The sequence below is a fragment of the Platalea leucorodia genome (assembly GCF_965183815.1).
Source record: "Platalea leucorodia genome assembly, chromosome: 13".
NCBI lineage: Eukaryota > Metazoa > Chordata > Aves > Pelecaniformes > Threskiornithidae > Platalea > Platalea leucorodia.
This window is the reverse complement of record NC_138835.1, coordinates 1776496-1845712: the sequence shown is the minus strand read 5'-3', so window position 1 is coordinate 1845712 and position 69217 is coordinate 1776496. Positions and strand designations below refer to the sequence as shown.

At 56.6% G+C, this 69217-nt stretch overlaps 2 protein-coding genes across 3 annotated transcripts; one reads left to right on the top strand and one right to left on the bottom strand.

Moving 5' to 3' along the window:
- Positions 1 to 14101: 14101 nt before the first annotated feature.
- On the top strand, positions 14102 to 24625 carry LOC309596915 (thyrotropin-releasing hormone receptor-like; the record flags this gene model as incomplete). Its single annotated transcript, XM_082325679.1, has 2 exons — positions 14102 to 14887; positions 24245 to 24625. The coding sequence occupies 2 exons, from the start codon at positions 14102 to 14104 to the stop codon at positions 24623 to 24625; spliced, it is 1167 nt and encodes a 388-aa protein (XP_082181805.1).
- Positions 24626 to 32096: 7471 nt separating this feature from the next.
- JPH2 (junctophilin 2) lies at positions 32097 to 65981 on the bottom strand. Of its 2 annotated transcripts, XM_082325932.1 has the most exons (6): positions 65155 to 65981; positions 56742 to 57525; positions 41069 to 41187; positions 36846 to 37636; positions 35664 to 35761; positions 32097 to 34616 (listed from the first exon to the last, which is right to left on the bottom strand). In XM_082325932.1, exons 1-5 carry the CDS (start codon positions 65531 to 65533, stop codon positions 35681 to 35683), a joined length of 2154 nt encoding a protein of 717 aa, XP_082182058.1. In that variant the 5' UTR covers positions 65534 to 65981; the 3' UTR covers positions 32097 to 34616; positions 35664 to 35680. The 2 variants fall into 2 exon arrangements, with proteins under 2 accessions (XP_082182058.1, XP_082182057.1); XM_082325931.1 differs by lacking the exons at positions 32097 to 34616; positions 35664 to 35761 and having other exon boundaries at positions 36048 to 37636.
- Between the last annotated feature and the right edge of the window lie 3236 nt (positions 65982 to 69217).

The following is a 69217-nucleotide window of genomic DNA, read 5'->3' as shown; positions in this document are numbered from 1 at the left end:
AGGTGAACACCTTGCGAAGCGCTGGTGAGGAGGTAAGGGTTGGGCGGTAGCCGAAAAACTGGCTTTTACCGTACCGATGCTGAGGTTTGTTACTTAGAAAGGAGGGTAATAAACATTGTGAAGTGTTACACTGTGCTGTGAAGTGTCGTCTCGTTAGTGTTGGAAGGGTTTTTTTTTTAAATACGGGAAGGAAAAAGACACGTTGATACCCATTACGGTTATTTTAGTGGTGAAGTTGTACTGATGCTAAAACGTGTGTATGCTGAAGGCTGATAGACTCGAATGTCGCTGAGAAATCAATGCCGTGAAAAGGTGTTACTACAAGGGGACCGTTGCTTGAGTGGACGTCACCAAATACAGATATGTAGCATGCATGGTTAAGAGATGAATCTGTTTTGAGGAGAAAAGGGATGTTGAAAGCTGGCTCTTTGCCATCGTGCCACTTCACCCAGAGCCCAGGTTTTCATGTGAGAAACTAAACCCAGGAAAATGGGACAAATGACGCTTGAGTGGGAGACTCGGGGAAGGAGAGCTCCGAGTGGTTTCCAGCCTGCGGGACCAGCAAGGGGAGCCATGGGGAAAGCACAGGTACGGAGTTAAACCTAAAGAAGCAAGTGGCAGAGGCGAGACCCGGGGCAGCCTGCGCGGGGCGAGCAGAGGGGACCGGCCAGCATGGCTGGAAGGAGCTTAGTCCCTGCAGTAACTTGGTTTTTCGCCTCCCTGGGGGTGCCAGCAGGACTCCAGGAAGAGAAATGGGAAGGGAGGCCCTGAGGAGCGGAGGATGCTCCGGCAGTCCCTGCTTGGGCAGGAGCAGCTCGTGCAGCACATCGGGGACGTCGTCCCTGGTGCCGAATTGGGCTGCGATGCTTTCCCTGGGCGGGGGGGCTGGTAGAGCTGCTGGAAATTGCTTTGCTCTCCTGCGAGGTGTTGTTCCTCAGCAAGAGAAGGGCCTGACAAAATAGAAAATGTTGTCCATTGTGGATAGTGCCATAATTGTAGATAATGCCATATTATGTGCTTGAGAGGTAAGCTGCCTTGCCAGAATTCGCTTAATGGTGCAAAAGAGAAATACTGAACAGATTTAACCAGCAGGCAAAGTTGATTTAGTCACATATTTTTATTAAGTAGGACTAATTTGCTAAGGGATTGTCACGCCTCAGAGCCCCTCCATACTCCCACCCTCCCTTCTGCTCATCGCGGCTCTCGTTGCCTCCGCTTTCGCTCCGCGCCACCCTCCCGTCTCGCAGGCAGAAGGCAGCGGGGAGCGAGGCTTTGCCCTGCGTCGCTTCCACGCGTGAGCCGCCGGCGCTGCGCCTGGAGCCCACGGGGCAGGTCCTGCGCGTCCACCTCCTCCCCGGGGGAAACCCCTGCCGGGCAGCGCTGCGCCTACGCTAGCCCAGCGGCTTATTTACTGTCTCTAACTGCTTTCTGCAGGGAAGTATTTCATCACATCTAGCTTCTTGTTTTGGAAATTTGTGAAGTTGAAAGTTCAGGGTCAGATGTTTGTGTGCAACGAGGCAGAGGCAGGGCTGGCGGGGGCTGGAGCGTTCGGTGGTGGGTACCAAACTCCCTTGCTGTTGCTCATTAGTGCCAATGCCAGCCCACAGCTTTGCTGATGCCAGCCTTGGCCCTGCTGTCAGTGGCTTGTCGTTGTAACTCAAATCTGCTTCAGCTGCCACCAGTGGAAACGTTGCCGTTGATTTTGGGGGAGCTGGAGCAGCCCACTGGATCCGCAGTTGCCCTTCCCTGCTGCGTGCTGTTCCAGAGCTGGATGCCGCAATAACCCATCGAGGACATGAGAACCAGAGGGGGTTTTGGAGAGCTGGGCAGGAGAGGGGACTTGCAACAGCTCCAGCAGCTCTCCCTGGAGCTCCCGTTGGAGTGGGGCTCGCTGCTGGGGGCAAAGTCCTTTATTTTGGCCTTGGCGGGGGGGTGGCCCTGCCCCGAGTCCTTTCTCCCACCAGCTCAGCCCTGAGGCCGTTTCTCCTGGGAGTCACCACCACGTGCTGCCTGCGGAGCTGTGGTCGGCAGGGCACGCAGGAGTGGGTCAGGCAGGGCTGTTTTCCTCCTTGCACTTGTTGAGGTTTGAGACTTCTTAATTACCTAGAGAAAAGTGTTAATTACAAGAGAGAAAGGCCCATGGATTGCTCTTTCCTCCACCAACGCAATAAGCCTGGGGACAGCAAGACCCTCACACATGGGACAGGGTCAGCCCTGAAGCCCCTGATTCCCTTGGGGTATTGCAGTGCATTTTTGTGGATTTTTCATAGATAAAATATATGCTAAGTTCCTGCTTACGGCTGTCTGGCAGGCAAGAATGAATGGCCTTAATATACTGAGGAGCAAATATAAACTATTCAGCTAAGACAGTGCTCTAGGAAAGATCTCATCTATAACCACAAATCTGCATCCACCAGAGCAACCAAAAACCTCTCTCCAGAAGTATTTCCTGATTTTTAAGCAAATTGCATTTTTATTGCATTTATCCTATCTACAGTATTTGCACTGCAATTACAGTGAAGAAGCAGCAATTACAATGAAGAAGCAACGATTACACGCACCAGACTTTAGAACAGGAAATATTAATGAACGTAAATAAAGGCAAATCAAAGCTATTTCATAGCATCGTGCGTGCTTTGCCCTGGACGCGTGCCCTTGCTCACAGTGCCATGCGCTGGACCCGAGGAGGCATCGGCGAACACACGGAGCACCCCGCTCTGCGGGAAGCCTCCTCCCGGGGTGTGAGGTGCTGGTGATTTGTGCCATGGTCAAAAGTCTCAAATGAAGCACGACTTCAGTGAAGGAAAGCGAAAAAATGCTGATGCGAAGCCTTCTAGAAGGGAAGATCTTCTCTTTCTTTGATTTGACTGCTGCAACCTCTTGCTTTGCAGAGCTGGTGCTGTGGCTGGCCACAGAAAATTGCTCTCCGTGTCACCAGAGCCGCTCGTTGCAGTAAGGCCGGCGGCACAGGGCCGGCTGGCACCGCGCACCCTCAGGGTGCTGCCAGCAGCACTGGTGCCCAGCAGGAGACGGTCCCGAATGCTTCATCCCATCTGCAGCTTCCATAGAAATACGCAAGACCTCCCAGCAGTGATCCGGTAACGATGCTCTCCGTGAGTCTGCATCTCTGATTACCGCTGAGATGGGGAAGCTCAAGACTTCATCGAGCTATGCCCTGCACGGGCAGGGAAGAACTGAGCTAGCATTTATTTAAGAGAGCCCTTTGTGCATGAGAAGCCCCAGCTGAAGGCAGCTCCACCGCGCCGAGCACTGCATGGCTACCCAGCAAGGGCGGCTCTGGCCCAAGGCATTTACCTTTTCAACAAGGGTGGGAGAGGTGAGGAAATTCCTCGAAGCCTTAAAGACAGTTGTTGAGGCAGAAAGCCTCTTTTGGACAGGGGTTTTCCCCGCCTTTCCCACAAGGACAGCCTGCTCCAGGGCCTTGGCTGGGCTGTGAGATGCTGGTGCCAACACAAGAGGTAGGGAAAAGAGACAAGATTATCTTCAAAGGTAAGAGGTGATAAACAAACCGCTATCTAAGCGCAAAGGTTGCCAGAGGCTGATTTGAAGCAGCAAAGAGATGTCACACATTATCCCAAACCAATCCCCGGTACTGGTGAAGAGTGACTGTTTCCTGATTTGGGGCCGAAAGCACAAATTCATAAACCCAGCAGGACCACTGCACGCCTGCGGTGTCTGGCATCTGCACTGGGCTGGCAGATGTGATCCAGGACTATCAGGACCCGTAGCTGATGAGCAGGCATCCCATCACTCCTAACGTGATACCAGGGAATTATCTTGAAGCAACTGCCAGGAGACGTGATGTGAACCGGGAGCTGGCACTGCAGCTGGTTCTTGTTCCTTTGAGCAAATTCTCTTGGAGACCAACATTTTTTCCAAGGAGGAACCAAAATGTGTCAAAATGAGTTGGAGATGTGAGGCAGCTGCAGAGAGAAGGGGAGAGATTTGCAATTCAGAGGGAGACTTTTCCCAGTCCTGGCTCTTTCAAATGCAGATTGCAGCAGGGTTTCACTCTGAACTCAGTGCCTCATATTTTGCAACAGAAAATTTCCAAATTAGTTGTAATGAGCCTTCAGCCTGCCAGAAAAGGAGTGGAAATGAGGAAGAAGCAACGCTGGTCATTGCAAGAGCTGGGATGTCGATACCGAAGCCCATCCTCCAGGCACCTTTCTCAGCCCCCTGATTTCCAGGGCTCTGTGCGCATCACTGATTTCCGAAGGTGACGGGAGATTTGACCGCCAGCTCACCCTTCAGGCACTCAGAGAAGCCCTGAGACGCGTGATTTCAGCCAGCAACTCCAGTGGTTTGCGGGGGATGCGAGATGTCGCGGCACGTTGAGGCGATGCTGAGGCAATCGAGGTAGCCAGAGGTTTGCCTCCATCACTTCGCAGCCCTTCCCCAGGACCGGGGCAAAAGCAATTCTGGGTTTCTTTGCAGATGAGCAACTGAGGAAACGAAATCACCAGAAGAGATGTTTTTAACGTGCAAACGTCAGGTGGAGAAAAAGTACCACGTTTCCACACATTTCTTATTTATATGCTGTTCCAGTCAAACCTTCTGTAATTCCTCATCCTACCTGGAAATAGCTGGGGAGATGCTTTCATAACTGAGAAGGGAGAGAAGCCAATTCTGTGAATTTATTTCACAGGAGATTCAAAAAAAATCACAGCAGTATGACCAGTCGAGGGTGATCCGTGGCTCGGGTGGGAAATTTTCCTTTGAAGTAGGTTGAGAAACTGAAATGGCCAAGTTCAAAGGCTGAAAGCTTCCTCTTGCATTAGTTGGAAATATGCCGTGGCTCTTCAGACAATAAAGCGGGAACCCTGCAGATGACAGGAAGGAGCAGGTCATAGCCGAGGGCTCGGCTGGGCTGGGCTGAGTCACATTTTCCTTTTACCAGGGGAGAGAAAAAATTGCTCCATGGCCCCCATGCTTCATTCTCTTCGCTACCAGGGCATCCGCAACGCCAAGTTTGCAGCCCCAGTTAGGTGGGTGTGCAGGGTGGGGGGAACTTTGGTCCCATCTAGACCTAGCCTAAAAAAAAAAAGGTGCCTAAAACCAGGGAGGGTTTTGCTCTCTCAGGAGCAGCTGATGTTGCACGCGCGGTCCTGGGCTCCGCGGGAGGCGAGCGCGGTGCTCCCGATGGGGCCGACGGGAAGAAGGAGCTTTCTCCGGCATTAAAATAAATTCATCTCAGAGCGGGGAGAGCTTTTTCTTCTGGCTGGACACTGTGATCAGCTGTGCCCGCAGGAAAAATTGAAAAATGATCAAACCCCACAATCAGCTGAAACTCTTTGAAACCACTAATTGAGTGGGGGAGCCTGCCGAGCAGCAAGAGAGGCTGTAATTTCACCCGCTGTGCTTTGGAACTAACCATATTGGCAGAATTAGTGGGTAAGGGATGACCTGTGCAGCACCCAGGCGTGAAGGCAGGCGGATTAGAGACACTTGTTTCAGGGGAGCATCTGCGACAGCAGGACCAGTCAGGTGAGCTTCAGCCAGGCGCTTTTCTGCGCCTTCACGTCCTGGAGAGTTACGCGGGGCGCAGCGATGGAGGTCAGCGACGGAGGTCACTGATGGAGACCTTTATGGACACCAGTTCAGGTGGGTTCCTGGATATACGAGGAGCGGCTGAAGTCGCTTGCTCTGTTCAGCCTGGAGAAGAGGAGACTGAGGGGAGACCTCATCGCGGTCCACAGCTTCCTCACGAGGGAAGGAGGAGAGGCAGGCGCTGATCTCTTCTCCCTGATGACCAACGATGGGACCCGAGGGAACGGCAGGAAGGTATGCTGGGGAGGTTTAGGTTGGACATTAGGAAAAGGTTTTTCACCCAAAGGGTGGTGGGGCACTGGAACAGGCTCCCCCGGGAGGCAGTCACGGTGCTAAGCCCGACAATATTCAAGAAGCATTTGGACAACGCCCTCAGACACATGGTGTGAATTTTGGGGTTGTCCTATACAGGGACAGGAGTTGGACTCAATGATCCTTGTGGGTCCCTTCCAACTCAGGACATTCTATGATTCTATGATATTTGCATCAGTGCTGAGTAAGGACTCGGAGCATTTTGCCACCCCTGTGGTGGACGTGCTGTCATTGTTTGGACATTTCTGCTGGGAAAGGCGACGGCACACTGCTTGGTGTGACCCCCCGGTCATGGCATGACCCCCCAGACCTGGAGGCCAAGCGAGGGCAGCCTCATGTCTCCCGATGCCCGGCGTGGCTCCGGGCGCCGGCCGGCCGGGCCGCGGGAGCAGAGCTAAAGGCCGCTGCGCCTCTGCCGGGGCTGCACGGTGCTGTACCAACTGCTTGTTGTTACAGCGTTATGAGGTTGACATTTAGATGTCGCAGAATATGAAATAACTCATAATTACAGCCTAATTATTCTGCCAGGGTTTTCTTCTTTCATAATCTTGCATGCAGTGCTTTTGTCTCCCCTCAGCATTATCGCTGCTGTTATCCCCCCAGGATGCCCTCCAGCACCCCATCCACCCTGATTACTGGTTTGGGGAACTGCCTGTTTCTGTCCCTGCCCCAGGTGTGTCCCACCCCAGGAGCTGTCCTCGGGATGAGCACTGGGGTGGGTGATTCAGGTTGGATGTGACGCAGCCGGTGCCCAAAAGGCACAGCAGAAGCTGTGTAATTTTTCACACTCAGCACGGCTCCAAGCCTTGCTGGTTTTGGCAAAGGCTCGGTTTTGGTTACCCAAACCACAGTTTCCTCTTACAGCCATCGGTTTCCGTGCCGAGTGCGAGACGCGGGAAAGAGCGGGACTCAGGGCTTCCCCTTCGTTGTGCTGCCCTGAAAGCCAGCGCCTCCACCTGCTCCTCTGGCCTTTTGCTCGCCCAGGCAGAATTCCTGGTGGATTGGGCACACTGGAGCGGGTGGCAGAGCTTATCGGCAGCAGCAAGAGTTGTGAACCCTGACTCGATGCTGCAGGCGATGCCTCAAGGCCCTGAGTGGCCATGGGGTGTGCGGGTGATGCCGTGGGTGCTGGGCTCGGCGGGAGGGGAAGGGGCACTTTGGGCTCCTTCTCCCACGGCTGAATTGCCTCCAGGTGCCCGCAGCCGGCCCGGAGCCCGCGCTGCTGGTGCCGCGGGGCAGGGCAGGGCACCCCTTGGCACGCAGGGCGACAACGCTTGTTTTGGCAAGCTTTGCAAAGCCACGCTGTGCCACGCTCGCTCGGCTTCGCTCAAGCCAAACGCCTGCAGCAATGGGGGTTTAAGCGAGGGGAAGCAGCCCCGAGAGCTGCACAAAGCATCCTTCCCCACGCCGTTATTCTCTGCAGAGCTGCATAAATCCCCGGCAGTTTGGTTCATTGCACTTATCAAATCCAATGCATATTACTCGCGAGTGATTGGTTTTACTATTCAGGCTGCGTATCGAAGAGCTCAGCCCTTCCAGGAGCTACTTGGAACAGAGTCTGAAGGATGTATCTATTAAAATGTTAATAGGGACAGTTCACAAATAAGGTATCCTCAGAAACGATGACTTAGTTTGGGATGCTCCTGGCTGTATGAGGCAGCTGATGAACGTGGGAGACTCAGGGAGACAACATCCATCCCACTTAGAGCGCCAAAGAAGAGCAGCCTAATTCCTCCTTTGCTATTAAAAATTTACCCGTGACCCATAGCTGGCCGCCTCACGCTCTCCTGCATCAGCGAACGACTGCCGCATTGGTCCATCTGTGCAACATTTCAATTAAAAGCCAACTGCGCGACGCTGGCCGAGAGAAGGCGACGCGGTCGCTGCTCCGAGGGGTAACAGGTTACCTCCTTCCTTCGGGCTCCAGGGGATGAATCTAGTTTTGCAACGACTCTGCGGTGATATATTTGGGGAAAGATCAGTAAATATCACCTATTATTGTATTAAAAATTCTTGCCTTTTTATTCTTTAGCAGGCAAAGCCTAGCGCTGTTGGCAGAAGGACGCCTCCTGAAGCCTGCTCCCATCGCCTGTGCCACCAGTGGGACACTCTGACAGCAGCTCCCTGCTTCAGAAATTCAGGTTTTTACACTGGCGCTGGGGGGGCGGGGGAAGCGGAGCCAAAACTTTCCCATCCCCATGCACTCGTGCCCCAGCTGCGGCTCTGCGGGGAGCTTTGCCATGCAGCTGAACCACTGCAAATACCCAGCATGAGCCGTGTTGGGTACGTGCCACCGGCGAGAGGCTCGGAAATGGCTGGCCCTGGCTGAGCTCCTCATTTGCAATATCTGTTTTCGTCTCTTTGCTGTTCTCTGCACAGTGAGCAGCTTTTTCCTTGAGGACTCAGGCTCTGCACACAGCAGGGAAGCAGGGGAGGGGAGAAGGGATTTTTTTTCCCCCTCAGTTTGTGAAAGTGGCTTCACTTTGCTTCCTTTAAAAGCTCAAATTATGCTTATTAGTTGAAGAAAAATCACCAAGTTCCTCTGTGCCCCAAAGGCGTTTCCAAGATGGTTTATCATACATTTCACAAAGTATCTTTAGAAAAGATTATACAAACCAGAGAGAAAGCTACCCAAAAGCCAGGAGGCAATGCTGTGCCGGGCAGGCAGGGAAGGGGGGAGCCTGAGACGACCGGCAGAGCTGCCTGTGCTCCCTGAGCCTGGACGTAACCCATCCTCATCCTCGTTTGGGGCTGGGGAAGCATCATTTCCCCGTGACAGCGGTGCCCCGAGCTTGGTGCTACAATAACTGGTTGGAGCTCCTTAAGCCTGGCAACACCAGGCAGATTTTCCTGTCCGTCCGTCCGTCCATCAGGCGCCCACTGCCCCCGCGGGAGATGCTGCCTGCCCCGTGCCTGATCTAAGAACCTAAAGATAGTTTTAAAACTCAAAGAGGTTTTCATCGACAGAAAACTGTATCACTGCCTTCCTCTTAATCTTTTTCCATTCCCTCAGTTGTCTTTTCAGCCACAAGGTTTTCCAGAGGGACGGTATGCTGGGCCCTTCCACATCATCGGCACAGCTGTGATGCAGCCCAGGCCCGCGAGCTGGTCCCCGTGGGGCTCTCCGGGAGCTGCATCCCTCCAGGGATGCTTCTCTGCTCGCAGGAATCATTAGGAAACCACCAGCTAGTTCCTTTTTCTGTGCGTGTAGCACATACCCAGGTCGATTTTGCATCTTTTTAATTCCTTGACAGCTGCCTCTTTGCTTGGGTTTGATCTCTGAGGGCATTAACCCACAAAGCCCCAAAGCAATTTAGTTCCAGGCTGTGACTCTGGAAGAGGTGAAGGCAATTTTGACAGAACTTCTTCCTCCTTTGCCTTTCTGAGCGAGCAATAACAGCTGCTTTTAACGGCCTGACTCATACCCCGTCGCTAACAGCGCTTGTCAGCCCTCAGGTTGCTCTGCCGAGCCGCTGAGCACCCTCCTGCCCGCTCCGCGCTGAGCTGCAGGGCTGCAGAGGTGGGAATCGCTTCCCCACGATCACTCACGATTCAAAATTTGGCAATTCCCCAGGGCCGAAAATCCTGTAACCCAGTCCCCCAAACCCACTTGTGGCTTCTGTGATTCAGCGTCTCCACGTTCACCGGCACCACGCGGATGCAGCCTCTGTGCCTCCGCCCTAACAGCAGAAGTTTTATGGGTTTAATATTTGTAGGTTATGAAGCACCAGAGAGGGGTTTATCACAGATTTGGGTAAGAGGATCGCTTTCTCCCAGCGTTTTTTTATTAAATATGCTGAGCCTCAGAGGTCTTTTTTGTTCACGGGACTAAATGTGCTGCCCAGCGAGGCCGAGCGAGCGGGACGAGCTGAATACTGAATACTGATGCTGGCGCTGAACTTCCCGAGCCTCCAGCCCCGGCGCAGCGCGTCTGGCCCAGCCTCACAGCCAGCCCTTCCCCGAGCCAGCCCCGCCACAGCCAGCGCCCGGGGACACGGCCATTCCCGTCTGGGAGCTGCCAGGAAAACGAGGACCTCTCCTCCTGCCATGTCGGGCAGCGGGCGATGGCGGGTATTCACCGGGGACGGTGGCTCAAGGCAACGCTAGCGGAGAAGAAAACACAGAAGTCTGTTAAAAGAACCTCACATGAAATGTTAGTTAAAAGACTCAATGTCTTTGGAGACAAAAATATTTGGATTTGAGAAAATATTTTATATAAGTGCCAAAAAAGTTAGCTTGAGAAATCTTTGCCCTCGACTGGTTGGCCTCATCTTAAATACAGGCCTCAGTCACGTCCTGAACGTTACAGCTGCTGAAGGGGTCTCTAACGGGCGGCGTTGATCAGTCCTCACAGCAGACCTGGCCGTTTTGGCGACGTGCAGGGGCTCTCACCCCGGCGCGTGCCTCGCAGTAGCCAGCCCGCTCCGCCCCGGCCTCGCGACGGGCAGGCAGATCAGCTCAGCGACGCGGGCAGGGTGATTTCATGCCGTTGCTATCGCTGTATTTCGCTAATAACTACTGAATTGTCAGCGCCACAAAGCACAGCGTCCAGGGAAATAATTATCTGCAACGATCCTACGCAATGTTCCAGGTTTGAACCAAAACAAAAACTTCCTTCAGTCTCTGTAAGAGTTTGTTTTATTTTTGTTTTCTGATCCCACAAAGCCCGTTCCTGGAATGGGTTTGAGGAAGCAGATGAAGCCCAAGTTCCCCCTCAGGACGTTTACGGGGGGTTCGAGCCTTCTCCCCTCCCTCACGCAGTGCCACCGCGCCGGCAGCTCGCCCGCCCGTGTCTTGGAGTCAGGGATGTGCCAGGAATAAGGTTTTTTTGCCTGTCTGGAACAGCTTCGCCGCCGCTCGGCACAGCTCGCAGCAAAGGGCTTTTAGCAGAATGGTTCCTCGGCGGGCGTCAGATTCGGGGCTATGCGGGGCTGCGCGGCCACGTGATGCCGCTGAAGGCCACCTCTAGGGCCTCGACACATCAAATAACGGTGAGGAAAGGGGAAACATCTTCTCATGGTTTAAGCAGAGGACTAAGTTGCAAGCTGGGTTGCATTTTCATCTCTGCCGCTGCTCAGCTGGGGGACGGAAAGGTCTCAAATCCCGATGAAAAGCAGAGAGCGCCAAGGATGTGGCTGTCCCGCAGTGCCCGTCCCCTCAGAGCTGAATTTATTAGATGCAAGGACTCATCTTTTGGTGCTTGGGAGGCATTTCTCCGTACCGCTTTCGGTGTCTTTCTGAAACCCTGCGGGAGCTTTTACAAAATGGTGCTTGGAAGCGGAGCGCCCTGTTGGCACGAGCCGGAGCAGGAGGGTGACAGCGCTCCCGCGGAGCGGGGTGGCTTCGGCCGAGGGATGGCCGCATCCCGGGGACGGGGGGGTCTTCTCCCTCGGGAGATGCTGCGAACACCTGCAGCTCCCAGCCAGTCCATCCGCTTGTTGGGGGACAGGATTTACAGGACAGAGAATCCCAAATCCTCTGGACAGAGGAAGGAGGAAGGGGAATAGGAGAGGAAGGGCAGATATTTGGGGAAAGATACCCCCTTTCCCCCCATTTGAAATAAATGTTGTTTTCCATAAACTCATGAAAAGCAGGCACTAACGACTGTGTTTCCGAGGCCTCAGCTGTCTCTGCCACAGTCGGCATCCGGAGGCCCCCAGCGTCGCTGCGGTACGGCAGAAGCCCGCCTGTCTTCCAGAGCAGCGGCGTATGCAAACCCTTGGATGATGTGAGCAAACACACGCTCCCCCTCCTTCCCACAAACACGTGCAATAGGATTAAATCTTATCGCCGCTCATTTATCCCGTTATGTGCTGCCTCGCACCTAACTCCAAGTGCCACGCAGCAGCGGAGGCTGGCTTCTCACCACCGCGAGCCTCAGACCCGGGGCTTTCCCGGCAGTATCCATCACGGCCGGCGCAGCACAGGGAGCTGCCGGCGCTGACAGATTCCCATCTGGTGAAATAACTGTGTGCCGGCCACAGTGAGCAATGTGCAGGAATAAGGTATTTATTCAGCTTGGAGAAGGGCCAAGGCAGATGGGAGCGACAGTGGGACCGGGGGGCAACTTCAGAGAGGGATAATGTGTTGCAGCTCTGCTAATGACGCAGGATAAAGCGACCAGGGTGCTGCATCCATAATAACGGGGCTGTGTTCTTACCAGAGGACAGCGATGCTGATTATTACGGATAATTGTAGTAGTGCCTTTTGCCTGCCAGCTCCCCGAGCCTCGCAAAGTGGGGCGTGCTGGGTGCCGTCGGACGGGTCCTCACGCGGAGGTGGGCGGCGGGTGTTTCTGCAAGACGCGCTGGATCGGCCGCGAGCGCAAGGGCTCAGGCGGCAGGGTGCTGGTGGGAGCCTGCGGGATGAGGCAGAGAGAAGCGGGGGAATCTGGGGTGTCGGGATGACTAAAGGGGGCATTGCCTGGCTGCTGAGGAGCTGGCGGCCAGCTCAGTGGGTGAATACAGCCTCAATAGGATCATTAAACAAATGTCATTTCTAGGGGGATTTTAAAGTGCATTTATTTAAAAAAAGGGGGAAAGTTAGAGCAAAGTGCAGCCTGGGGAGGGCTCCAAGGGCAGGGACGGGACCTGCCGTGCCTCCCCAGCCCGGGCCGCGGTGTGAGGCTGGCGGGCACGGGCAGGCGCTGGTGCAGGCTCTCTGTGGAGCCCTAAGGAAAGAAAGCACATGGAAAGAGAATATTTGTCCTTTATAACTGACCCAACGGTGAATGAAATGTCACGGGAAGGAGTGAAAAACTACCGGGATTGTCCTCTGTGGAGCCAAATGGAGGCATAAGGTTTCCCAAAGAAAAGGGGAAAATATTATTTGCCGCAGCAAGCCAGAGACTGGGGACGGACTGCTGCTCCCTGGGCTGAGGCCAAAGGCATTTTATCCACCCAGGTTTGTACAGCCCAGGCTTAGAAATTTGCCTGTGAAACCCTGGACTTGAATCACCTGGCATCAGGATGATCCTTCACATTTTGGATAGGTGCCTCAGTGTCTGGGATTAATGGGATGCCTCTGCCTCTAATTGAAATAAAATCTAATAAAAAAGTGAGCTTTCTCCTTGTCCTTTCCTCCGCTTCACGGATTAGGGGACCCTTTGCACTTTATCTCTACAAACACAATTGCTCTTTCAATTTGAAAATGCATTTTCCGGCAGACTGTGGGTACGTCAGGAGCAAGCACGGAGCTGGTAGCAAATTCTGGCCGCTGCTGACCATCAAGGAGATACTGGATCTCCCAGCCTGACCATCAGGGAGATACCAGCTATCCCAGCCTGACCATCAGGGAGATACCAGCTATCCCAGCCTGACTGTCGGGGCGATATGGGATCTCCCAGGTAAACCTTTCCCCAAGGGAGTGACACCGTGGGCTTGCTCGGGACAGGGCGGCTGTGGGAAAGACGACGTGCGGAGGTCGCTACCTCGTGTTTGATGACCCCCAGAGAAGGGGCTCCTCTGCCCCAGCCCAAGGGAAACAGGAGAGGTCGTGGTTCTCTGTAGCATCACCCTGGTCCCATCCTCCTGAGGATGAGGAAGGAAGGAGCCCTCATCCTCAGCTCTCCTTGCCCGGAGGGCAGCCCGTGGCTCGGCTGGGGACACAAGGTGCCCCCAGTCCCGGGTCCCGGAGCGGAGCCACTCCTTGCTGGGGTGCTCCCAGCCCCTGTGCCTCTCCACCCCCGGGGTCTCCAGCCTGCCACCCCCATCCCCTGCCTGGGCTCCTTCCTCCTCCTCCTCCTCCTCTTCGCCTCAGCGGTGCGCTAGGACCCGGCGGGCGCAGGCGGGGGATGCGGGCGGGGGGCGGAGGGGGGGTCCCGGGGTTGGGGGGCCCGGGGGTCGCGGGCGGCCCTGGGGAGGTCCGGGTGCCTCCCGGGGGTCCCGGCGGTCGGGGGGGCCCTGGAAGGTCCCGGGAGCTGGGGGATCTGGGCTGTCCCGGGTGGCTCCCAGGGCTGGGGGGTCCCGGGGGGGTCCCGGGGACTGGGGTGGTCCTGGCCGCCCCCGCCGCTCCCGACGGAGGGAGTTTGCAGGGGAGGTGGGTGCAAGGAGTCGGGCGGCTGCAAGACTTGGGGTGAATCGTGGGAAAAAAAGGAGAGGGAGGAGCCGGGGCGGGCGGGAGGGCGGGGAGGGGGCGCGGGGGCAGCGGGGGGCTCCCGGCTGCGGCTGCGGCTCCCCCTCTCCCTCCGGAGCTCGGCCGGGGAAGGCTTCGGGGGGCGATGGAGAACGGCTCGGCCAGCCCCGGAGCCGCGCTGGGCGGCAGCGGCAACCAGACGCTGGGCAGGATGCCCCGGCAGCCCCTGGAGCTGCAGGTGGTCACCATCCTGCTGGTGCTGCTCATCTGCGGGGTGGGCATCGCGGGCAACGTGCTGGTGGTGCTGGTGGTGCTGCGCATCAAGCACATGGTGACCCCCACCAACTGCTACCTGGTGAGCCTGGCGGTGGCCGACCTCATCGTGCTGCTGGCGGCCGGGCTGCCCAACATCTCCGAAGTGGTGGCTTCTTGGGTGTACGGCTACGCCGGCTGCCTCTGCATCACCTATTTGCAGTACCTGGGCATCAACATCTCCGCCTGGTCCATCGCCGCCTTCACGGTGGAGCGTTACATCGCGATCTGCCACGCCATCAGAGCGCAGCTCCTGTGCACCGTGTCCCGCGCCAAGCGCATCATCTCCTCGCTGTGGCTCTTCACCTCCCTCTATTGCCTCATGTGGTTCTTCCTGGTGGACACGACCCAGGTCACCTTCTCGGATGGGGCGCAGGTCAGCTGTGGCTACCGGGTCTCCAGAAGCCTTTACATGCCCATTTACTTCTTGGATTTTGCTGTCTTCTACGTCATCCCCTTGGGGCTGGCGACTGTCCTCTACGGCCTGATTGCCCGCATCCTCTTCATGAGCCCCCTGCCCGCCACCCCGCAGCACTCCTGCCTGGGCTCCACGCGTCAAGGCGGCTCCCTCAAGCTCTCCTGCCGGGGCAGCAAGGGGGCCCTGGGCTCCCGCAAGCAGGTAGGGGCTCCCCGCCGGGCCGGGGCACGCTGGGCGGCGGGCAGGGCTCTCAGGGGCTCAGTGCTTTGGGGGGCATGCTGGCAGGGGATGGGGTGCCCCGATATTTTGCTTCCCTTTGTAAGGGGAGCCGGGAGGGTCGGTTTGCTGCACGGAGGGTCTCCCCCAAGCCCAGCTGGGGTCTGGCGGCACAGATGGGCTCCCCCTGCTTTGGCTGAGCTCGATGGAGCAGGACAGGGCTCCAGCAGGAGGGCAGGGGTGTTTGCTGGGTAATTAATTACTGATTGCCTCCCCGAGGAGGGGAGCGCTGGGTCACATTATGCCGGCGGGACTCGCCTCCCAGGCAGGGTCCTGCGTGGGTGACCTTGGATTGAGGGGAGCACAGGGCGGGGAGAGCTGGGACGAGCCCCTGCCCCGTGAGCCCAGCCCTGGCTGCGGCCCCGCCGCCTGCAGCTGGGGAAGGTGCCTGGGTGTGACAGTGTCGCCTCGTCCCTCCCGGTGGCTCCTCTGTCATTCAGCTGCCTGCTCGCCCCCCAGCTCCTTCTCCTCCCACCTCCCGCCCTCGTTCTTCCTCTTTCCACATGGACAATTGCTGTTTCTTGCCCCATCTCCTTGGATGGGACAGCACCTGGACATGGCGGGACTCTGTTGCCTCTTCGCTGGCTGTTTGCAGGAGACCGTCCCATCCCAGTTTCAAACTTCGCACAGGCAGAGACATGGGCTATTTTAAAGGAAAGGGCTGAATCTGGGAGCCTGGCTTAAATCACTGAAATCACCACTTCTGTTGTGATTTCCAGACAGCCTGAAACAGGTTTCAGCCTGTCCTAAAGTCCTCGTGTTTCCAGCTCAGTAGCTCATTGCCTGACTTGCGCAGGAACCTCCATTCCCCAGGAGAGGCGATTCAGAGTCATGGAGGGGAAGCGAACAGCCCAGAGAACGTGTATTTCTTCATGACCTTCTCAGTCTTTCCAGTTCAGCTTTTTCTCCCTCTCTCCAGCACAGAAAGGTTTGAAGCAAGCCCTGACTTCTGCCAAAGTACTTGCCCGCTCTCCCAGGGTCGCTGGCTGCTGCGGGAGCCTCGGGCACAGCGTTCAGCAGCGAGGTCTCTAGATACGACAAGGCAGGACCTAGAGGTGCAGGTCGATGGACCTCTCCTTCCAGAGCAGCCGCCGCAGGGGCTGCGCCGCTCCCCCCGCCGCGCGGTGCCGTGGGGCGGCCGTGCCGCACGCAGCGTGCGCCAGCATCGTTGGGACGAGTGGCTGAGGCCGTTGGTCCGGATGGGGCTGGATGACGGGCGCTCCTCCTCCTGGAAAGCTCTCGTGCTCTCTTTTCTGTTACACCAGGCATTTTCTCAAGATCATCAATACCTCCCAAAACATCTTAGCATGGAAAGACTTCCTCTGCCTCGCCTGACATCGCAGAGCTGGCATCATTAGGAATAAAGGTGGCACTGAGTTTTTAAACTGTAAAGCGGTTTCCCAGGGCTTCCAGCTATGTTTTGTTGAATGATTGCTTCTGGTTTCACACCAGCAGCTCCTCAAAGCAGGCTGTGTTGAGAGCGACGGAGGAAGAAGCGCCGGCTGTGGCCGCGGTGGCGCGTGGGCCGGGTGGCTGACACCCGGTTTGGCGGCTGTCAGATGGATGCAGTGCTGCACCCCAGAGGTGGCTGCAGTCCGGGTTTTTCCATTAACGTCTTTCCCAATTTGGATATGTCACAGGACATGATTCCTTCATTTTATATATAATCAGAGGGAAATTTATAGGACCGTCCATAAAAATCGGAGGGGGAAAAAACAAGATCTGGGAGTTCAACTTTAACCATTTGGTTCATTGCTGAGGGTTGATCTGCTGGATGCTCGGTGTAGAACAAAGTTATCTTATTAACTTGGCATCCACCAACGCCAAGCAAAACCACGTGGCTGTTTTGATGAGAGTTTCGGGCGGTGCGTACAGGAGTGCTTCGAGCATAACAAACCCCGGTCCTGCCCGAGCATCTGCCTTAGCACTGAATCCAGCTGGAGGTTTTTGCTGGTGGTGCAATGGACTAAGGAGCAGAAGCTGCAGTGAGTCATGATTCTGCACCTAGTTATGAGGGAAAAACCAACCACCCAAGCACCCAGGGAGGAAAGAGGCCTCCAGAGACCCCAAGGGGTCATCACTGGATTCCGCCTGGAGTTCCTCTCCCTCTGCAAGGGCAGCCAGGGCCACAGGAATGATATTTTCGGGGAGATGCTTCAGCGTGCAGGACCCCAGAGGGGCGGTGGGGGCAGAGCAGAGGGGAAGCGCGGGCTGAGGGCTGGGGAACGGGCAGATCATTAAGAAAGGGATTTTACTGTGAGAAAGAAGGTAGCTGAATCCCTTCATGCCAGCAGAGCTGGCAGATGGAGATGCTGGATAGAAGAAGGGGCTTAAAACTGAGCGCAGAGGAGAGCCTTCATGTGGCCAGTGGGGCCCCGCAGTGGGACCTGCGGGCAATGGAGACAGAGGTGCGTGTGCCCATGCGAAGGGGCAGGGCAAAGTCCAGGGGTTATGGCCCCCCATAGCACCCCCAGCACCCCGATCCATGGGACGCCCCACACTTGGCTTTAGCAAAGGCGGGAGAGAGGCACAGAAGGGACCTGAGTGGTCTTCTCCAGGCAAGGTTCACCTCCAAGGCAATCCACGGCAAAAAGCCCCTGTGCAATGAGCAGGTACGAGCCCTAAAAGGGAGCAGCCTGGACACCAGTGTCCTGTGTTGTCTTCACAAAGGTTTCCTCTCTGATTTTCTGATAGCCATGGCATCACTGCCCTCAAAACCAGAGGAAAAACACAGGCGGATCTCAACTCAGAGCACCGGACGCTGCTTTGCAATAGCTGATGCTGGCTGAGGAGCTCATAAGCAGGTTTTCTTGCTCATTGAGCACCCGTGGCCAGAGTGGAAAGGAAAGGGCAGCCTGACAGGTAATGCCATCGACCTCTCACGCTCTCCTGAGAAGTGCTTACAGCCCTTGAAAATGTCCCCAGGAATTCCCATGGGGGCCCTTGGTAAAGGGTCTTGTCCTGAGCATCAGGAGGGAGGACACGGCATTGGAAACCGCTCTAATAACAAGTGCTGGTGGTCTCCAACCTGACAGGGTGATCAGGAGGTTGTGAAAGTGATGCATGTGCTACCGGTGGGGAAGGTCGAAGTGAGGGTGCAGCGTCTTTAAAATGCAATTGCCATGAAGACTAAACCACTAAAGACACCATTAGAAACCACAGTTGCAAGTTTGGTCCAAAACAGCAATAGTGTTGCTGTCGGGCAGGCTTCACATGTGCAGCGAGACCTTCGCAGGACCCTGCAGACAGCGGGTTGTGTCCCAGTGACGCGGCGAAGCGGGACTCCAACCCCGCAAACACCTTGTGAGTTTGTTGGGGTGATGGTGCGCAAACACCTGCCGGATTCCCACCGCAGCCCGGTGGTGTGAGAGGGCGGTTTGGCTCCCGGAGGATCTGCCGGCCAGGAGAGCAGAGCGGGGCAGGAGGATGGGCGTCGGGTGGTCCCTCTGACCAGGGTCCAGGCACCCATGTCAGCGCTCCTCCTCTGGCCTCTCTTTATGGGGGAACCGGCTCTTCCAGGCACCGTGCCCAGAGTCCCCCGAGAGAAGCCCAAAAGGGGCTGCCCCAGAGGTGCCCATTTTTCTCCCTTGACTCCAAAGAGCCTGTACGGCCGGGGGTGTTTTGCTGTGGATGTGCTCCTACGCAGCCCCAGCGCTGCGCTGCTTGCTTTTCAGGGTATGCAGATGCTGCTGTTCCCTCTCTGGTGCCTCTAAAACACCTAAGCCTGGAGCAGGACAACGCAAGGCGTGAGTTTTGCTGTATTTATCGCCTATAGAAGGAAGGGCCACAGATACAACCACCGGCCACCTCCTAGCACGTATTCCACCTGCCGGAGAGGGACCACTAGAGGGAGTGGGATTCCTGGAAAAGGATGCTCGGCTCAGGATGGTGGTGCCTGGAGGAGGAGGGGTGACACCGGCTGGGGAGAAGCCCCTGTGGCCTCCAGGCCAGGGGCAGAGGCTGGACAGAGGGGATGGGTTGGAAGGGCTGCGCGGGGATGTAAGATGCCGATCATCTTCATGGAGCGAGGAAGATGCTCACGGTGGGTTTGCTCTAGGAGTTACACCGGGCTTGGCCCACGGCGGTGGAAGATGAGGTAGTGAGGGGTCTGTACAGCAGACAGCCTTGGCCATCCAGCAACAACACTGTCTTATGTGCTCAAAAGTGGCTTCCAGCTAAATATCGACTGTTCTAGTAAAACATCCCCTTCTGTCTGCAAACACTTGCCTTGCTCCTACCCGTAGCTCCTTCACAGCTGCTGTGTGCACACGCTATGTACAACAGAGCTGTGGCAAAACACTTGTCGGAAAAATTGCTGTCCCTGAGCTGGTGCTTCCCTGAGGAATGCTTTGAGCTACAGCAAAGCTCTGGCTTTTTTGGGTGCAGCTGGTTTTTTGGGGCCATAATTCAGGATTACTCCAGTTAGGGATAAATGTCCCAAACTCTCCTCAGTGCTGATGAGGTTTGTTGGTCATACGAGCACCAGAATTAAGTTCAGAGCAGCTCGAGTGTGCTATAGTTACTCGCCTCAGCAAGGTAGAGCGAGGAAAGGCACGGAGACAGGTTTCAGCCATGCATGCAGGCAATGCTGGAGATTTCTTTCCCCACGATGGGGATATGAGAGTGAGTTCGGGATGGACCGTTAGGTTTGATCCAGAGGAGACATCCTATGCGACACAACTTTGCTGAAGTCGCACCCAGGAGAACACAGTCCGGACAGACGGTTGGCTTTAAAAGGCAAATTTCAATCTTGGAGCAAGCTCCGGGCAGGGGTTGCCTGTCCCAGCTTGTGGTCTGGATGCGGCGTCCTCGGGCAGCGCTGAGGACATTTAGTGAGACGGAGGCAATAAATCCTCCTGGTGCTGTTTCCAGCCGGTTTCCCCTCCCGGGACCAAGCCAGCTTTTCCGCAGGGCTGAAGGACGCGTAGCGGGAAGCCAGCTTTGGAGGACAGCACTTTGTGGTCTTCTGCAGTCTGGAGGGAGGTGGTGGGATCTTGCTCGGGTGGGAGCTGGGCGAGCGCTGGCACCGCCGGCATTTCTGTAACAACCAGCCAAAAAGCAGGGGCAGTTATGGGTAAAAAGCAGATGAAGCACTGGTTCTTTTCCAGATTACACTTCTTTTGGTCTCAGAAAGGACCGGAATGAGCTGACTTTTCAGCCTTATTAGGCTACGCTCCCCCAGTGCTGTCACTCGGGTGCAGAGTTCAGATCGCTCTTCACAAGTGTCGTGGATTCCTGAACAGTAAAACAAGGCAGAGAGTTACAACAGTCAAAAAGCCAAAGATGTTTCAGTCTCGGGAGAAAGCACATAAGCAATATTAATCTGTTAGCTTTAAAGGAGACATTTTGGCCATACAGAAACCTCCCGGCCCGGAGGGACCCCTGCCAGAGAGCAGAGCCCGGTGTATAAAAGCTCAGGGATTTATTCTCCCCAGCCCTGCGGGGGTAAATTTTCATCTCGGGAGCTGAGACAACGGCTGAGTGAGGACTGGCTGTGTCGCAGCGAGGACCTGCAGGGGCCTGGTATTTCACTTTTCCAGGGCATATTTTGCAGCAATCCTGCTGCCTAGGACTGCTGAAGTTGATGGAAAGACTCCCCCCACCCTTACCCCCAAGACAGTCCCTTAACAGGGACCCTTCCAGGCAGGACCGGGATGTGTTCAGTCTCTGCATGGGATGGAAAAGCACTGAGCCTGCCCTCATCCCCCAGGAGGAATAAACTGCTTAGTAGGGGGGAATTAAATTCTGACTGCAGTTGTGCTTGAGATCGCTTAAGCTGAGGAGTTGGTTGCATTTTGCCGTAGGGTTCAGCTATTAGCACAGTTTTGTTCAGCTCAACTTCATTCAGGTTCTCGGGAAATAAACCTCAGATGCATCAAAAATATGGCAAAAGCAATTCTCTCTGCACACCTGAGAAGCGGGACTGCGGAAGGCAGCAGCGTGGCTGAATGCTCCATCGCTGCTGCGTCTATTTGCTATAAAGATGTACAGAGAAGTAGAAAATGCAGGTCCCATGCATGGGCACTGCTCACGTGGCGTACGGCGTTGAAGCAAAATCTGTGCCTTTCTGGGCTGAGCTGGTATTGGGAGCTCTCTGTTCCCAGGTCCTGCGGTGCAGACCGCAGCCATACGGTCTCACCAGTGCTGTCAGGATGCTCCTTCCCTTGGCAAGGGGTGGTCGAGCCCAGGTTGCCCTGCCAGCCTCAGCGGGAGGCAACGGCTACAGCCATAGAATCACAGAGTCACAGGATGCTTTGGGCTGGAAGGGACCTTTCAAGCCCACCCAGTCCATCCCCCTGCCGCGGGCAGGGACATCTCCAACCAGATCAGGGTGCTCAGAGCCCCATCCCGCCTGGCCTTGAGTGTTTCCAGGGATGGGGCAGCTCCCACCTCTCTGGGCAACCCCTGCCAGTGGTTCACCACCCCCATTGTAAAAAATTTGTTCCTTATATCCAGTCTGAATCTCCCCTCTTTTAGTTTAAAACCATGACCCCTTGTCCTATCACTATTGGCCCTGCTAAAAAGACTGTCCCCATCTTTCTTGTAGGCCCCCTTTAAGTATTGAACGGCTGCAGTGAGGTCTCCCCGCAGCCTCCTCCTCCCCAGGCTGAACCCCCCAGCTCTCAGCCTGCCCTCACAGCAGAGCTGGGCCACCCTCGGAGCATTTTGGTGGCTTCCTCTGGCCCCGCTCCCACAGCTCCATGTCCTTCCCGTGCTGAGGACCCCCGAGCTGGACGCAGGGCTCCAGGGGGGTCTCCCCAGAGCGGGGCAGAGGGGCAGAATCCCCTCCCTCGCCCCGCTGCCCACGCTGCGGGGGATGCAGCCCAGGGTACGGCTGCTTTTGTACTGAAACAGTTGCGAGAGCACATTGCCGGCTCACATCCAGCTTTTCGTCTATCAGCACCCCCAAGTCCTCGGCAGGGCTGCTCTCCACCCCTCCATCCCCCAGCCTGTGCTGACACCGGGGGTTGCCCCAACCCAGGTGCAGGACCTTGCCCTTGGCCTTGTTGAACTCATGAAGTTCACACAGGCCCATTTCTCCAGCCTGCCCAGGTCCCTCTGGATGCCATCCCGTCCCTCAGGCGGGTCAGCCGCTCCGCTCAGCTCGGTGTCATCTGCAGACTTGCCGAGGGTGCACTCGATCTCGCTGTACCGTGCTGGTACGTAGAGATTTTGACCACGGTCAACTGTGTGCCACTGGGCTGCTGTCCACTCCCAGCCTACCTGTTCAGGAGCATTACTTCTATAAACCGGATTATGGCCCTAGCCGTTGCACGCTAGATAGGGTGGCTTGAAACCAAAAGTTTGTGAGATGGCTCTCGCTCTTCTGCATCCAGCCAGTCCTTGTAAAAGGCACTGAAAAGCTCTGAAGCTACCTTTTACTGACACATCTTGTACAATCTCTCATATCTTTCCCAAAAGGCAACAAACTGCGGCAGCAAACGTGCTGCAGTCTTAGCAACAGCCTCAGCACTCATCGCATCGCTGCAAGATCTTGTTCTGGGAAGTGTCCTCACATTCCCATTAAGCCACACACAGCAAAACACTTCTATTTTGGCCTCAGCTTGACAATAGTCCCTTTCTTGTAGGGAAAGTTTTGTTGCCATTACCAACCACCCCCAATTTCTACTGAGAGCATTGCAGGAAGGCATAGTCGCTTGTGACTAAGTAAAAAAAACACTCCAAGAAAAGCCGAGAGACTGTGAACATGATCTAAGTGCTTATTTCCATATCGAGAACCAGACTCATTGCACAACTCCCTTTCTGACGTTTGAAACGCCGCTGCCTTAATATGTGTGTGGCATCAGTGTTTACTCATACTTTCCTCCTTGGGGACATGTGTATTCTGTAAGTATTTGCTGGAGGAGGATTGTCACCTACCAGAAATAGCTGCCAAAATTATTAGGATCACTGGAGTTTCAGTACAAAAACCCCATTTTCTTAAACAAGCTTGAGCTGAGCTGAGAGCAATTACTGCTCACTTCTGAATTCTCAGTATCTTCTTGTTCCTAATATGTTAACGCAGTGCTTCCCTAGCGTGCTGCAAATTAAAATAACCCCCGCCAATTAGCTGAGTAACTCCCGTATCAGCACAAGGAGGAGTTTGTGTAAGACTGCGGGCGGTCTCTCTGCTCTCAGTGCTGCTCTGTACCAGCAGCCTGTCCCTGGGAAGAGCGTAGCTGGCACAGGGAAGCAGAAGATCCTAGGCAGGGAGTTGAGACACACCCCACGGCACCCCCAAAAGCTAGGACCCCACTTTTACACAAGTTTCCCCATTGATTTATTGTTATGTGCAATTTTCAAATTTGCTTTGTGGTACAGGAATTCCCATGATTATCCTAGCCCATTTCCAGGCTGGTGGGTGCTTGCCCTAAAGAGCTTCAAAGGCTCTTCAACGGTGGGTGAAAACCTGACCTTTAAGGGGTTTATTTATGCAAGGCTGTTTTATGAACAAAATGGATTCAGAGAGGACCAGCCCCATGGCTTGTGTGCCTATTTTAAATGCTTAAAGAGAGATACAAGCAATATGTAGACTGAATTAGCTGTCTGCACTACTTTTTCACACTTGCCAGCAGTGTGCTCAGGTGGCCAAGAGGGCCAATGACATCCTGGCCTGTATCAGGAATAGTGTGGCCAGCAGGAGCAGGGAGGTGATGGTGCCCCTGTACTGGGCACTGGTGAGGCCGCCCCTCGAATGCTGTGCTCAGCGCTGGGCCCCGCACCCCAAGGCGGCCATGGAGGGGCTGGAGCGTGGCCAGAGCAGGGCAGCGAGGCTGGGGCAGGGGCTGGAGCACAAGGCTGGGGAGGGGCGGCTGGGGGAGCTGGGGGGGCTCAGCCTGGAGAAGAGGAGGCTGAGGGGAGCCCTCATCGCTCTCTGCAACGGCCTGAAAGGAGGCTGGAGCCGGGGGGGTCGGTCTCTGCTCCCCAGGAACAAGCGATGGGACGAGAGGGAACGGCCTCAAGCTGCGCCAGGGCAGGGTTGGGTTGGGTATTAGGGAAAACTTCTTCGCCAAAAAGGTAGTCAGGCCCTGGCCCAGGCTGCCCAGGGCAGGGGCTGAGTCCCCATCCCTGGAGGTGTTTAAAGAACAGATAGATGTGGTGCTCGAGGACATGGTATAGTGAAGACTCGGCAGTGATAGGTTAACGGTTGGACTCGATGATCTTAAGGGTCTTTTCCAACCTTAATGATTCTATGATTCTATGATTCTCCAGGTGGGAAAGCTCTGCTGGAGATTTAGCATTGTCTGACTATTTCTCTTTTTGCATATCCCCACTGGCAAGGTGACCAAAATGCTGGCTGTCGTGGTGGTCCTCTTCGCCCTTCTGTGGATGCCCTATCGCACGTTGGTGGTGGTGAACTCCTTCATGGACCCGCCGTACCTGAACATCTGGTTCCTCCTCTTCTGCCGCATGTGCATCTACCTGAACAGTGCCATCAACCCCATCATCTACAGCCTCATGTCACAGAAATTCAGGGCTGCCTTTAGGAAGTTATGCAAGTGCGAAGAGAAGAGTGCGGAGAACCCCGCGCCGTACGCCGCCCCGGTGTACTACAGCGTTACGAAGGACTGTTCTCACGGCAGCTCCGATCACAGTGTCACCAAACAAGAAGATCTGAACAGTCTCCATGCACCTGCAAAGAAGAACAAGCCTGCCAAATAAATCCCGGGACCCCGAAACAACGCAGGCAGTGGGAGCTCTGCGGCTGTATGCACTGTGTCGGGAAAGTGCCAACAGAAATTGCTTTGGCATTGCAGCAAGCTTAATTTAATACCTCTCCAGGGCATTTAACAAAAGAGTTTCTTAGAGGCAAATTAATTTGCTTTTCCTTAAGGCTAATTTATTCTCGTTTGGTGAAGCGTTAGGCACAGGTCAATGTTTAGTGTCTTTAAAGCAGCTGTAGTTAAATGTAGCAGTGCAACGCCGTTCTGTGTTACGTGCAAGTGCAACAGTTTGTTGAGTTGGGCCAGAGCATTGAAAGCAAATCCAGGATGAGAAGGGCATCAAGGGAAAAAAAAAACCTTATTTCTGCTCAACCAGTTTTCACCCACCTGAATTTACCTGCCTATAACACAGACGCCCTATGTGAGCTGCTCCTCCGGAGTCCTTTTGGAGGTGATGGGGACAATTAGGCACTTCTTGGAAGCGGCTCCTCTCATCTCAGCGTAGTCCCCTGAGGAAGGCACACACCTCGGGAGGAGATGAATGCGTCCCAAGATGTGACTGGTTCTGCCCACTGACTGTAGAGGGACTCTCTCAGGTGGAGACTCCTACGGTAGGAATAACCGAAGTTGGGTGTCATGAACCTCACCTCCTGGAAATATTGCCCAAGGTCCAGACCAGTCGGATTTATTACAGAAAAATGAACAAACTAATACTGAGTGTTCCTTAAGGTAATAGTAATGCTTCCATCATTGTGGTCTAAGCTTCTTCTGGATATTTTTACCTTTTCTGTCCTTCAGCTGGAAACCGTAGCCCTGTCCTGTAAGCCCCGGCGTGGCGTAGCTGCGTACTGTCAAGCCGCGTTGCTCTCCGTCCCAGCTACAGTTGCATTTCAATGGCAGGTGAAGCAATTCTCTTATTTCCTGATAATAATTTGTGAAAGCCCATCAAGCGTTTTGTGAGAAGTGACACACCGGCTATAAGACATTAACAGTACTCGTTGCTGCTATCATCTCGTGAGCAAGCTGGATATTCGTAGCCTGAGGCGTCCAAGAAGCCAGCCCAAGGACACTTGCCCCAGACTTGCATGAGACTCTCTGGACCAGGACTAAATTGCAGATGATTACACGAGCCAAACGCTAAAGCTCTTGCCAAATAAACCGAGTGTCAGCCACCAGTAACCCTCAAGCAACCATAAAAAATTCTTTGAACAGCCAATTCAGCCCCGCTCTTCAACACCATTTCCCACCTAACTAATTTTAACTACAGTGTTAAAGGCTCTTCGACGTTTGCCTGCACGTTGGAAAATATCTGTGTGACGTTTTTAAGAGCACAAGATGTTAAGTAACCGTCCTGTGTCTATGGGAAATCACTTCGCTGGGGGAGTCAGACCGGGACCTCCCCTCCCACCAGTATTTCGGGAACTGTCCAGGATCGGTTGCATTTTGGTGCAGGGTGGCTCTGCACGAACGATTATTATGCTGTGAGTTATTAAACTATCTATTTTGCCCCCAAAATAACTGAAGGATGAGGAAAGAGAACATTGGTTTTTGCAATTATTTGAAACAGTGAGTGTTTGGAATTTAAGGATTCGTGCCATTTTTCCGCTCTTTTGTGTATATTGGGAATTTAGGAACAAAGTTCCCCTTTACTGTTGTTAAGGAAGTTCTGCACAGAGATTTGGGATTTGCTTCTTGAAGAAAATGGAAGTGGTTTTGCTACAATGTGAGAAAATGGTTCCACTTAGCAAAAGAAACTATAAAATGAAGCAATTTGCTTGTAACGATCTTTTCTCTAGTACAGATTTCCCCTCCCCAGAACAGATTTTTCCTGAGCAGCTGAGAGCAAGTCGTTGATAAAAGCGTCTGCAGACAAACGCGAGCAGCAAGGACCAGGGTGCCTTGAAGCAACACGCGGGTAAGGAGGGCGGAGGAGGAGGACGGGGAGCCCCGGGGCGGCTGCTGGTCCCCTGGACGCGGCAAAATCCCGGACTGAGGTTTGGATGTGCCAACTCTTACCTTCGGCTGCGTCGGCTCTTATATGGGCTGGGTTGAGGCTGACAGGAACAACTTATTGCATAGCCCAGCCCTTCCTCCAGTGCATCAGTTATCTCCTCCCCCTCTCCTTCAGCCTCTACCCCTGAAGCCACTCCAGGCCCTGTCGAGCCAGCACGGGAATTCATTTTCTTCATCTTTACAGCCAGCTGTGGCTTGCGGCTCCCTGGGGCGCGGGGCCCTGAGCTCACAGGCACCTTTGGGTGCACACACGCCATAGCCAGCCCCGACAGCCAGAGACATACAGCAAGCAGCATCGCATCGCATCGCATCGCATCGCATCGCATCGCATCCCATCGCATCGCATCGCATCCCATCGCATCGCATCGCATCGCATCCCATCGCATCCCATCGCATCGCATCGCATCCCATCGCATCGCATCGCATCCCATCGCATCCCATCGCATCGCATCCCATCGCATCGCATCGCATCCCATCGCATCGCATCGCATCCCATCGCATCCCATCCCATCCCATCCCATCCCATCCCATCCCATCCCATCCCATCCCATCCCATCCCATCCTCTCCTCTTTCCCTCCCTGCTCTCCAGCCAGCTAATCCGTACAGCTATAAGGGGATGGGGGCTGGCAAGGAAGGAAGAGAGGAGCCGGTTAACCTTCCTTAGCAGTGCAGCAGACTGGTAACACCCTGTAAGCGTGGTGGGGCAGGGGAGGAGGAAGAGCCAGGACTGGGACTCTGCACCGCCGCGCTGCGTGCTTGGGTACAGTCAGTAGATCACGGCAGCAAAGCAGAGCCCGGCTGCCCTGGGGGCTGCGGGGCCGGGGGGCTGCGGAGGATGGTGCCTCTCCGGGGCATCAAACACAGGCAGCGCCTCCTCGGGGACGGGCTGTCCCTCATCCCGGCCCTTCAGCCTGCGGCCGCGGGTGCAGAGAGCAGCAGGAAAGCCAGCTTTGCCCCGAAGCCGCGTGGGAAGAGGATTTACTGCCCGAGCTGGGAAACCCACCTGCCTCCTGACCTACGGCGTTTCTCAGGCATGGGACGTGCGGTTTGACAGGCGGCCTCGATCTCTGCGAACCCAAGTAGCAGCTCAGCTCTGCAGCATCTCCAGCAGGATCCTGCCCGCCTCCCCATCACATTTCCAGTCTTCGCTGTTCCCCTTTATGCTTTTTTCCCCCAGACAGAGGCATCCTAAAAGCACTATTCCCTTAATTAAGTTTCAGCCCCAGGCCAACAGCTAATTGATGGTTCTGAAATTTTTTTGTTCAACATGCTTGGGATTCAATTAAAACCCTGTTCTCTTCTCCCCTTTCTGCCCTTACCTGCCAAGTACTGCGTGACCCTTTGTTATTTCTTGAGAAGTAATTGGCAGATAAATCCCCCCAGCACCACGAGATCTCCGGCAAACGCACCAGAGCATTAAACTCTGCAGATGAGGAATGAGTTCCTGCTCCTTCTCCCGGCACGTATTCTGACACGTTAAGAGGATTTGGGAGAGTTTTAGGTGAAAGCGGAGGCGGAAGGTCAGCACTCAGCTTGCTAAGGAGATGCTGGTTGAGAGGACAGGCAGCTGCGTGCTCTTGGGAAATAAATCACCAGCAGAAAGGAATTAAAAGAAGTAACTCATCGCTGTAATTTCCTCTGGATAGCCAGCGTCTGAAAAAAACCCTGAATGCTTTATAAGAAACCAAAGAGCCCCCTTCAAGCTTGAGCCTGGATCACCGTGTACCCTGCAACACCCCAGCCCGCTCATAAAGTCTGAAGCTGCATTTTACCCTCAGCATGTATTTAGTCTCAACAGCCTGAGCGTAGGCTGCGAGTTTATAAATATGCTACCAAACAGAGAACCTAGTACTCCTAAATAATTTACCACATTGAAGCCACTCCTCAATTTGATCTAACCTGATTGATTGATAGTTTCTTAATTACAGCCCTTCCAGTGCTTGTTGACCTGATCAAATGCCTTCTGCTTTCTTCGATGCCGCAGCAAAGTGCCCTGGCAGGAGAGGGGGGACCGGGCACTGGCAGAGCCCCGGGGAGGGGGCGACTTCGTGAGCAGGGCAGAGAGGCAGCGGCTTGGGGAAGGGCTGGTGGGAGAGGCGGGAGCGAGGTCTGTGGGCTGGGGGAACCACGGGTCGGCCGAAGCGCTCATCGGAGAATTCCAGCGTAGGAGACACCACGTCCAGCGCGTTTACTTGAATCTGGCCGGTCTCAATGCAGTATTGGTGACAGAGGCCACAGAGAAATCGCCGCTATGGAGCGTGTGGATGGAGCCTCAGCAACGGCCGTTTACTCCCGCAAAACACAGAAGTTTAAATAACTTACCCAAATCCTCAATTTAAGCTCCATTCAGGTTGTCTTCTTACCTTGTCTCTGGATTTGGGTGGTGGAAAAGGTGCTTTCAAGGGAGGACTCGGGCACCCACGCCAGCCTGCGCCGGAGGAGAGCATGGCCGTGCCCCGGGGCCACCCTCCAGAGCCACCCGCAGAACACCCTAAAAAGGGAGGAGGAGACCACGGGGGCACCCAGCACCCGCCTGCAGCCAGGGCGGGTTATTAGAGCCTGGCTTTTGCTCTGCGCTACAGTCCCGCAAAGAGCACATTATTAACGTTAAAATAGTGGTACCTTTGAATCAGTAATACTCAGGTCACTGAAGAGGGTGCTGAGCAACTGCTTAAATTTTTCAGAGGCACAAGAGAGGGTGGACAACCCATAAAGGGAGTGAATTCGCTACAGCCCCTTTTCAGTCTGGCCCCTGGCTGCTGCTTTGAGCTAAGGCCGGCCCCAATTAAGGAGCTGCTAATAAAGCCGGGGGGATAGTCCGGCAGCAATATTAATGTCATCACTCAGCCGTTATTTGTTTATTCCGCAATCCGTGTTTCCCCAGGCCCCCGAGGGCTCTTCGGCCAGCGCTGCCCCCGGGGCCCGTCCTCTCTGCTCGCTCGGAGGTTGCTCCTCAGCACCCTTCGAACCGAGGCATCCATTCTGGGGAGCGCGCCGTGATGCGCAGCGGGCCGAAGCTTCCCAGTTCCGCAGGAGGGACTCCAATTTACTAAAACACCCTCAGTTCAGCAGCTAACCAGCCCTGCCCGTTTCTGCCCTGCCGGGGTTTAAATGCAGACCCCGACGGGAGGGCGTCGGTGGCATCGCCTGTGCCCCAGCTATCGCCTGAGGAAGGGAACGTGACTGCAACACCACAGGTCCCCTGCGCCGCGGCTGATGGGCAGAAGCATTAAGGACAATCTGTGTTTTATAATTGCTGAGTTTTCTTTAATAACCGCCTCGTGAATTGTGCTCCGAGTGTGCTGTTCCTATAGAGACAGGGAATGCTGTGAGTGCGCCGGCGGCTGCCCGCCGCTCCTCCAAAAGGGAATGCCTGAAGCCACGAGCCGGGGAGCCTCTGAAAGCTTTCCCCTCTCAAGGAGAAGGTCCTGGGGTGGTCCTGGTGCTAACATGATTTTGAGAAGGTCAGCGAGGGCCCGTGGTCCTCCCGTGCTGGCTGATTCTGCCTGTCCTCGCAGGCACAGTGTGGGTGGCTGCTCAGAGGAAATAAAATAAAAGCAACTTTTTCCCGCCATGCGGGGCCAGCGTTTCTGGCAGAAGAGGACAGGAGCGGGTGGCCACCGTGGGACCCCTTGCTGCCGGTCCCGAGCCGGGCATGGTGCACCCTTGCCTTGGCCAGGGGGAGGGGAAAGCCAGCGCTTTCGGAGCCAGGGCTGGGGCTAAGCTGTGGCCAGGCGTGGGAAAACGTTTTGCTGGAGTTGCTACCAGCGGCTATTCCCCGGTGCATTACTGCTCCCGAGGCCTCGCTTCGGCTTCCTCCGGTCCGGAGCGAAGGCGGCGGTGCAGAGCCAGCCCCGTTCCTGGCTCCTGGGCCAGAAAGGAGCACAGTAACCCTTCTGCGCTTCCCGGCGCCCACTCGCTGCCAGGGCCACCTTCGCCCCAGCTCCGGCCCTTCCTCTCGCACGAAGATGAAGGCCAAGAGAGGGGATTGCTCCCGCGAGCCTCGATGCCCCGCAGGGACGGCGGAGGGCAGCGCGGCCGTCCCCTGGACGCCTGGGCAGGTCACTCTCAAAGGACACCGGGGCTCAGATTGCACCTTCCCTCCCAGCGGCGGAGGCCAAGGCTGCGGCCCTTCGGTCACAGGATCAGGCCAGTGCCTTTATCCCGCTTCTCACATGTCGGACACCTCCCTGCCCTCTTAGCCGGGAGCAGCGTGGGGATGTTACCCCTGAAACCCGCAGCTCCCGAGGCAGAGCCCCAGCACGGTTCCCCCTGCCCTGGGGAAGGGGCAGGCTTTTTGTTTTGCTTTTGTTGATATTTTTGAAGCAATACGTCATTGCTTTAGCAGCAGACCCACCTCCCTCCCGGCTGCCTCTGCCACACATGGGCCAAAGATCTGCTCCATTCATCAGCCTGAGATTTATGAGGTGCAAAGGGCTCTGGTTACCCCGCTGCCCCCAGCCTCCTCCCGGAGACGGGATGAATGAGATGCTGCTGGTTCCTCCCATACCAGAAGCAAAACAAGCCCAGAGGAGAGTAAAGCCATCATTTCACCAAACTCAGCTCCCGAAGTCTCTACCGGAACGTGAAATCTTCCGCCATGAGACCCCTTGTGCTCCGCAGAAGCCCGGGGAGGCCCCGCTGCCCGCGGAGGCTGAGCCTGCGTCCCGCCAGCCCCTCTGCGCAGCCCGGCTTTGCTCATGTGAGACACTCCAGAAATAGAAAAGGGATTGAAGGTTTTGGCTACTCTGGATTCCTCAGGCCCCCGGGCCCCGCTGCCCCTGGCTGGCGCTGGGCTCTGCTCTCCCACCCTGCGCCGTAAATCACCCTTCCCCCGGCTGCCATTTCCCCGTCCCTCGCGCCTGGCTTTCCTCTCACTTCGGCTGTTTCAAGAGGCTGGGCGCGAGGACGGCCACGGGTGGAGGAGAATCCCTCCTCTCCAAACCCAGGAGGGCTGTGGCACTGGAGGGGCAGGCAGCGACGCACGGCTTGGAAGAAACCTGGCAGCAGCCCTGAGGTCGGGAGGCAGCGAAGGGACCTGTCAGCGGCCGTCTGCATCGCCCGGCCAGGCTTTGGGCCAGCGAGCCGCCTTTCCTCCCGGCCCGGCTTCGGGCCAGCGAGCCGCCTTCCCTCCCGGCCCCGTGCAACCTCTGGCGGAGGCCAGCATGACGGTAGCACACAGAGCTTGTTCAGAGAGCTGGAGGTGTCCTCAAACGTCCGGCACCAAACTTCCAAGAAGCAGTAAATGAAAACAATTCTCTTTGCAAAGAAACCCCCATCAACAAAAAAAAGCGGATTTTTAAATAGATATCAGGGAAAAGCTAAAAACCCGTCCGATGCCACCATGCAAATTCTGCACCACGGGTTGATGAGCTCTCCTGAAAGACTGGAGTGAGCGGGTCAGCGCAGAGCGAAACCCGGAGATTCCCCCGCAAAGATCCGCACGGATACAGTGAGCAGATAACTGTTTATTATTGCACGTAATCCAGCAGAACAACCGACAGAAAACTCCGGACAGTAGTACACAGATTGTAGTAAACAGCTTGCAAAATCTGTGACGAAGGTATTTTTGTGTGAAGAGTGAAATGTATCTGCATCTTTGTAAGACCTGAAAAGTACAACACAATATCCTAGTCGGTTTTGAAAGCATGCAGTTTGAGGTAAATCTGTTATTTTGCATCTAAGAAAACGAAATCCCTAAGGGGCTATATATATATACGTATATATATCCATATCTCAGCGCAATATGGATATATTTATACGTCACATAAAAGCAAATCTACCTATTTTTCTCAGAAGGTTACTAGGAGGAAAGCACATTACCGAGTGCCCATCACATGCATAAAAAATTGGGGCGGGGGGGGAGGGAATTACCTTAGCACTGTTGAAAAAGATCCATTTTTGTGCTTAGTGATAAATAAAAGCCCCTCAGGTCTCTCAACGGAAATTGTCTTGGTGGTTAATAAAAGCAGTTGGCTTATTGAAACTGCAGAGCTGGCAAGTGAACGCCAGCAAATGAAGATAAAACATCCAAGGCAGCAGAGCCTGGGGTTTGCAATACATTTATACTTGAGAAAAAAAGAAAGAAGCAAATTGCTACTAAACTATGCTCTGTGGAAGTGTAGATGCTGCTGCACAGCGTTCTCAGGACTGGTACAGCCACGTGGCTTTTAGGAAGGGATCACATTCACTTCTCCCACAGTTAACACCACGTATTTGCTACTGTGGCAACGTTCCTGAGCTGAATAAGGTTAAAAAAGAAACTTGGTTCACAAAGAAAAGTACTGAATTATTCTCACTTTCTTATGCCATAATCAGAGCAGATAAATCAGGCAGGTTTTGCCCTGTGTCTCCAGTCAGTGTAAATCCCTGCCTGTCTGCCACCCCACCTCTGAAATCCGCTCAGATTGACCTTTGGAGCAGACTGGGCATCTGTTTTTTTCCTTAGCCATCATTTCCCCACTCTTTCCAGTCCCTCAGGTTTTCCCACCCAGTCCTGTGCAGTGGGACTTCAGGATACACAGAGGTGCACAACCGACTACAAATAACATTTCCAATTGTCTTAAAAAGGGATAGAAAATGCACATTGCTCTTAAAAGAGGGAAGAAACATATCCAAGCACTCAGCCTCACACTAAACCGTAACTTCATCTGTGCCGACTTTCTAAGCTCGCACTGCTGAGGATCAGAGCAGATCACGGTGGAACCGCCTTCCAAAGGCCATTCTCTGTCGCAGCTTTGGGAATATTCGGTGCAAACCGCCCAGGCCTCTAAGCCTCGCACACGAGAACACCAGCTAGAATTGCCCCTCTGTACTCTACCGCTGCTGAAAGCCTGGCTGCTGCGTATTTTTGAGCCTAACACCCAAATACACTGGAGTCACTCAGGTCTCCGCACCTTTTTCCTTTCGGGAATAACGTAACCTCTCCCACGACAGCCACTCTGCATCCCCTGGCTGGAACGCGTTCACGCTGTTGCAACGAAAGAGCACCGGAGCCCCCCTGCAGCCCGGCGCGCGGAGGGGAGGAACCTGCGGGCGTAGGGAGGTATTTTTCAGTAAGTACCTCCTTTCCATTGTAACTCGCACCGTTCTCATAGAAAAAAGGGGAAAAGGGACAAATTCAGCACATCTGTTTCCTTTCCTGTTACAGCGGGAAGTCACCCGCTGCAAGACGCTTCTGCACGGAGCGTTGCCGGTGGCAGGAGAGCGCTCGGACGGCGCCTGGTCCCGAAACGGGCACCACCTCCGCCCGCAGCACCCCCGCACGCACCAACAGCCGCGGAGCAGCCAGTCCCTCGCACCCCAGCCCGCGGCCCCCGTCCCTGGCGCTTCGGCAGGCATGGGCAGGACTCTGGTTACACTTCAACAAGCCCAGTTTCAACTTGCTCCCCCTCTCGGTCCTCCATACGCGGAAAACGACTCCAGGCGACGGGGAAAGGAAAGACTTTTTGTGCGTCCCTTTGGATGACGGCCGAGCACGGAGGGCGATGTTGTCCACCCCTAGCCGTGGCACGGCTCTCATGAGTCATTTTGGTTGCTGCGTATTGCTTCATCTCCACACCATGGACGGTATTCTTTGGGAAATCTCTGACACTGAGTCAACCAAGGGAGTGACAAAGCACATCAGTGTGCACGGATGAGACCTTCTCACTCGTTTTCCTACAGCTACAGACAAACCCCTCATCCCTGGCATGACAGGACAGTTGATGGCTTTGGTGAGAACAATTTAAGGCAACTGCTATTTTATACAAAGAAGAGAAGGAGGCTGAATTGCAGAAACCCTGGCTTTTCCTTGGTAGATTGCAGGGGCCAGCCACAGCCTGGGAGCAGGGAGACTGAACGGATCTTCAGGCGCTTTTGTTTAAGGTTCATGTTCGCAGTGCAACCTTGGGATCTCAAGTCCTCCTCTGAGGTGTTTCCAGGTGGCTGAGATTTAATCCCCGCCAAGGTCTGTGGTCTCCATCAGCAGCAACGCCTGTCCCAGACAGAGATGAACGGGAGGGTCAAGGGGGAGCGAAACGCACGACCGACGCGCCATCGCGGCTTTCGCCTGTGCGGGCTGCATGGGGACTAATAACACGACAGAAAGCAGTGCCCAGCGGAGCAGTTTTATCGCCGGGAGGCCCCGGGAAGGCAGCCCGATCCCTCACGGGGGCTTGGGAAGAGCCTCTCACATTATGTTCACGTGAGGTCCAAGGGTCAGGATCAGCCTTGATGTCTTTTTTTTTTTTTTTTTCAGTATTTGAGCCCAAGGCAACAGAAATCTTGTGCAAACCCATGACGCGTTCCTGTGTGCAGGAACCCCGCAGGCACAAGTAACCTCACAAGATTTCATTGCCACCAAATCCAAATGCAAACCCTCATCCCAATTCAAGTGGAAGACCTGAGCGAGCTCCGGTTTAACCTTAGCCAGATACTCATCTCGGCTCGTATTTACCTTTGGGAACACAGCTTCGTAACAACAGCAGCAGAACTAGCGCTGGTGCAATTAGAGCTGCAAATTTCAGAGTTTCACATTTTCTTTGTGTTCCTGCCTCTTGCTGGGCGGAGTGCCAAGAAACACTGCAACGCATGAATTCCCGGCAGCAGCGGCCACGGAACAGCAAATTCAAAGTGTTTCTTGCAGCTTATTTGCAGGAAACAAATTTCAAATTTAACATCACATATTCTTGCACTGGAAGTCCCCATGAATCACGTCCATCCAACCGGGAAGGCAAAACTATACTGTGGGATTGCATCCGATCAACACAGTTCCATTTTTTAACTTTGGGGAAATGATATTATGAAAAAGAGAACGATCAACTGAAATCACTCCACAAATCAGTCTTTGAACAGACAAGGGGTTACTGAGAATCTCAAGGCTCAACGCAAGGCAATTGGATCTATTGAATAAATGCCCGTGCGTCTCCATCACCAGGGCCTCCATCAGTGAACGATTTGCGGTGGCAATAAAGCCAGTCAACCCTCGACCGTCCACAGTGAAGCCTACAAATTGAGGCTAAAATCTCATTGCTCGCCTTACCTTGTCCGAGGGGCACATCATGTCAAAAAATGTACAAACAGGATGGCCAGACCAATGTTCAATAAGATGACCATGCAGATCACGATTGTGTTAGGTCCCTGAAGGAAAAACCCAAAACAGAGTATTATACACTGCAATTCCGGGTGAGGAGACAGATACAGCTTGATTCTGCTGTTCAAAACCACCAGAATCACCCCCTCCCGACACACACAAATCTGGCACTTAACAACCAGCCTGAATTTCAAACTAGTTGAGTATCTATCAATCCCTATTCCTATTTCTCCCCTGCAAACTCCTGCTAAGGAGGCTAAATCAGGCTGCTTCCGAGACGAAAGCAGATGAAAGGCGACCCTGACCACGGGCACACAAACTGCCGAGCCCATGTCAAGCTGCTCCTCCCAACTCCTTTCTCCACCCACAGCGCCCACGTTTGTAAAGTTGCCATTTTTAAGATGAACAAACACATCTGTATGAGATTGCTCTAATTTCAGACCGAAATATTTCCAAGCTGTGCTTTTCTAAAGTCGCGCCAGAACCGTTCACGTCTAAAGGGCTGCAAGATGAGAAGACGCGGGCTAATAAAACGTCTAGATTTACAGCTGTATTTGCTAACAGCAAAGTTGAATTTGTGTATTTTAAACCTGGGAAATCAGCTGGTGATTTGACACCGCCGTTCGGCTCATCAGGTGCCCCTACTGCAAAAGAGTAAAAGTGACAGGTAAAAAAGAAACTCCGCTCAGCTTTTTCTTCCCTGTCCGACATTTTCGCCCCAACTTCCCAGATCCCTGTTTGCTGGTAAAAGGGTGGGAAAAGAAGGGGAGAAAAGTGTAAAAAATGAATCAGCAAATGCCTGTTTTCCTTGGGTTCTGAAATAGGGACATGTCTGAAAGCGTATCTACCCCGGTGCAGAGAGGAAGTTAAAATACTGGGGTTATGAACGCCAGCCGCAGCAGCCGGGGCAGGGCGGGCTGGGAAGGCGGCGGGAGAGGGCAAACAAGACAGACCCTCCTCCAGCAAGCTCTGGGATCCCGCAAGGAGCCTCTGGGCACCGCTCGGGGCCCGCTGCAGCCCGAGGCCAGGGGCTCTGCACCCCTCGGGGCCCTTTCTGACCTCCTGGGGACCAAAATAAGGAAAAAGCAAAGGTGGCTCCCAGCGCTGCCTCCCGGGCTGTCCCCACGTCACCTCTTCGCACTCCTCCGCCTCCTGCGCTGCCGCCACCGCCGCCGCCGGGGCCGGGCCCCGCTTGGCCCCCGCCTTGGGCTCCGTCCGCCCCGGCGCCCTGGCCTCAGTCTTCCTGTCGGCAGCGGGCTCAGCCCGGCCCGCGGCCCTGCGCTCGGGGCTGGGGCGATGCCTCGGCTCCTTGGGCCGGGGCGGCTCCGGCTTGGCCTCCGCCCTGGCCGCCGGCTTCTCCTCCCGCTCCTGCGGCGGGGCAGGGGTGCCCCCCCGGCGCTGGGGGTCCCCCCGGGGCTCAGGGGAGGGCGGCTCGGGCTCGGGGAGCGGCTCCTCCTCGTAGTCCGCCGTGGGGGAGACCGGGGAGGTCCGGACGGCGTAGCTGTGGTAGCCCTTGAAGAGCTCGACATCGGGCTCGCGCGCCATCCTCTGCAGCGGCCCGATCTCCATCTGCTCAGCGGGACGCCCCCGGCCCCGCGAGGCCGGCCGGCCATCGCCCTCGGGGGGCACGGGGCTCCCGCCGCCCGCCCGGCCGCCCGCCTCAGCCCAGCTGCCCGGACGGAGGGCGCCGTCCTGGCGAGGGGCCGCCTTGGCCCGCTTGGCCTCGGGAGGGGTGGCGGCGGGGCTGGGGGCCGGGCTGGCGCGGCGGCGGGCCTCGTCCTGCTCGTGGAGCTGGGGGCTCTCGGGGGGCGTGGGGGGCGGCGGGGCGCCCTCGGGCCGCGGCGCCTCCTCCTCCATGTTGACGGCGTGCTCCGCGTTCTCCATGATCTCCTGCATCAGCTTCCGCTTCTGGTACTCGGGGCCTGCGGAGAGAGGGGTTGGCGTGAGGAGCTGCCCCGGGGCCGGAGGGACGGCAGGCCGCCCCAGCGCCACGCCACCATCGCGCCTTTGACAGCCGTGTTCCCAGCCCCGACGGGTTTGGGGATGACTGCCAGAGTGTCCAGGCTGGAGGCTGGGAGAGGAGGTGCTCCCACACCAGACCCTGCCTTCCAGGAGGGATTCCCTCCAGCAGCGGCCGGAGGCTCCGAGCCCCACCGCGTCCTGTCCAGCTGGGGAGAGCTGGGGGAGCAGGCGGGGAGCTCCAGATGAGGGTAAAGAAACAGGTCAAATCTGCAGCCTGGCTTTCTGTGGTCACACAGATGGGTTATCCTGGGGCTAAAGAGGATCCAGCTCCCATCCAAGTTTCTGTTTGGTTTTTTTTTTTTTTTTTAATGGCTGAAAAACTCTTCCATATGGCTTCTTTGGTGTCTAATAGTGTGGCAACTTCACGAGTGACACGGGGGATGCCCAGTCTCCTCCGGAAAGGCAGGTATCCCCAAATGATCTACCTGTCATCCCTCATGACGGCAAAAACACGTTCCTCATGCAGGGAGCAGGGCTGGCAGCTTCAGAGCCCTCCTCCCTGCACGGAGCCCCGCAACAGCAGCAAAATTACCTGGCACCATCACACGAGGAGACTCAGGGCTTCTGCTTTCGTTCTGGCCTCATCTCCCAGACCAACTTGTCAGCTCTTAGCAACGTTGCCCTCGCTTCAATTATTCACCTATCATTAAATCTTTACTTCTTGTTAACCCTAGGCCATGTCTGCAATGCAAATTGCAGCCCAGCTAGGGTCTGGGGAAGTCAGCCAGAGCGTAACACTGAAGATATCCATCGTGCTGGGCAGCTGGCTGAGCAAAATCCACCACTGAACAACGGGGAATATCTTTTGGAATAACAGCCCTGCACAGTGCTCTGCACGCCGGGACCCGCGCTGGGACAGGGGTCCCCGCTCGCCGCCATGATGCTCAGAGCAAGCAAGAACGAGAAGAGCACGCTCCTAAGGGGCAGCGCGAGGTCGCAAAGCAGCTTGTTTGAAAGTAAAGCACCTGCTTTTGAAAGTGGCTTTGGCCTCCTTCTGCCGAATTCAAGCGACGCTGAGGGGTGCAGAGGTTCAGGGCTTGCTCTGTGCTCCTGAACGGCCCAGACCCTGGAGCCGTGCCGTCCCTGGCTGCCTCGCGGTTCCTCCCCTCACTCCTCCACCCCAAGGACTGATGCAGACTTGAGCCTCGTCGGGAAATTGGGACCGGTGCTCCTTTCCCTCTAATAAATCAGCGGTGTGATTTGCACGCTGCTACCTCCTGCCCACGCAGGCAATGCCGGCACTCGGAGGGGGTGGCGGGGAGAAAGAGGGCACTGATTTTAGCTGCTCTGCCCTGCCTGCACACTCCTGTCAATCAGCAGGTGACCCATTCAGGGCCATTTATTTCTGGCTGCAAGTGGATGATTTGGAAGCCATTTCAACAGTTGTTCAGACTCCTCAAAATAGGCTGCCCGCAGCTCCAGGCTCCTTGCTCTCTCCTGCTGCTTTCTCCTCCTCCTGAATAATTCACACCAGAAAACCCCAGCTGCCTGGAGGGCACCGCGCAGCTCCGATCCTCCTCACCTCCCAGCACGACATTTCAGCAAGGGCTTTGGCTTACAACCCTCTCCTCTAAGCTATTCGGATTGATATCCTAAATGAAACCCAGGGCTCAATAATTATTGGAGATATGAGGCTTGCTGAGCAGGATTGCCCTGTGCCATAGCAGGGCCTCTCTGCCCGGAGAGCACGAGGGAGCGCAGCTGCCGAACGCTGCCAGGCTCTCCTGGCTCTGTGACCGGCAGCTCCGAGCCCTAGCAAGATCCAGGGCGGACTTCTGTTCCTGGACAGTGCAGCCGTGCACGAAGAGACATTTCCCCTTGTTGTGCACATAGGGAATTTAGAGATTTAGAAGAATCACAGAAGAAAAACATGCATCAGCGGCTCACAAGGCCATTGAGAGAGGCCAGGACTCAAGCGAAGCCCTGCATAAAAGCGGCGAGGGGATTCAGCACCCGAGGAGCCAGGAGCGGAGGCCAGGCTGCTTCAGGCGTTTTGCAGAGACCATTTCAATTGTCTCATTCAATTGCCATGGGTGGAAAAAATAATCTAGCTAGATGTCGAAAACCTCCCATCAGGAATTCCAGTTTCCTTCGCCTCTGTGCTATAAATACGCCAGTGTGCAAAGGGTGAATGTGGAGCTGTGAGCGGCAGCCGGGGGGCTTATGTCAGGATCAAGCGAGGGTTAGCTATTGTTAAATGAAGTGCCACGCGCTGGCTCACGCCCATGCCCGGGCATCGTGGTGTTTCCCCACCCAAAGCCAGCTCCGACGGGCATCGCTGGCGGTGGGGAGGAGCGGGCAGCCCTCCAGCACGGCATCTCCCCAGCTGGTAGGTGCAGGGCAAGGTGGGAGTACGGGGAATTCAGGCAAATCTGCCAGCATGACTCTCCCCGGCCAAGCGCTGGGTGTGAGCCGTTCCCTTTCCCGCTGCCGGGGTGGAGTACCAGAGACACCGAAATCAGAGCAGGAGCAGGCGGCAGGTTCTGCTGAGCAGGAGTCAACCTTTGGTTTCTATCCCCAGTTTCGCTGCTGTGATGGTCCCTTGTGATCCTGCCTCAGCAGCCATGGGGCACTTGTTCCAGATAATAAGACAGAAAGGATAAAAATGTAGGCACTTGGACCCTTGCTTTCTGCTCCGTTACTACCTTTCCTCTCTGGAAAGGAAAGCTTTCCAGGAAGAACATATCTCTAGCTAACGTGGTCTAGGGAAAGGTAATGGCATTCACAATGCTGCTTCTAATATTACACTTCCTATCTACTAATCCTCAGTGCTTGGTCTCACAGAAGGAACCTCCCAAGCGTCTGCCCAGCCAAATAATCAGCAGTGATGCTAACAAATAAATAGGGAATCAGGGAAGTGGTATTTTGCATTAGCAACTTTCTTGTAGGATATGACAGCCCCTAATTAGCCGAGTCTGACCGTCCCCTGGTGCGGTGTGGGGGCCCACAGGACATGGCCTTGGGAGTCAACGTGCAAAGCTGTTCCAAGAAAAAGCCAGGAGGGATATATCTGCAGGAGCGCTGCAAATAGAGCCGAGCTTGCTGCCTGCCCTGCCTGGCACTGGGAGTGCTTCAGCCAGTGGAGAAACACGAGGGGAAGGTGAGGGACTGTGGGTTTTTCCTGCAGGCTACGGTAAGATATTCCAGCAGGTAAAACAGCGGTGTAAGGAGGACAGCAAATCATCCAGGGCAGGGGGCTGGCTCAACGTGCGTGAAAGAGGATTTAGGCTAGACAGGAGAGCAACTTGTGGAGTTATAAAGCGGGTGAAGCATTTGAACAGATTCCCCAAGGAAATTGCAAAATCCCTCTTAGAAGATGCCTCTGGTCCTACCTGGCTGGTAGAAGTCCGGGGAGAGCTCCCTGGCCATCATTCTGGCTATGCCCGATTCGTTGTTAGCTGCCTGAGCTGCCTGCTCAGACCCTTCGGCCTTGGCTTTGGCATGAGCCGTCCTGCGGAGAGAAGAGGGGACAACAGTGAGCACCGTCCGAGCCAAGGCTGTCCCAGCTCGAGCAGCGGACCCTGTCCAGCGACAAAATCAAATCAGCCCATCTGGCATAACAGCACTCGGCGCTCGCCCACTGGACCCAAAAACCCCACGCGTGAGGAGAAAGGCCCAGATTTCCAGCAAGTGAGGGGCACAGATGCTTAAAGGCTACGGCGTGAGGGTTGCACGTAGGCACGGAGGGGAACAGGGCAGGTATATTTGCAAACGTGAGCATGTTCATGCGTTGCAGCGAGGCAGCAGGTGCTGCAAAATGGGCTTGCCGCCGTGCTGCGAAGCACTGAAAACCTAGCTCAGAGGAATGCCCAAAGCATCACCACAGGCATCGTTGGAGCAGAAGGGGACAAGAACGTGAGGGCTGAACACCGCTGTGCTGTCACCAGCCCTGAGCTGCTGCACCTCGCCAGAGGCAGCGTGCCCCTGCCAGGCACACTTTACCCCAAATGTCTCTCCCGTAGCTCTCACGCGCGTTGTCCAAGGGGCTCCTTTACTCGCCGCAGCCCGCGGGGCTGCTCTCACCGGTGCTGGGGAAGGCAGAGCTATTGCCTCCCTCTCAGCTTGGCTCCCCCAGTCCTCTCTGCTCCTTCCCAGCGCATCTCCTCCTCGCTCCAGAGGGCTATAGGGCTACCAGAGTTATTTCGCTGGCCGGCTGTCATATTCCTCGCGTGCCTCGCACTCGGGGCTCTCTGATCTTGATGCTAAAAGCAGGGCTGGCTTTACAGCCCAGCTGCTCGCAGTCTGGGAAGGAGCTGACTTCAAACAGCAAAATCACACCTCAAAAAGAAGGGAGGGTGAAGCACCGTACCCTCAGCTGCTTTGTTCCACCCGGGACTTGCGGAGAGCTGCTTTCCCCATGCTCTCACTACCGTCTTTCCCGAGGCTCCCCGTATCTCCCCTGCTGCACGTAACGGAGCGTACGCTGGCTGCACATGCAAAACCACATATTTTTGTGTGGATAGTTAGATAAGCGGTTAGCAGTCCTCAAACACCAATTCACTATGAATGACAACCTTTAATGTGGTCTTAGGGTGGCTGATGAGCCCATTTCAGACTTGGGTTGGTATCCGGCCATGTTTTAGGACAAAAAAAAGAGGAAAGATGCAGTTCTCATCCCTGCAGTGAAAATGAATAGCTGCGGGGAAAAGAACTAAACGTAGGGCATTAATCCCAGCTGATACAGGCAACAGTGTGACTTGACGGGGAGCCGAAAACACTGCTCAGGGCCCTGCGATAGAGAAGAGGGTGCGGAGCTGCTGTGGCTCAGCCCGTCTCTCCCCGGGATGACATCCCGCTCCGCTGGAGCCGCGGTTCACCTCCCTGCCCACACTGCCGCGTTATCTCCCCACTTTCTCTGCAGGCTGAGCTGCCTGGGATTGCTGTCATTCTTGGCCTTTTTATCCAAAATTATTACCGCTCCTGAAAAACCCAGAGACAAGCCACGATGAGGCAGAAAACAGCCATTTTAAGCCGTTGCTGACAAGCAGGAGGTCTGAGGCAGCTCTGACCAGAGAAAGCACCTCCTTTTTTGGTAGCATATAATCAGCGTGATTAATTCCACTATAATCTGGCAGGGGCCAAGGGGGGATGTTTCTGTGCTCTCCCCGTCTGGGGGATCAGAGCGGGCTGGGTGCGCTGCACGTGGGGCACACAGCCTGCCCGGCGCCGGGAAGAAGTTTGCAAAGTGAGGATCCAGCTCTTCACCCCGGCAGGACGTGCTCCGAGCCCTGGCTTTGTCCTGCTGCTCTCGGAGGATGGGATTCACCATACAGAGAGAAAATCCTCCCTTTCAGCCACTGGCTGAGCCAGGCAGAGGCTATCCCGGCCACTTCCCAGCCAGCTGGCCCCAGCTGGGGGAGCAGCAGGCAGCTCCTGGCAAGCGGGTGGATGCTTTCCTAAAGGTGACTTCCAAAAAAGTAGCCTAGAAGTGGACTGGATGCAGGGTCTGCTCCCTCCGCTCGTAAGGACAGAGCCGGACTCGTGCCGATGGGTTACCAAACGGGTGCAGATGGCTCCCGCGTGCTCGGCTCTCCCCCAGCATCTGGGGCCAACGCAAGGGAACAGCCTGGGGGTGTCGGAGGTGACAAGGCAGCTCCCGGTTACGCTCTTCTCCTGCTGGAGATTTCCTTTCCTCCAGAGAAGCTGCTGGATGCTACCTGGCTATTGAGTACTGCCATTCCTGCGGGTAAAGAGATGGCGTGGCCAGCAAGACCCCAGCTTGGCTTGCAGAGGCTGTGGTGAGGACGCTGTGGGTGCTGAGGAGCTGAGCCAGCTGGGCTGAGCCATCGCTGCGAGCCACCGTGGCCCCAAGGCTAGCAGGGCTCTACAAGGAGCCCTCCTGGGCACTGAGGGGGACCACGGGGCAGCTCCCGAGCTCCCCACAGGGAGCTGTGACAGCAAGCTGAGCGGCAGGGCTTTGGCATCCCCCGCTGCCCTGGGGATGCGAGCTGCGTGGCAGCTCTGCCCGGCTCCCTCCGTCGCTGCGGTCACTTATTACAGCAGCAGCCGGGTGATGAACATCTGGCTTACGGAGGCACGGCCTGGTGTTTTAAGTACATCTCCCCTGGCTGTGCCGCGCATCCCCGGGGCACGAAGGGAAGGCGCTGCTGCTCGCGGCCCTCCAAAAAGCCACGCTGAGGGTTTAGTAACACCCTGACAAAGCACAGCCTGGAGGAAAGGGCCCAGCCACAACACCACCACCTAACTTGCCTAGAGTATTTCTGAATTTATTATTTACCCGCACAGCTGGCAGTGCCTGCGAGCTCAACGCAGAGAAAAACTTGGCCCCGGCGGCAAAGCAGGAGACAAATACCAGCGGCCCTGGGAGAGCCCCACGCATACAACCCGCCGCTCAAAAGCCTCTCCCAGCCCACGGCCGGGGTCTGCTGGGCCCAGTAGTTCCAAACAAAAAGCTGAGGCAGGTTTGAGGGAGGCAGGGAGGTGATCTTCAAACCTTCGACAGGAAACATCCAAGAGGAAAAATTTCTTCCAATGTTAAGATCTGCTCAAAAAACAGAAATCAGCTTTTGCAAAAAGGAAAATGCTGGCCCTTTTTTATATGCAGATAAATTTGATACTTTTCAGGCAGCACTTGAATCAGGGCCACGCTTTTTTATTTACTGCTGGTTGCGCTGTCAGCTGCCAGCACCTCTGCAGAAAGCAGCCCGTGCAAAAACCAGCAAAGGAGAAAGTCTGGAGATGGAGGAGGTCAGGCTGAAACTGAAACGGCCCACAGATTTTATAGCACCCAGCAGCAGAATTCAAAAGCCCCTTTCCAAGGCAGCGCTGGAAAATGAGCCACGAACATTGAACACGTCCAACTGGGAGCAATAAACACAAAGAGGGGCCTCTACAAACCAACGCCGGTGCTCCCCGGCCCCAGCGAGGCAGCGCCGCCCGGGTGAGCGCTTCCCAGTTTCACCCTGAGCCATCTCCCCGGGCAGCACCGTTAAAAATAGCTCCGGTGAATTCTTTGGAAGGAGGAGCAGCAGCCCCGCGCCCGGCCGAGGGGAGGTATCTGGGCAATGCCTGCAGCCCCCGTCCCAGCCCCGCTGCCGCTGGGCCGCGGCGGCTGCTCCGGAGCAGCCCCGGGCAGGGAGGCTGCATACCCCAGCTGGACGGGTTGGCGAGGGAGGGTTAAACGCATCTGCTGTTTTATTTGCTCCTCTGGCACGGCTCTAATGCTCTAATTGTGTTTGTACTAGCGCAGGACAGAGCAGCGCTCCTGTCCTTCCTGGCCCTCTCCCAGAAACGCTGCCCGAACCATTCCTCTGACTGCTGCCAAAATCCCCCGTGGATACCCGAGCCGCCGCTGAGCGCCACGCTAGCAGGTGAGACCCAAACCCAAACCCGCACGCCCGTCTCTTTGGACAGTTTATGCAGTTTTGCACATCCACGTTGGATTAGACTGTAAATGAGATTGGAATTAGCAGAGAATACTGCAAATACCAGAGAGGGCTGGGGTGCCTGCAGGTGCGGCGATGACCTTGCGGCTACAAACAGGGGAAGAGCTCAGCTCTCTGCCCAAGCTATTGCACATTTGCTTATTAAGGGAAAGACAGCCCCGTCCAGCACCGTCCTTCCTTCTCCAGGGTCTCCCTCATCCCACTGATTCAGCAAACCCTGAGGAAGGACAAACTGAACGCCTTTTTCTTGCCATTCTCAATACAAGAAGCTGCAAAAAAAGGTCATTACGCAAATAAAATTCATCAGTTGGCTCTAGGAAGGAATACTTCTGCTAAACTCCCCTCTCCTGGAAAGCGGCTTTTCCACCCCCAGCCAAATTCCTGCTCCAGTATCTAGCAGGAATCACTTTGTCCTTCTGAAGAAACTTAAGATAACGGTTTGTCTTGGCAGGAATGTTTGCAGCCCTCAAAAGGGACACAGGGAAAGCTGCAGAAGTGCTTCTGCTGACAGCAGCATGGTCCCTTCTGCGTTCACATCGCGAAGGGCAAGGACGCAGACCTGACCAACACAGACCTGTGCTGGGGGCTGGACTGGGTGACCTTTGAAGGTCCCTTCCGACCCAGGCCATTCTATAATTCTACGACCTGAGCAGGACAGGCACGTTCTGGCTTCTCCGTTTTCCACGTTGTCTTTGGACTGGTGTCACCTCTCTAGTTGGAGCATCCTTTTCTTCCCGCTTAGTCCCAATCCATCTCCTTTGTGCCTCTCCCTCCACGTGCCTGCAGATACCAGCAAAGCTCTGCTGCCCTCATTTGCCTGGAACCAGCCCGTGGGACTGAATTTCCCTTTTCAGTTCATCGCTTGTGCCGCTTTCCCTGCCCACATTCAAAGCCATCCGCGTGTCCCACCCCACGGGCGGCCTGCCCTGGGCGCCAGCTCTTCCTTTTACCCTCCTTTCGCTCCATCACTCGTGTGCATGCACCCACTCAATTTAGACTCCGATATCCCCGGGATGTGTGAGCCTTTGCTGGTTTACATTATGGACTCTGCACCTGCAAGGTGTGATTTAAATGGTGAATTAAGCACAAATCAACACAAACTGCCTCCTAAAGGGAACACCTCCATACCACTGTAAGAGAAATGCAAAACGAGAAGCCATCCTGACCTTGCAGAGCAGCTCTGCCCTCCAGCCTCCCTTCCCCTGCAGCCAGCTGGTGATGCCCCAGGCTTTTCACTCATGGTACCAGCACCCCGTAGGTGCCCAGGCTACTTAGCTGGGTAAGTTGGACCTTTTCTCCTTCCTTCCAGAGAAAGGGCACGAACAGGCCATTCGGCCAGCAGAAAAGCATCCTTTTCCGTGCCATGCTTCAGGAGCGCAGGCCTGGCAGAGCTCCCTGCCACCTAATGAGCTCAGCAAGCATTAGCCTTTATGATTACTTGGTGAATTTTTAAAATACCGAAATGTTATCCTCAGCTCTAAATAGCTCAGAGCCACTTGCATCTTTCACCAAGGGATACTTCCCTTCGGAACAGTTAAAGTAATATTAATCTTACAGCAGACAGATCTGCAGCTGTCTTCAATAAGACGACGACCTACGCACCCCAGCCCTGCGTACGGGAGATTTGCTCAATTAGTCTCCGCCGCCCTGATTGCCCGGCGAGCCGAGCAGGGCTGGGTGGGCAGGTAGCCGGCAGGGCTTGGCCGTGCCAGCCCGCAGGGGAGCCCGTGGGCTGCGACGAGCCGGCGGGGCCAGCACGGCCTGCAGCTGCTCTCCGTTTCCCCTGCAGCCCTGGGATGCCGGGCGGCAGCTGCCCAGAGCCGGCTCTAAATGGAGCGGTGCAAGCCGGGGCCTGCCGGCTCAAAGGGCTGCCGGCCACCGGTACAGCAGCACGGCCCCGGGGCCACTGCACTGGCCCCAGACGGGCAGGACAGGCAGCTCCTCGCCCTGCCAGAGCCCCTCCTGCCAGCACAGCCAGGCTGGGAGCAGCTCATGAGAGCATCCACAGAGAGATCTTTGGGGAACAAAAGGGGGGATTTGCAGCCGCCCGCTGGACTCCCTCCTCCTCCGCCCGGTTTGCAGGTCCGCTCTCCTCCGCGCTGCCCTGGGTGCAGCTCAAGCAGAGCCCGGAGGAGCGACTCTCCCAGCACAGCCGTGGGACTACGCACAAACGCCACTGATTTATTCCAGCTTCCACCACACCAGTACCAAAGGGGCTCAGCTGACGCCCTGGGGACCCTCATTGAATTAGCTACCGCCGCGAGATCAAAGCAGCCAGGTTATCCCACTGACAAGTGCATCAAAACATCCTTACAGCACATACGCAATCGGGCTTCCAGCCTTTCGTCCCCCGCGTGCTCCTGCCTCCCTGCCTGTACCTGCACTGAGCAGGCAGGGGCTGCTCCCTGCCCTGCCCAGGGGAATGAATTCCCACTTCCAAGAAAACACCAGGGCTGCGGCAGTCATTTGTTTCGAGGGAGCCCAGCCTGACCCAGGAGCTCGTACCCAGCCCCAAGCTCTGCCTGAACGGACGGCGTCCACAAGCTGAGTGTGTTTTACCCAATTGCCAGCTCCCCCAACGCTAAAATGGGTCAGAAAGCGCGTTTTCTCTATAAGGTTGTTTTTTTCAATTTTTTTCAATGAGAAGTTTTAGCAACTTCTAACTCGAGTGTTTTTCAGATTTCAGCAATCCAAACCAAAAGAGCGAGGAACTGCAGTACCTGTTTTGTTATTTTTTTTCCCCAGTCAAAAAAGAAAAGCAGGAATTTTTTTTGTTTTGAGGTAATGAAAGCAGGCAGATTTCTTCAAATATTGCATTTGGTCAGAAGCCCAATTATTCATCAAAACTTAACGCAGAAGCATTTTTCTCCCAGCCCTATAGGTCTCTCGAGTTGACGTTCACAGATTTGAAGTCCAGGAGACACAAGAGAGGGAGCGGGGAGCTGCCAGGGCTGCCAGCCCTCCGCCGGGCTGCGGCACCCGCGTTCCCCACGCCTGCGCCCAAAGCTGCTGCGGGCGCCCAGGCAGGTGGGATGCCGGGAGGGACCCGCCGCTCGCCGAAGGATCAGCAGGCCTCGCAGGAGCGAAACGACAAAAACTTGGACTCAGAAAGGCAACAGGTTCTGGCTCGGCACCAGGATAAGCTGAAAAAAATGCACCTCCTCCAGGAGGAGGGAGGGTTTCTGTATCTCAGGCTTTATATTTAAATTGGACATTTTACTTAAATATTTTTTAGTTTTCAAAATAAGCCTATTTCACATTCCACTGAAATGACGATAACCTCTGAACGAAGCCTGATTGAATCAGATGATTTGAAAGCCCAGCTCCCTGCTGGCTGATTTCGAGCATTTGGATGGGAGTCAAAGCCTTCCCTCTCGGCGCGGCAGCAGATCAATTGAACGAGAAGCTACCATTTTCCACAGTCATTTTGCAGATTAAAGTCACACTTCATTCTTCCCTTTCTGTGCTTGGAAGCTGTTGAGATAAGGATTTCCCTCAAGGGCAGACTGAACAGCCCATTAATTCCACTCTCCCTGCCTGGCCAGCTCTCTGAGTGGTACCCACCGCTGGGACTGACCATCCCAACTCTGCTCCTCTCGAGGGGGTCCCTGCAAGCCACAGCCCCGCTCGCTCCAACCCCAAAAGCCCAGGAAGCCCTGGCGAAAGCAGTCTGCAGCCCAACAGATGCTTTCTCCTTGGAGCTACTGAAAGCGCATGCTTCCTCTTACCCTAATAGGGCATGAAAGTGCCTAAGGAAATTCATGCGAGGCGGGTGGAAAACAGATAAAGCCGCACACGCCCTCCTCCGGAGTCAAAACGCATCTCGGCGTAACAAGCACGGTGGGCCAAAAATGCGTCAGTGCCGGAGCTGCGGCCAGCCTGGGCTGGGGATGAGGCCGCTCTGGGAAAGGGCTGAACGAAAGGGGTGAAGGCATCACGTCATTGCCTGTTCCACGGCACCGAACCCCTCCAGCCCGCAGAGCCCCACGCATGGTGGGGACACATCGTGGGGGTCCCGCAGTGGGGGACGCACATCGTGGGGGTCCCGCAGCCCGGGCAGGTGTCTCATCCCGGCGCTGGACCCGAGTCCTGGGGCGCGCTGTCCCCATCACCGCATGGGACAACGGAGAGGGGCTCAGCCGAAGCCTGCAGCCTGCTCCCTGCCCAGCACGGCAAGGGTGAGCTAGAAGCAGGGGTGAGCCCCAAGGTCTTTTGGGGTGGGACGAGGGAGGCAATAGAAGGGTCAGGCAGCAGTTTGAAACAAGCAATGCTTCTACAGAGCTGGAGATGGCTGCTCTGGGGCAGCAAAACCAAAAAAACAGCCCAAGCAAGGCCAAACCAGCCCCGTTCAGCCCGGACCACGAGGCTGCGGAGACCAAGCCCTGGCTCTGGGTCAGGAACTGGGCGTCCCCATCTCTAAGAGGCGAGTGACCCGAAGTCCCCGAGCTCCCCATCCGAGGTGTGAGGAGGCTTGGGTGGAAGCATTCCTCCTAACCAAACCACGCGCGGTCACAACGCAACACCGTGACATAAGGCAGCCTGCGGTGTTCTCGCTCCAAGAGCTGTGAGGGAAACCCAAGCCGACGTGGTCCTCACCGTGGTGGCACGGGCCAGGCAGGTTCCCCCTCACCGTCGCCACGGATGGTTATCCTGGACACTGACCTTGGTTCGTGCTGATAAGCGACGCGGAGGAGGTCACGCCTGCTCAGGAGCTGCAAGGGGAAAAGGTTTTTGTTTGCCCGGTTTCATGGGAAGGAGCGAGTGGTGCTGGCACCAACGTCACACAGAAAGTGGGAGAGTCCCAGCCCTGGGCTTCGGTTGGTGTGGAAATAGATGCCAGCGACTGGGTTTCTATTAACCAAGAGTGAATGAAACAAGATTGTCCTCTTTATAAACACACTGAGCTCTCTGAGAAACGTCTGCTGGGAGAGCAGGACCGAGGAGCGTCCCATCGCCGCTGTGTCCTGGCGCCAGTGTCCTGGCACCCAGCTATGGCAGGAGCCACACGGCTGCCCTCATTTCTCCCTGCCCGTGTGCGCGCTGGCTCGTTCCTGCCCGGGGAAGCGGAAAGATGCTCGTTCCCACTGTGGGGGCCGTGGGGCAGCCAGAATACCTGGCCATCAAGGCCCTGACCTTGGCTCCTGCCACTCGACTGCCTCCAGGTGCGACGGCACCTTGCTGAGCACGAGCCCCACCGGGGACGTGGCACCCTTCCGTACCCCGCGGGGGATTTTAACGAAGCCGGGGCAGTCCTGCCCCCCTTCACCTGCACCCACCTATGTTTTTTAAGCCTCCTGAGAGGTCAGGCTGCAGCTTCTTCGGTGTCTGATCTCACAGCTGCAGAAATGCTGCTCCCGACTCTCGTGCCTCTCCCTGGCAGGTCCCGCTCGGAGGTGAATTCCAGCCAGTATCCCACCCGGGGCCAGGACAAGCTCTGCCCATCTCCTGCCTGCTGCTCCCTCCTCGTTACGCACCCATCCATCGCACGGCGTGTGCGGCCCTGGAGCAAAGAGGTCGTGAAGCTGGGGCAGCAGAGGAGGATCAGCCGCTCTCCCAGGCAAGGAGCCCGCCTGGCAGGGACTGCCTTGAACCACTGCTGCCCGCTCTGGCGGGGTGGCCAGGAGCATCCTACCCTCTGGCCTCGGACCTAAAGGTCTGGAAACGCACCGGTGTGTCTAACACCTGTGCCGCTGGCTAAAAGCCCGAGAAAAGCAGAAAGCAGAGGGTGTTTAAAAAAATCCTAAAAGTCTTTCAGAGCAAACCCTGAGTCTGAGCACAGGGGTTCAACAGACCCAGAAATCCCAGGTGTGAACTCCCCAGCCTTGGGGAAGCCAAGCTATGCCGTCAGCCCCAGGATGGCCGAGGCCACCAGGGCCACCGGGCCAGCCCAGCTCTGCCCTGGACACAGGCCAGACCATGCCTCACCAAAGAGGTGCAGCGGGAAGACATCGCTTTGGTTGCCCACCTTCCCCGCCGACGGTGTAAACCCCTGAGAGCACCGTGGAGGGAGGGCAGGAGCTCGCCGGGGCAGAGTCGCGCCAAATAAAGCACCTTATCGATGGAAGCGCGCGGCCGAGCTCCAGCGGCGTGGGCGGCCGCGGGCCTCGGCTCTCAGCTGTCGTGCTCAGGCAGTGCTGATAAAGCTCTGCTCTGCCTGCCCTTATTTAGTCAGGAGGCTCTGCTGACTCCAGTGATTTCAGGACGTCATTTGCACCATACACCCGCGTTCCCCGAGGAGACGCTCGCTGCCGCCTGGCCACGCAGGCTGGAAATGCTGAGCGCAGGGAGACAGCGGCAGCGCTGCCGGGAATGCGGCCGGGCAGGGGAGGTTTGGAAAGCGATACGGGAGCCGTCAAGCACTCCTGTTATTTGAAGGGAGAGCTAAGATGTGCCCCGAAGACATGGGTACAGACAGAAAAACAACTTAAGCTTCAAAACCAGGCAACAGCTCACGCTGTGAATGATGCCCACATGTCGCTGCCGTGGAAGCCACAGCAACGTGATTTCTGACGCCAAGCGCTCACTGCAGCTCTGCAACGCTTTAACGCAGCCCAGTAAACCCCACATCAACAGGAATTAATGCCTAACGTTTCAGAATGCAGTTTAGAAATTCTTACAGATTTCTATCCAAGCAGCAGCATTGCAGGACCTCTATAGATATTACGTCAAAACCAAAAGTAAATTCAAAATGTATTCATTTTCAGTTGTACTCTCCAGGCATAAAACACCCCAGCTGCACAGGGGCTTCAGGGCCAGCATCTGAAGACAAACTGGTGAAGCGCAGCAGCCTTTATTGGCCCTTGTGCCTTGCTTTCCTATTGATCCCGTGGCATCTGGCAGATACATCTGAGGTTTTGCTAACGGGACATACGCCCGTCAGACGATCTCAGTGTGGCCAGACCCGTGCCTCGCGGGACGCGCGGCCAAGTCCTTCCATTGATTTCGGTCCAAGTCACTGGGAAGCACAGCCCCGTGCAGAGGCAGACCACGGCAGACACTGGTGCAGTGGGATGGAGGTGGGATTTGCAGTATTTACACTCATTTTGTCCCCCAGAAGTGCCAGTGAGAAGGAAATCCCCTGTACGAGCTGCCTGGCTACTGAGCACACAGCTTTCAAAAAACCAGCGTTTCCCCCTGCAGCCGGTCCTGCCCTTCCTCTTGCTTTTTATGTAACTCAATTTTATTTTATTCTAAAGAGGTGAAAGCTGACCACTTCCAATCTCTTTCTCCCTGCCTTCAGCGGGACCGCCGTCCCCACGTGTCAGCTGAGCACGTACTGCACAGGCAGCGCCCCAGGGGCTGCTGCTCCCCAAGCACCCAGGCGTGCAGAGCACCCTGCTCGGCACCAACCCACGTGCCCGGAAAACGCCAGGGCAGCCATTAACACACCTCGGGATTGCTTTTAACTTGCTCGCTCGTGGCTTGGTGGCGGCTGTCCCCTCCTCGCAGGGGCTGGCGGGGGACAGATCTGCTGGCTGTCCTCGAGCCAGCTTCTCTACTTAAGCACCGGGGAGGCGACGTCCCGGCTGCGATCCCAGGACCTCACCGCCTTTCCCATCCACCCCAACATTTTTTTCAAAGGATCCCTCGGACACGGCGAAGGGTGGGAAAAGGAAGGGAGGGATGCGGCGGGTGCCTTTACCTAGCACTGCGGGAACAGCTGTGTTCCAGCTCCGACGGGAATCCCTTGGGAAGTCCCAGGGCACCGGCAGCGCAGGGCGCTGCTAATGGACATCATACGGCACGCGTTAACCCCCATGTCCGCCTGTGGTTACCCCTGGGCAGGATTAAACCCATCTCTACCGGCTGCCGCAGAGGCTGCACACCAAGATGACTTTTCTCCTGAGTGACAGCAGCCTGGGCGAGGATTCATCATCCTTTAACTTCCATTAGCTCCATCCCATTAGCTGATCCCCAGCGCTGCCGACAGACACGCCCCGGGGTTCTGCCCGACGTCTGGGCAGCACCCAGGGGCTTTGCCCGGGGTGCGGGGGCAGCTGCCTGGGCTGGGGTGGGCTGTTCAGGGCAGCGTGGCCCCATGGCAAACCATTTGCACTAAAATAATGTAAAAGGAATTAAAAAAACCCCCACTGTTCCCTCGGCAAGTGGCGAGGCAATGTCAGCTCTGTCCTCAGCCGCTTGCACAACGGGGAAAGCAGCTGGATCGCCGACCCGGGAGGATTCAGGAGGGAGCCGAGGAGGCCAGGGCCGCGCCGCTCGGGCAGGACAGGCAGCAGGGCAGGCAAGGGCTGGCGCTGCCCACGGCGCTGGCGGGAAGGCCCAAACCCAGCAGGCAGGCAGGGCAGGAGCTGCAAAGCAGCCTGGGGCCTCGGACGCCCTCGGAGCAGAGCGCGGGACGAGGAAGGTTTGCTGACTGCAGCTGGCCATCCTCCCCGACCGTCACCGCTCTCCCGCCCGTCTCCGCAGGCAGATCACGGGCAGGGCACCCATCGGCACTGCCGCGCTGCCGGCAGCTGCCTGCCCGCGCACCCCCAGAGCTCGGGCACATGCCTGGGATTCCTGCGGTGCAACTGGCCCAGGCAGCTTCCAGCGCTTGGGCCGGTTTGCCTCGGGATTTCTATGCTTTAAAGAGCCTTTTATGGTGCAAAAGAGTGAAATCTGGTCTTCTCCTGATGCTTCACCCCCAGACAGCAGAAGGCTGGGTATCACCATAGCTTAGCCCTGCAAGGGGCTCCCCCAAGTGCCAGAAGCAACGAAACTCAAACATCCATATACAACAGCACAGGCACGTGGACGTAGTCGGGCGTCTGCACAGCCCGGCTGCTGTGCCCTGCTCATTAGTTCCTAGCAATAATCTCACATACAGATATGTCACATCTTCCCCAAAAAAAGGATTCGTGTAGCCTCAAAGGCGTTTCTTTGGGTAAGGTACACGCTGCCATCCCGGGAGAAATATAAATGCTCCATCTGGAAAACTCCACCTCGCAGTTACACGCTAGGGCAACGCTAGTGATAGCACAGCCCTTTTATAAACCATAATAATCGATTTTCACAATCTGTCTGCAATTCCTCTCTGTCCTGGGTGTGGAAACTGAGGCAAGGTTCAAGGCCAAAGCGAAAGTCGGTGGCAGAGCTGGGGTTTAACTTAAGGACCCTCTCAGGGAAAAATTATCTATATTTACTCTCAACCCCAAAGCTGAGCTGAGCGGAGGAGGGAGGAGAGCACGAGTCAGACGTTCAAAAGGCAGCAGGTAGAGAGAGTGGCTCTGCCCAGAGCAACACACGCCAGGAATAAACACTGCTGGAAACGGTGAGTTATAGTGTCCAGGACAGAGGAGCCCGAATTCTCCTCTTGCAGCGGGTCCAGCTCAGCCGCAGGAACGGGAGCGGGGGCATCGCACGGCTGGGGAAAGCAGCGCTCTCCGCCCCTGCCGACAGCCCCGCTATCACAGGGTCTGCTAGGGGAGGACTCCCTGGAGGAAACCGGCTCTAACGTCTTATTTCCTCCAGCTCCGAGGTTTCCTTAATAGGAAATTATTCCCCAGCCGGGCTGGGAGGGATGCAGTCCCCCGCCAGGGCAGTGGGCGCATTCCAGCCCCTGATGGAAAACACTGCAGAGCCGCTTTTGATCCAAAGTGTAAATAGTGTATAACAAAAAGAGGCTTGCGTAAACCGGACAAGCTCTCGGGAAGCAGCTCTTGCAGCTCCAGCCTCCTTATTTACGGGCACGTAGCACCACGGCCGTGCACTTTTCCCGGGCACGGCGCAGCCGGTGTCGGGCTGAGCCTGCCCTGCCAGGAGGATCTGGCGGGCCCCACGCCGCCCCAGCCTGTTATTTTTATCCTAGCTGGCCCTGCACAGCGTTTCACTTGCAATCCCGCTGGCTTCTCTCCACCGGTCTCTGAGGCAATTGGGTTTTGCTAAAAAAACAATCACGCTCCCTGCAAAACTTTGGAGCAGAAAGAGCCGCCGGGAGAGTAGAGCCGGGGTTTCTCGGAGGGGAGGGACGGGGTTTGGGAACAGGCGCCCTCCATGCCGCCGTTATTTCCCATCGCTGCTTGGTAATGAAGTAACTTTGATAATTAAACAGCACTAAAAAGGAGCGAGGCAGGACAGCCCTGGAGTCCTGGCCACTGCCCAGCAGCTAAGCAAAGCCTGCACGGGGCGAGGTTTCGATGGAAAGGCGAGGTGAAACCTCGAGGTCTTTCATAACCACGTTTCCCCGAGGAAAAGGGGCAGAGGAGCGAAGGCTCCGACCCTGCCTGACGATCTCTGGTCTCTGCCAGGCCGGCTCCGACAGGCAGGAATGCTGCGGGAGGAGGAGCGCGCTGCCGGCACAGCTCGGACGCAGGCAGGGACGCAAGCAGGAGAAGGCAGTTTTCCCCTGCCCTTCCCTGGCAGACCCCGGCACCCCTCTTTTATCTCCTCCCTCCTCCATCCCAGGAGGGACGACGGAGCAATTAGCACTTTCCTTTCCTTCTAATTCCTATCGCAGCTAATTCTGAGCAGAGCCCACCGGCCTGGTCCCAACATACCGGGCGGTGTGGGGGCAACGCGGCTGGGACACCGCACAAGGGACACCGGTGCAACGAGAGACTGCCACGCGCTCGCCGCAGCCCCTCGCACGCTCCTCCCTCGCACGCCCCTGCAGGCGCATCCCCAGCCACGCTGCCGCTCGTCCGCTGCTGCCTGCTGCAGCCCCCTTCCCACCCCCGGGGTCTGGCCAGGACAAGCTGGGGGGACAAAAGGGGACAAACCCAGCTGAGCCCTCCCCGGTTCCTCCTTTCCCAGCATCCTAAAGCGTCGCAGGCTGCGGGATGTGGCTGCGTGCTGTGGGATTGGGCTCAGCCATCCACCGTGGGCTCAGCCATCCGCCCTGGCCCTGGCCACCACCTCCCTTCGTGGCAGAAACACTCACTCAAAACCTGGCTGAGGGCGGCTGGGTCCTGGGGGGAGACAGGGCTCCCTGAGGCAGCCCCCTCCTCGGTTTGGCACCCACCGTAGGTCCTCCCTCCTGGTCTGCACCATCCCAGCAGAGCAGTGCTCTTCCCAGAGAGCCCATCACACCGAGCTGCTAAAATTCAGCAACAACCCTAATGCATCCCGTAAACTCCCCACAGAGCCACACTGGGGTCTCCAGGGCCGAGCCACGCTCTGCTGCAGACCCGATTCATTTGGGACATGTTCCGCTGGCTGCGCACGAGCCTGCTGGATTTACCATCGCCAAACCACGCTACTTCTCATCCTGCCCCGTCAATGACGCCCAGCGGCTCCGGTGGCCTGGCACGGCACCAGGGTGCTCCCCATCCCAGCGGCTCCCACTCCCCATCTCGCTGAGCACTGGGGCCGATGCCAGGCCCTGCTGTCCAGCAGCTCCCTCCTGGAGCAGGGCTGCAGGGGGACAGGAGAGGGGGCGAGAGGGAGGACAGGACCTGAACACCCTCGGGCTGCCACGAGGACCCTTGGCCCCGCTCTCCCAACATTTAGTACAAAGAATTAAACAGAAGTTGCAGGGAGCCACGTTTGACCTCACCGCCGGCGCGCAGCGAGGAGGCAGGCAGCACGGCTCCAGAGGGACACGTGGGATGGGGACCACCACCACCACGGGGACCTGCGTGTTGCAGCCCTGAGCACCTACCTGGATGCCGCGATCTCCGACTTCTGCCGGGCGATGGCCGCGGCCCTCTGAGCCCCCTCCACGCTCCTGTCCACCTTCTGCCGGATCTTGGCGCTCTTGAGGGGTATCACACGCTTCTTCATGCCCTTGACGAGGACGTTGTGGCGGTACTTGCCCTCCTCCTTCTTGCCATCAGGCAGCGTGGTGCAGCCGTAGCCGTGCCGCAAGTTGTCCAGCCACTCGCCCTCGTACTTCAGCCCGCTGGAGCGCTCACTGACGCCGAAGCCGGCGCGCTTGTCGTTCTTCCACTCGCCCATGTAGGTCTCCGTGGTGGTGGCATCGATGTCGGACTCGAAGGGGGGGTACTCCTCGCCCTCGGCACCCTCGCCCAGGCTGACGGTGGAGGTGGCGTCGCTGGCGGCCGAGCTGATTCCGCTCTCGCTCTTGAGGAAGCTGACGCGGCTCTTCTGGCTGGCCAGGGACGACTTGGACTCGGACTTCTTCAGCTTCCCCAGCAAGGAGCCCCTGCGGAAGAGCCCCCCCTTCTTGGGCTTGCCGGCCTCCGCCTCCGCGTAGAGGCTGAGGGCGAAGCCCCCGCGGGTGATGGTGGGCGAGAGGGGCAGGCTCTCGGGGTTGGCGGCGGGCGAGTCCTGCTGGGGCAGGGTGCCGTTGCTGTGCTCGCTCCGCAGGGAGGAGAGGGAGGTGCGCAGCGGGGAGCGGACCACGGAGGCCATGCCGTAGGGCACGCTCTGCCGCACCCCGTAGCCATGCCGCATGCCGTTGGTGAACTGGCCCTGGTACGTGCCTGCGGGAGAGAAAAGGGAGAGGGTGAAAAGGCAGCTCGCTCCTGGGTGAGCCAGCACGGAAGGCGGGCTGCGGGGTAGTGCTGCCCTAGAGCAGGCGTACCCACCTTCCCTCGAAGAGAGGAGCCCCAGCTCCGCTAGTGCTCACCCCATGCAAAAGCAGCTGTCCCCAGGGAGCGGAGGGCAGAGGACACAAGTCCCAGAGCCACCACTGGCAGGTGACAGCTCACTGGGAAGGGGCTGGGGCACCAGGAGACACTGGTGCAAGCCCACAGCCACTTAATGGAGTCTGGGTTTGCATCTGGAGCGGGGAGTGGGAGGCAGCCCTGCGGGGCTGGAGTTTGGGCTGTGCCGAGAGGGCGGCAGTAGCCCCAGCAGACATGCAAGCAGCGGTGGCACAGCTCTCCTTGGCTCGGTGACAGCCCCTTTCCGCCCATTCCGCAGTTTGTCACTCACAGGCTGCCAGGACCAGCTCTAGACCCCTGAGTCGGGCAGCCGGCCATCGCACGGGCTGCCCCTGTACCTGCAGCTGCATCTGCTTGGCCCTGACATACAGCCTCTCCACGGTCCCAAGACCAAGGCTTGTGCCACGCTGCGTGAAGCAAGGGATGGGCAAAAAAGGGAGGAGAGGAGCGGAGCAGCTCTGTGTGGGACTCCTCCAGCTCTGCCCCAAAACCCACTGCCCCACCACGCTCCTCCCGACGCAGCTGAAGAGGGCACGCGGTGTCGTATGATGGGGGACACAGAGAGGATCGTGCTCACCACGGCCAGGGCCGCACCCTGGCTACAGGACCCTGCTAAGAGCCAGCAGGACCTCGGCAGCAACACCTGGAAGGACTGGGAAAAGCACATCGCTCCTCTCCAGGCCCCTTCCAGGTCTGCACCTTTGCAGGCTCCAGATGAGTGAACTGGAGACCACAGCTCTGATTTTTCTCACCAGGATGTCAAAAGATTTAAATTAGTAGCATCGAAGCCCCCTCCAAGAAGAGCTCGTAGGAAGGGCAGGAGAGCTGGTGGGGCAGCCTTCGCCTACAGCACCCGCGCTCACACGCCAGCACAGCAGGCTGCGAGGGTCAGTGCATCCCCACCGAATCCTGCGGGATGGGATGGGATGGGATGGGATGGGATGGGATGGGATGGGATGGGATGGGATGGGATGGGATGAGCCGCCTCCTGGCTCTCCTCCCTCTGTAGATACAGTTGCCTCAGAAACCAGCAAACCACCCAAAACAAAAGCAGCATTCAGCTCTGCTCGCAGCGTTACAGGACCTGGAACAGGCCACCCCATCCCAAAGCAGCACCCCGCAGGGCAGAGGCTGCTGGCAGCCCTCCTTCCCGGGGTGCAGGGGCGCAGGGTGCTGGGGGAGCACAAACGCCCTTGGAAAGGCCACCCTGCTCCTTTACTCTCCCGGGTGCTGCTTCGTGCAAGCAAAGGGCCAGCTGTGCTGGGGGCATTTCCACAGGCATCTGTCCTAAACCTGGTTTTCATTAAGCAGTGACCTACCAGAAGGCACCGAATTTTGGGAGAGCACTGCCAGGGTGCCGGGGAGGCTCGGCAGGGCCGAGCTGAGACAGAAGGGGGTGACCTATCTTCAAGGCATTCATCTCCCCCCTCAGACGCCGTTACTGAGACCAGGGATGACCCTGCTCCCTAGGGAGCAAATCCAGTTCCTTCTTTGGCGATTGTAGGAGTGCATATTTTACGGTCTCCCGGGCCACTTCTGCAGCATAATCTCTCCTCCCAAGCTTCAGGTTTCGTTGAAATCCTCTTTGGACCCGCCTGTGGGGTGTTAACTTACAGCACCGGGGGCCAGGAAAGACAAGAAGTGCCCGAGCAGGCAGCAGCTGCTGCCCCGGGTGAGCCGCCCCCCGCCAGCCCCTGCCCGGCACACGGGATTTCGGGCTCCCTGCAACAGTTGGCCTCCCCTACTAAAAAAAGTAAGGGTTCAGGTACTGCCGAGCATCTGCGGGCTGCGGGCAGGCACGGGGAGCCGTCTGGCAGAGCAAGGGGCCATCGCCCAGCTTCTTGGCAGAGCTTGAAGCTCCGTTAGGAAAAATAAGGGGGGCAGCATGGGTTCGGGGTTTGGGCATGAGCTGGGAGCGAAGGACCATCGTTGGAGATGTCCAGGCATCTGGGTGAGCTCCTCACCCTGCCGTGCTCCCCAATCCCTCTCCCTAAAATGGTGATGAGTCTTCCTAGCACAAAATGAAGTTACAGAGCCCCCCGTAGTGCCCCCACGTCCCTCCCCACCGAGAGCCGGTGAGGTCGGTGCTCCATCGCCGCCCAGGAGCGAGCTGGGCTGACACACGATCGGGGTGACATTGGAGACCTCCTCCTAGGACGGGACAGCCTCACACATAGCAGGCTGCAGCCGACAGTGCCACCGTGTCAGCCCCCTGGAAGAGGCACTCTGGAAAAGGGTCGCAGGTTTAGGGGGGCTCAGCTGCTCCCCGGGGCCAGGTCGGAGCAGCTGGTGCCCTCCAGCAAGTCCCCGGCCCCCTCTGTCCCCTGAGCGGCACTGGGGCCACCAGGATGGGAAAAGCCACGCGGCACAGCGGGTCTCCAGGGGGCAGAGATGGGGGTGCCGCTTCTCGGGGGCACACGCGCCTACCCGCCACGCGGGGTTCGACGCTGGCCTTGGCTGCCTGATGTCAGCCCCCATGGGACCCGTTGACCCTCCGGCACGTGATGTGACCAAACCCACCGACCGCATCAGGCTTACGGGGAGAGCACCAACGCACCGCGCCGCCCGCGGCTGCCCAGCCAAGGCGGGGGCGAGCGGGCGCTGCCGGGTCCCTGTCATGCCGCGATTCAGTGCCTGGCCGAGGCTTCGTGCCAGGGCAGAGCCATAAACCACCCCTGGAGCGGAGCCAGAGGCTGCTGAGAGCGGCTGGAGGCGCCGGCGGCCGTGCGTCGGGGCACGCAAGGTTTGCGCGGAGCCAAGCCCCGGCTCACCAGCACGTACCGCTGCAGTCAGCTCGAGAGAGAAAAGGGGCTGCGCAGACCCCCTCTGCAGCGCGGGCGGTCGCTCCGCAGGGCTGCGCGTCCCTGAGCCGCCGCTGCCCCCCGAAAATCAAAGCAGCCTGGGCAAGGGGGGACAGGCAGGGCACAAAGCTGCCAGCCCGGCAGCCGTGCGCTCACACGCGTCTGAGGTTCCAGAAAAAATAATTAAAAAAACCCCAGTGGATGTGAAAAAAAATTTCTATTTAGGATGAAAATGGGACAGAGTCCCTCCTCCCTGCCTCCCCAGCCCTGCCTGATTCAGCAGGGCGGTGGGACAGAGCCACCTAACCCCATCGGGGTGCGATTACTGGGGGACAGGACCCCAATAATCCTTTATTGCCTGCATTTTTTCCTGTTGGAATGATGAAAAATGCTGGTTCCTCTGCAAGCCCCCAGGTACACGGTTCATCACCTCTGCTCATCCCTGAGCAAAGTAGGGAGGTGGCCCTGCCTGGGTACCTTCAAAGGATGGGAAGGATTAACTTGCAGGATTGATGAAAACGCTATCCCTGTAGCCTTCAGCCTCTAAAGACACCGGCTCCCAGCAGACGGGGTGGCAGCACCCTCGGTTCAGCCCTGCCAGCAGCAGCACGGGACGATGCCCGACTGCATCAAAGGCGAAAGCTTCAGCTCCTGGTGCACACCCAGCCCGGCAGCGAGCGCCCGCTGTCAGCACCGTCGCATCTCCCCTTCCCAGCCCGCCTCTAAGCTCTAGTATAATTAACGGCGAAGGTAAATAATGCAAACAACCGGGTAAATAATGCAAACAACTCAAATCGTATCACCGCCCTACTATCTGCTGTCACCCAGATACTGTGATGACAGACGTGTTAGAAGAACTCAGCGTAAAAGGCCAGGGACATTAAATCAACGCACAGCACCACGTGCGAGACCGGCCAGCAAAAACCTAGTGCTTCTTTTTGGTGCCAACAGTATTATCCGATGGTTTCTGTTGGAAAAGAAAGGCAGAAAAAAACCCAACAGAGCAGGGAAAAAAAACTTCACAGCATTAATTCATGGGTCAAATTCAGCCACGCAGGAGCTTTGCTACGGAGGCAGCAGACAGAAGCCAGCACCACCTCGGCTCGCCCGGAGCCCGTTCCTGCCTCCCTGGCCGCAGGCCCATGGATGCGGCTCCTCCTGCCCCAGCCCAGGCCCCCGAGGAGCCGGCGCTGCTCCACGTCACCCCGGTTCATCTCTCCCGCTGAAGCACGCTTCTGCATTTCTTTTCCCCTGGCTTGCAGTCTCCTGATCGCTGAACGGTCTCATGGTTCCCACACGCAGTTAATTGACGCCACTGGTTTCTCTTAGCGCCCTAGACACCAAACTGCAGCGTCAAAAATAAGTTGTTTTAGGCTGCTTCAATTGCAAGTGAGTTTTCCCCCCATGTAGATACATATAAGCAGTTATTTGTACAGCAAAGCCTAGTTTTGGGGCTGGATCCTGTGTACGCAGCACGATTCTGCATTAGCAGCGAGATTTTTTCTGCAGTGAGATTTGACTGGGTCAAGCATTTGGAGTCAAAAGCACAAAAGTATCTGAAAACATGAGGTCTTTCTTACAGCAGAGACAAAATTTACAGGTGGCAGCCAACCGACTGGGTGTTTACTCGTAGCTTAGGTCGCAAAAGGACGAGTTCCTTCACGCCGCGCCTTCCACAACCCCAGTCACCGTCTGCGTTGGCCAGCGCGTCCTGCCCCGGCAAAGGGCTCCGAGCCCTTCCCTGGTGACAGCGGCAGACAGACACGTACAGACAGACAGACGCACAGCCTGGATACCCAAGGAAACCTCTCGTCCCGTTACTGGCTCTGCCTGGCCCCACCAGGAGCTCCGAGCCCCTCGGCTGATTTCAAGCAGCGGTACGGAAGGCAAGCTCTTCAAGCCATCAGCCTCCCGTAGTTTTCACAAAAATGGGCGCTTGGTAGCGGAGAGAAAAAGCCACCAACCCAGGCAGTGCCTGGGCTAAACCACACCATCAGCCCACTTCTCATCAGACACCAACAATCTATACGCGACTTCCAGAAGCTTCACTGCAGAACTGGGCTTTGTTTAGCCACCAACCTCAGCCAGCCACAAGATAAACTATACTTATCGGGTCGTCTGTGATTTGTAAGTGTATTTTAAAGTATAAAGTTTTTATGTGTGTGTATATATATATAAAATAGACTTTAATTTAACTTTTAAAGCATTAGAATCGGCTACATCCCCATAAATCTGCAGGCAGCCCAGCCATGACCTAAAGCTTCCAAGCACCTGGCAAGGGCCGCACGTTCCCAGAGCCCTCTTCCTCGCGTGGCTGGCTTCCAGGGAGCTTGGGAATCACGTCCCCTACTCGAGGGACGGCAGATTCCCAAAGCCTTTCCAGATGTTTATCCTGACAACCTCAAATTCAAATATTAACAGGTCCAATTAGCAGCCTGGCCACATCTGGATCTCGCAGATGGTTACTGGTGAGGAGACAAAACAGGAGCGGGTTCGGCGAGTCAATAAGATCGCTCCATCCCTGTCCTACACACGTGGCGCTGGCTGGCCATCGCCGCCTTGGCTTCGGATGCAGCTTTCCACGCCTTCCCGTCCCATCAGAGACGCTCGCGCGTTGAGGGAACGGCGGGGAGCAGCCGGGAGGCGATGGCCCAACGCGAGGAGCAGCCGCTGGGCACCGCGGCGCAGCCCCCGTGAGCCGGGTCCGGCCGGGCCCCGGGGCTTCAGCTCAGCCCTGCCCAGGGTGGCTTTGGCAGGGCACATCCTCACGGATCAGGGCTGAACTCCCAGCCTCGGGCGGCACCGGGGATCTCGCACACGGCACGTTCCCGCGCACGGGACAACACCCCGGGGAGCGCTACGCTGACGGCAGCGATATCTTATACATCCTCAGCGGAGAAAATCTCGACTCATCTTTCCTCCTCTTCTGTCCCAAGTTTTCAGTCCAAGATCTAATCAGATTCAAACCCCTGCGTCAAGTTTTGCCCCTTGAAATTCTCTACAACATTGGCTCGCAATCCAGCAGCCCCGCATCCTTAGAAGATGCGTTTTAGGAAGCAGCGAGGAAGCGGCCGTGCGAATTCAAAGGAGACCTCGCGACCTCCGTAACGGCAGCCCCAGCGTGAGCCTGGCCTCCTGCCGCGCAGCGCAACCTGCACAGCTCAGCGTTCAACCGTGCCGCGGGGCAGAGCGGGGCGAAACCTTAAGGAGCTGGAGGGATGAATCGGTTCGTGTCTGCACCTACAACGTCCAAGGGCACAAACCAACCCAGTCAACTTCAAGGCTGTATTCCCAGGCTTAAAGTTAGCCATGTACCCAGGCAACTCATTGAGAAATATATATTTTTAAAAGCATAATCCTGACAGCCAGTCCTGAATTAGTCCATTTTCCGATGCTTTTCGTTCTGAAGATTTACACCATTACCGTTATTTTTCTTTACAAACTAACTCCACCGCACATCCTAGATAAATATAGATGCAATTCTGATCCATATTTTGCAGGGTATTTCTTTCAAATCACCCTCTCTATTTAGCTATCCTAAATACGGCAGCCTGGAACATTACAGTACTGAAGAGCTACAGAATTACTTGCCCAGGGATTCTTGCAATGTTTCTAACCCCAAAATTGCCACTAATGCAGGAACACAATTAGACTGAGCATGTACAGAGCACAACAAGTATCTGGCTACGCGGTGCATTTGTGTACTAGCGGGGGTTGAGAGCTTCCAAGTAATCGAAGGGATTTATTTTAGGGAAAGGCGTGTGACTACATATTCTGAACGGCTCAGATGAACTCTACCAAAACGGCTCGGCAAAGCAGATGTCGAGGCAACGCGGCAGAGGCACGCAAGCTGTGCTTGACGCACGGGCAAAGCGCGCTACGATGCCGTGGGCGGCTGCCATCCGCCGTGAAAACATCCACAACTCCCTGCCCAGCGAGCGGCTCGCTGCGGTCGCGCACCGGCGGGGAGCTGCTGGTTTGGCTGGGCGAGGAACTGGGATAACCAGTCCCCGGGGAACCGGGAGTCACAGGCGACACAAACCCAGGTCGTTTGGTGTTAACTATTGATACGGACACTCGAGAGCGGCTCCCGAGGGAGGGATCATAGGATCGTTAAGGTTGGAAAGGGCCTCTGAGATCATCGAGCCCAACCGTTAACCCAACTGCCTGGTCCACCTCTAAACCACGTCCCTAAAGTATTAAACCAGTATTAAACCTGGCTGCCTTGAGGCTCGTCTTTATTACTCATCTGTTTTGCTACCTCAATAAAATTGCTAGAGAGGAGTGTGGGTGTAGTGCCTAGGAACTCCAGATATCACGGCAGGACCGTGCTGGAAGTAAACGGGTGTTTTACCGGTGGGGGCAATGCTCCCGCTGCTCCTCCCTCGCGCCCGCAGCCGGCGAGCCGCTCACGCTGTGAAAATCGGGGCGCAGACACACGTTGACGAGGCGGTTGCGCCCCAAGCCCCGCTTCTTGACCGAAGCAGCCCGATGGCTCGGTGGGGACCACCGTGCCCACCTGGACGTCACTAGTGGGGACGGGACCAGGTCAGCCCTTCAGGGGGGAGAAGAGGGAGCCTCCGCCGTGGCGGGCTGGGTACCACGCTGTCCGCCACCCTCCCAGCCCCTCCGGAGCCACCCTTACCTCCGTCAGCGTACGTCTCGGTGCCGTAGCCATCCTGCAGGCCGTTATTCCAGGTGCCTTCATACTTGGCTCCGCTGCTCATGCTCTGCCTGGCGCCGTACCGTCCCTTAAAGCCATGGGTCCACTCGCCTCTGTAAACCCACCGTCCTTTGGTCTCGATTCCTAGCCCGTGCCTCTTGCCTTGCGACCAGTAGCCTTCGTAGGTGTTGCCGCTGGGCCACGTGTAGATGCCCACCACTTCGAAGCCGTAGTTCCAGGAGCCCGAGTACTCGCCCTGGCCCTTGGGGCCGGTGCAGATGCCGTGCCCGTGGGCTTTGCCCCCCTCCCAGCCCCCGCAATAGGCACCTCCATCATCGAAATCGAACCTCCCGCCGCTCATGGCGCCGCCTCAGCCGGGCCGCTCCCCCGGGCCCGCGGCTGCCGCATCCCCGAGGGCGCCGGGCCGGGCGCCGGCAGCGGCCGCTCCCGCCTCGCCTCGCCCGGCCGCGGGGCCGGGCAACGGGAGGACGGAGAACCCGGAGGGAGGGGAGGGGAGAGGGGCGGGCCGGGCCCCAGCACCCCCGCCCCGGGCAGCGGCAGCCGCGCCGCTACCTGCCCCGCCGCCGCGGCCCGGCCGCGGGCATGGGGCCGAGCCCCGCGGGGAGCCGAGCTCCGGGGGGAGCCGAGCCCCTGGAGCCGGGGGGCCGAGCCCCGCGGGGAGCTGAGTCCCTGGAGCCGAGCCCCGGGGGGAGCCGAGCCCCGGGGGGAGCCGAGCCCAGCCCCGCGGCGGAGGAAGGGGGTCCCGAGCCGGCCGCGCTCCCCCGCCCTGGCCGCCGCCGGCCCCGTCCCGTCCCGCTCCGCTCCGCTCTCCTCCCCCGCCGGGGAAAGGTCAGCGCTGCCCTAACAAGGCCATCGGATCCCAGGAGCTGCTCCCAAAAATAACCCCGTGGAGCCCGGCCTCCGCCTCGGGGCCCTTTTATGAAGGAGGGAAGAGACACATCCCCCCCCCCCCCGGCCGGGATCCAGGCGGAGAAGAGGCTGGGAAAGTCAATGTCTGCTCAAAATAGAGCCTGGGAAGGGGCGGAGGGACCGCGGGAGCCCGGGGCGGGCACCGGTGCGAGAGTCGGAACAGGGAGCGAAAGCGCAGCCATCGCCGGGGTCACCGCGTCCACCTCCCCCTTGGCTGCTTCCAAAGGGCATTTCCAGAGCTGCTTCAGGGTGGTGAAGAGGATCCACAAACGGTCCTTCCCCCCTCTCCCCAACGACAACAAACTTACCCACATCTCCTTCACAGCCGGCAGCGTAATTCAGCCGCGCTACGTTTGGAAAAGAAAGGTGAGGCCCTCCTCGGGACGGCCGCGCACACCGAGCAGCCGCAGCCCTTGCTTGGAGCAATCCACGTCCTCGAACGCAGCTGGCAGAGAGAGGACAGGGAACGAAGCGCCAGGTAACCGGCTAATCCAGGCCCTCCCTTCTCCCAGCCACCGCCGTCCCGTCTCCGAGAGACATCGTCACGGCGAGACGGTGAACGGAAGGCCTTCCCTCGCCGACCGCGAGCTGCTGAGGAGCTGCAAGGGCTGCGGGGCGAGACGGGGCGGGCTGCGCCCTGCCCTTCGCGACGGGCTCCCCGGCCCCGCGGCAAAGCTGCCACAGACAGCAAGTTTCAGACTCGCTTAACGCAGCTTCACAACTCGGACAACCTCCCCGTCGGCATTTCTAGGAAGAAGCAGCATAGAAAAAAACCCCACCGTACGATATATAACTGCCCGCAAGGCCAAGTATGTGTATATAGCGAATAAACTACAAAATACCTGCAGGCACAGGTGAGAAGGACCAACTGCCCGCTATAAAGCTAATGACAAAAGGCCTCACTTTTATTTAGCCACAGGAGGGAACGGGCACCTCGGTGAGGGCCCCGACACGATGCAGAAGTGCTGCCTGGCAGAACCAGCCCTCTCAAGCTTTTTTAAAAAATAGTCAGGTCTCGAAATTGGCTCAAGTTGGACTTTTTTTCCCCTTTAAGCTTTTAGACTCCTCAGTCATGCTTACAAGGTTCTTGCTGCATGATTAAGGGCTGGAAATTCATATTTTCTCAAAGCAAAACCAGAGGGTTTCATTTTGTGGTTTCTGGGCAGCCCAAAGCATCGTACAACAGTTACGAAGGGAACGCGTTGAGGCGGCAGCGGCAGCTGCCCGTGGGCTTCGACGTCGTGGTGCTCCAGGACTGACAGCCCAAAGACGCTGTAACTGCCCTGAGAGGGTGCCAAGTTCAGGCCCACGTAACGATTTACTTAGCAACTCTTCCTAATTACACAGCACAGTTGCGATCGGATAGTACGCTTTGTTTAAACGTCAGTAACTTATGCAGATGATGGCATTTAAAAAGCCTTCGGTGAGGGCTGTCCGACGCAAGCAAACTCCAGAAAGCACCAACGCCGTGCGTGCGCTCAGCCGCCTCCCAGAGCTGGCCTTATTTCTTCATTTTCGCAGAAAAAAAGTCTCATTCCCCCCTCGGCAAGGCTGAGGAGGCGCGGAGGAGCCCGCTGCACCCAGCCAGCCCCTGGCCGGCCGGGGGGTGACCTCTAGTGGCCCAGCACTGCTTGCCTCCCTTCCCAGTCCGCACCAGTTCACACCGCTTCCCTTCCCAGTCCGCACCAGCTCACGTCTTCCTATTCTATTTTTTTACGTTACCTCCTGGAGTTCAATCCGCTTTCCGTAACGCGGTGCTGAGCACTCGATGTTGCAGCCCCAAACCCTGCCGGGACGGGTCTGTGGTCACTACTGAGAGACACGGTAAAAAGCAGCGAAATGGTGAAAAGCGGTGCCGTGGCTGCTGCCTGCAAGCGCTTGGGAACAGGAAAGAGTAATTATTTGAGAAGTAAGGTCATTCTGCACTTTGCAGCCCAGTATTGCAGACAAGAGTTACCCACTAATTGCCTTGAATTCAGGGTGGCGGAAATACAGCTATTTAACAGCGGGGACACGGAAGGGCGATGCGGGACCCAAGTGCAGTCCCTGCGAGGGGCAGATGACACTTCAGAACCGGCAAAACAGGTAAATTTGCATGGCCACGTAGTTCTAAGATAGGAGGTGCTGCCACAGAAATGACCAAAACCCCACGAGTAACACCAAAGGATTTCGCAGGGCGATGTTTGTCTCCATTTCTTCTCCAGACCTTACAGGTCAGAAAAGTTCGGGTACTGCAAATAATAAAGACAAACTTAACACAACTCCTCTCTCCTTCAACAAATTGTATTATTTGATGGGATGCTCCTTTGCTAGACACATATTTATAAAAGACGGATTGCGCTGGTGCACACAAGCTGGTTGTGTCTGAAGGAAATTTCTGGAGGAACGCAAAGCTGGACAAGGCATCTTTAAGGGACGATGGTTTAGTGAAAAGACCGGAGGGCAGGAGAAAGAAAACACGGTGCTCCAGATTTCCCTACTGTGCAGCTGACAACCGGTCACACAAGTCTGCGGGCCTTAATACCTGAAGGCTTCTACCTGGTGTCGTAGAGCAGGCTGACCAAAGCTAAAAAACCCCCAGAAGCAGCAGAGTGCATGGATTAAGACCACTGAAGCGAGCAAATGCTGTTTTAGCCTTCATAAAACCCACACCGAACAGAGTCCATCGTCTCGTTTTTCCTTTGGCTAACTGAAGCAGCAATCCCCCTGAAGAGAGCGGGGCACTCCTGCCGCAGACACGTCTCTACGGCCTGTCGGACATTCAACAAAAAGTTACGCTCGCTTTACATTTTCCACTAACCAAGAGTACACAGATCAGAAAAACCTCTTGAAACAATCTCGCTTTGATCCCCCAAGTTTCTTTTCTCATCAGGCAGCCCTGCAAGCAAGCGTGATGTTAACCTAAGAGCGTCTGGCTGCATTAGCATCATCCACGACAGGGCAGGAGGACGCCTGTTCAGCCGATCAGAAACAAACCCTCTTCAGGCACAAGGAAACAACCATGCCTCCAGCCCAAGGAAAGACAACTCTGCCTCCTGAATTTGCCTGGAGTGGTAATGGTACCCGAAGAGGAGAGGAGATGGTCACTCCTTTATGAAGTAAAATCAGAGGCGCA

Coding starts and splice junctions, on each gene's coding strand:
- JPH2 (XM_082325931.1), bottom strand. CDS start 65,533: ATGAGCGGCGGGAGGTTCGATTTCGATGATGGAGGTGCCTATTGCGGG. Junction 57,526..65,154: donor CGAGACGTACGCTGACGGAG/GTAAGGGTGGCT, acceptor TCTCTCCCGCAG/GCACGTACCAGGGCCAGTTC. Junction 41,188..56,741: donor TCGGAGATCGCGGCATCCAG/GTAGGTGCTCAG, acceptor TTCTCTCCGCAG/GACGGCTCATGCCAAAGCCA.